Below are 67,814 nucleotides of genomic sequence, written 5' to 3'. Positions count from 1 at the left end.
AATGTTCTCAGCATCCTAAGTTTTTTTTTTCTTCTAATAGTTAAAAATCGCTTTCTTCACGGCAGCTAATAACTTCTTCAACACCGTTACTTTACCTCTTCAAGGAAAATTTTTTCCTTTTTTTTGAAGCTGAGACAAAATTTGTTTGGAGATTTATTTTCCTGAAAAAGTAGGCAAATAGCAACTTCTAAGACTTTTCAGTATTATTCTTGTAGCTAACTAAGCTTTATTTAAATCGACTACATATGGTTAGAATTTGTCTTGTCTAATTTTTGTTAAATGTCTGGAAAAATCATTGGTAAAATTTTGGTCTGCTAATACATTGAAATAGAGAAAGAGAAACCCGCAAAAAAGAACTATGAATCAGTTTGATTTCGGTCAGGCCACACACTGATTTTACGAGAACATGGAGATAGTGATCTATGAAGAAATTTTTGTTTTCATATGGCAATACACTGAGGTATTTCACCAATTGAATCAATCTTTGGTTATGGCAGTAAATTTGAAAGGTAGAGATACTTCTGTGGAGTCGATACTTCTAAAACCAGCCACTTCAGACAGCCCGTGCTTTTTTGTTTATAATAATTCAAAATTCCTTTCGTAAAACAGGATAAATTAGTGACCACAATGAGCTCAAAAAAATAAGTAAAGTAAAGAGTAGGAAAAGCCGATTCTCATTTACTCCCTTTGATTTTTTAGCACAATGCCCTAGTCGAGGCCTGGAATTAATGAAAGGACCCATTTACTCGCGTTGGGGGTAAATTTTGAATTAAATTACACGGTCGAGGACCCTAGTTAAATTTGAGGCTAATTCTTTCCATAAGTCCAGCCAAATTCTATTCATATGCAAAAGTGAGGCAAACTAAAAACTTCCGACAACATCTGTGTTCGATCTTGTGACCTTCGCCAATCTTATTCAATGTTTACCAATTGCGCTACATGTCCTTAACTTTGAAGGAAATTGAAAACAAGCCAATATAACGGTCGCGAGCGTAATTCCAGGACATGTTTTATTGTCCAGCCAAATTTCAGAACACCTTTATTGTCCAGCCAATGTCCAGTTCACCTTTATTTTTCAGCCAAATTCTAGGTTGTTTTAGTTACAGCCAAAGTCCAGGACATCACATTAGGTCCAGACAACTACTTTTTATACCTAATAACTGTCGAGGACAGTCTATTTATACCTTAACTCTGTCGAGGAAGGTCTTTTAATATTTCCAGGTCCCTACTAGGGTGACTTTAAAACCTGTTTAAATAATTTCATTAAAAATAGGGCACGGGTTGTTCTTATCGTGTTTTACAGCATTGCTACATCGGGACATTCAAATTAAGTAGATGATTATTGATAAAACTAAATGGCGTCCTAATAAAATTTGAATCACGTTAAAAGGGCAAAACTTTAATTCAATACATAATACTACAATTTTACCCGGAGGTTGGTCGCAGAGCAAATCATCGCTGAATCAGTCTAAAGACATTCTGTTTTTTAGGATGGCCAGTACTCTGTTCATGTCACTTTTTACACTGGCCAGTCTGAATTTTGATTAAAATTTACTTCATGAAAATTAATATGTTCAGCTTAACTCCCGCCAACAAGGTTTGCTTTATATGCGATTCGAACTTCCGCGTGGGTACTTGTAACATTTATATTGCGTAGCAAGTCGTAACCATTGAGCTAAATGGGCTTTGTTTTAATTGCCTACGAACCAGCTTAAATATCAACAATGTGTATACTACTATAGTAATTACTAGTTATATGCTACAAAAGTATGACATTACTCTGCTCAGACTTAATTTTGGGGTATGAGTAATTTTCAGACTATGCAGGATAAGTTTAGCCTGGGCGAACTCTCTGACCTCAATATAATCATGGTGAAGAAATACTGCACATAAAGAAACTTAAAATAATCTGGAGATACAATAATTCAGAACTGAATTAAGTTTTTACTCTTGAAATGTGCTGGTTCGGCGCTGAAATGCTCTGCGACTCAAGTCCGGGTAACTCCAAATTGAAACTATCTTCTGCAAAGAAAAACCAGCGATAATAAAATTAAGAAAAACGTGGACTATTTTTGTGTGAGCTATTCCTTCAATACGGACTCATTTGCTGTTGACAAAATGACACCAGAACCCAACCTAGGCCACATTTTTATCTCTCAAAATGTTGCAAGATTCTTGATAAAGTGTTTTTTGGAAGATCGCGCAAGACGATGGTTATTTGCAGGGTTTTAGCAAAAAAATCTTGTCATGGATTTTTTGTGAGGATTTCTTGTCATGCAACATTCTGCCAGAACCTTGCAAGACCTTGCAAGATAAGCAATCGAAGCCCACCAGGGCAGAAGCTTAACCCATAAACAGAGAGATTTAACGTTGGAAGTTAAATCTCTCAGACAGCTTCTCATTCGCAAGAACTATTGCTGCGAGTAAGGAACGTGAAATTTTTGTATCAAATTACTTAATTTTGAGTAATACAAAACAGGAAACGTCTGACAAAACAGGAAACGTATAATATGAAACGTCTCGCTTTTCGTTTTCACTTTGATTCCCTTGCCGGTAATTATGTAGCTTCCAGTCATAAAAGTTGAAATTGGCGATGATCGGTAAGCGTTCCAGTGAAAACGAGCCCAAATGGAGTTTTGAGCCCAAATGTAGTTTTCTTCTTCAGTTCATTTTTGAGCAAACAAGCAACTATTTGTTGGAAACAATAAATTCTGGTGCTGGATTGCAATTTTTAGCTGCTGTAAGATTGAACATCAAAACCGGTCATATTAACACATTGCTGGTAAGAAAAAGTATGGCCATCTGGCATTGCCTGTAATATTTACTGTGAATTTTAGCGAAATAAATTCTCGCGATAAATCCACTGACATTATTTGGCAATGCAAACAATATAAATGGTATAGGTCTGTAGGGTCGGTTTTAGTTTTGATTTATTCATTTGAAACCTGCCACGAATCCGAAATCGTGCCAAATTAACTTGAAAACGATTAAACAAAAGATGAGTCTCCTTCACGTACTTTAGAGTAAAAAAAGCTCAAATTTGGTTAAATTTGTAATTCAACCAATTTCACGCCGAACAAAATTCGCTACTCCTTTTTGACGAATTCCGCACTCATGAGATTCATCCTCTGTTGTAGGTCCTAGTTTACTACTATTCAGCAAGTCTTCGCCAATTAGAGAATAATTAAGGGTTTTGTGTTTTTTAAGAGTTTATGTTTTCGGTTCTTTCTTTTCTATTCAATTGACAGGTTATAGAGCGTGTTCGTAGACTCTGAGAGACTGATATAATTGCCCTACAGTTGCAGAATAGGGGCAGCGTTTTAAAACAAAGTTTATAGAACCAATGGGATCCTATATTTTTTTCGTTACAGTTAAAAAAATCAACGTGATGAACTTGAAGCGAACAATACTTATGGTCAAGTGGCAGTGATGCAAACCAACAGACTAGCAATCCGAATTTTGAAAATTAGTTCTAGTAAGCAGAAAATTTTGCAGATACACGAAATTTCAGTGGTCACGATAACAGTTCGGTAGTTTCCGGATTACATCCCACAGTGCATGAGAGTTATGGTAGTGGTCAGTGTTCTGTTGATGATGGCAACCACAAGATGACAGAAAAAAGGACGTATTATGTTTCTATAGTACGCTGGACTACATTATACGTTGCAAATACTATGAGCGTTTTAATCGCAACGATTAACAATTCAATATATATGTGAGATTATGTTAGAAGGTTCAGAGAGAACAACCTAATGTAAAATGTGAACAAAATAATCTTGAAGCAGCTTGAAAAGAACCTCTGCTTGTTCATTTTAAACTTGGCTAGAGAATTGAAGCCTTGGGTAACAAGAAAGAACATGAGAATGCGTTATTAGAGGTGACCAAGTTCGAGAGCTTAAGTCCAGTTGGTGCAATAGTTTGCATACTAGGCTTAAAAGTAAGATATGCTGGTTCGAATCCAGTATTGGTCCAATTTCATAGTATTTGCACCTACCTAGACGCCCTAACAGATTATGGATCCAGACCTTAAGTCTCTGAGCTTAACCGCAAAACAGAAACAATATAGTTAGAAACTGTGAAAGAGACGATGACCATTTTTAGCGGGTGTTTTTATCAGGTTGAGAGAGAGAGAGAAACCTAATGTAAAGTGTGCTCAAAAAAATCTTGAGATAGCTTTGGAAGCTCTGCAACGTATTTTAAGCTGGCAAATTGAAATCTCGAAGAATAAGAAAAAACTTGACAACGGGTTTTAAGAGATGCCCAAGTTCGAGAGCCTCAGACCAGTAGTTTTATTAGTTAGCACACTAGAATTACAATTAAATGATGCTAGTTTGAATCAAGTACTGGTCCAACTTCACAATAGTTGCGCCTGCTGAGACCCCCAGCAGATTGCATAACTTTCCTCTTGATTTTACTTTGCTTTAATTTTAGTTCGATTTATGTTCCTTTCCCTTATGGTCAAGCGTCAGAGGTCACGCGCATGCACACAGCAAAACACCCTATCTCCTCCAACGTTTTGGTGGCGAAATGCGTTATTTTAATCTCTAGCTTGTTTTAATGTCTTAAAATGAATAAAGTTTTTTTCGTTCAGTTTGTCTTTTTCAACATATCAATTTCTCTATATGTTTCTATGTTGATCTCAACGTATCACGTGCATCACCATAATCAATCAATTTATAGAAAATCTCTAAAATGTTTTCGCTTTAATTTCGTAAAAGGCTTAGGCTCGGATCTCGTTTTCGAATTAATGCTCCTTGATATTATTTTTAACATCGATACCTAGTTTTCAGATGAAACTATACCTAGTTTTCAGATGAAACTATACCTAGTTTTCAGATGAAACTATACCTAGTTTTCAGATGAAACTATACCTAGTTTTCAGATGAAACTATACCTAGTTTTCAGATGAAACTATACCTAGTTTTCAGATGAAACTATACCTAGTTTTCAGATGAAAATGTAACTTAAATATTTTTCTTCTGATGTAACACAAGCTCTCTTTGAAGTAATTGCCGATATATTTTGAAAAGAAATTGTCAAAATCTTCAAAATAGAGTGCTTGAACTTTTTTCGCCTTATCAAGTAAATTGTCAACACAAACATGATCGTACTATTGTTTCTTTTTCATGTTCTTAGTCAAAACAATTTTAACGTTGACGCATCCGAGCATGGATCTATAGGCGAGGCAGTTGAGGATGCTGAAGATAATATGGCCAGAAACGTTGGGGGCATACATTGCTCCTCGACAGAAATTATGACTGGTTAGTTCCCGCAGTTCACAAGTTCAAAAAGGTATATGTTTTGAGTTGGTTTCGGTTGCCGATCTCGTCCGAAAACATTATAAAAAAATCTTAACTGTATCTTAAAGCGTAAAATTTGCAAGAACCACCATTATAATTCATTGTGAAGGTTTCGCATCAGGAAAAAATTGGTACTTTCCTCATGTTGAACTTTTTCACGATGAATTTTATTCACAAATAATGTTTTAAGTTTTCCTCTATGTTTAACTGACACGCTGCTGTTAGCTATCGCAGCAAAAAAGTAAGATTTAAAAAAGTAGGAGCTAGTTGTATACTGAAGATAAGTGTGCATTTTGCTGTGTAATGTCAGTTTTGTTCCGATCGGAAAAAAATCTGAAGATTAATTTGTTATTAATCTTGTCAGTTTGCCACGAAAAATTTGTAATTTGTGGGCAAGTATTATTATCTGAGGGTGTTGAGTTGAGAGACATTCTGATTAGAGGTCCTTATTTATTTCCTGATGAGAGAGTAATTATATACTGATATGCTCGGATGGGATATGAGAACCCGGATCATGGTAACATGGTAACTCAGCAGTGAAGCATAGTATTTCAATTCTGCAATTTTGCCTGCGCAGTACTATGTTCAGGTCATGTTTTAAGCTGATCATGGCAATAGAAAACGAAACAAAATGTTAGTTTAAACTTAATCTACTCAGATTTTTTTTCTGATATGCAAATTATTAAATCATCAGCCTCGTGTTTTTCTTCTTAAAATCGCTGGAAACAATTGTTTCAGCACTCACGGCCCACTTGAGGAACGAGAAAAAACTTTGCCCAAAACTGCCCCAGAATTTTGGATTCCTCAAGAGCGCCTGCGAGGTTATGTGCACCAAAAACGAGGACTGTGACCACTTTAACAAGGGACTGCCTCTTGTCACACCTGGAAAGGTGTAGTTTTGGGAGTGCATGTTTGATAAAGATATAAAACGAGACGGAATTCGACATGATGTGTTAGTGGTTTGACAATAAGGTGCAAGTTTTTGCAGTGGTCAGATTAAAAAGACCAACTATAATGTAAGGTCCCGGACTTTAGTCTCAGAGCATTTCTGCGCTGAACCATCCCGTTTCAGGAGTATAAACTTAATTCAGTTCTGAAAAATCGCATTCTAGAATATTTTAAGTTTTTCTCCATTACGATTATTTTGGGGTCATAGAATTTGCCCAGGCTAAACTTATCCTGTTATTGTACGCATAAACAAAGCTGTTGAATCAAAGCGTCGTCGTTACAATCAAGTGTGTAATTTTCTTTTTTGTTTTTACCACTGCTGCGACGGATGTGGCGAGATTTCTCCTGCAAAGGACAAACTGGTTACATACTGGAAAACATACCTTGGTAGGGATCTATATAATGAACGCATAAAAATTAGCATTCTTCGTACTCTTAATCATATTTTTCTTGATCATTAAAAATGGTGGCGGATCAGTTATCAGCTTAATATCATACCAGCTTCAAAATGTTTTAGACCTTGTTCTTGAGTCAACAATAAAACATAGTTCTATTTATGAAAAATATAAGTGAAATGAAATTGGCCGCTAATGATTTCCATTCAGGCTTTTTGCGATTTGTTATTGAACTATTTTCATACTTTGGTCGATGATCAGACTTTCGTGCGTCTTATGTTCAGACTTTTCCAGACTATGTAATCTGGGTCACAATATATCATGCGTGCGGCTCAAATGGTCTGATCAGTGGTAGCTTGTATTTTTCAATTGAAACCGGGGGTCATTTCACAAAATAGACAACTGCCGCCAAATTGGCTTAACTTTTCTTCAAAACTGTTCGAAATGAACTCTAAAAAGCTCCATTCCTGAAAGAATTGTCGGAAACAAAATGTATTCAATCAGTTGACAACGATCATTATTTCTATCGTTTTTGGACCAAATTTTCGAGCAGAATACTAGTGCAAGTTGAGCTATCATTTTTGACAAATGGCTTGCTGGGAGAAATTAGTAATTAGTTTTTCCACCACCAAGAGCTCTCGTTTCCTTGGAGTCTTAGTTCCTGTTCGTTCGCCGCTACGGGTCTGGAAACGTCCTCGTTAATCTTGTCATACAGCTGTGCTTTGGCATATATGAGCTGACCGCCAATCGATCCGTAATACTGACTCGGATTGGTCTCATTGTATAAAAGCTGATACCCGGGTATGTAGACTTCGTTAGTAATTTGAACATAATATCTGAGAGATGTCGGCTCTATGTAAGGGGCAGCCCTGTTAACACCGTCAACATCAGATTTTTACATGGTCAAAGCGAAAGCAAGAGCATTAGAAAACGTGCTACTCTCACCTCTGCTTAGCAACTCAAACAAATTGAATTTATTCGAAAAAAAAATCAAAGAGGCATGTTTGTGTGTATACCCAATAAGTAAACTTGCGCAAGATTTTTTTTAATATACTGGTTCACAAAATACCTTTTTTCACACTCAGGGTTTTCTTTGTATTTTGCTAGTAAATTTTTGAAACAAAAAAGAACTTACTGTATTCTTGGCTCTCTCACAAAAGCTCTCGACAGGCAAAACTGTTTGGCACAGTTCAACACCAAACAGCGTCGTTCATTTTCTAAACAAAACAACAAAACTATTAAACGTAAATAACAAGGTCTTCACAAAATTGCTGGTATCCAGCATCCTGTTCCCTGCATCTAAATTTCAGCAAAAAATTTGTTCGATTTCCCCCCTCTTTTTTCTTTCTTGCATCTCAGTCAGTGTTCCTCAAAGTTGAGATACAGTTCGCAGAAACTGACCTATTGACAACTTTTTTGCAGCAAGTTTGATCAATTTACAGAAAAAAATGATAATGGAGATTTTTTAGAGAAGAAATCACAATCGACGCAGTTTTTAGGAAAAATTAAAGTAGATTAATTTTTAAAGAAAACTGATTGATACGTTATTCCTACTCAGCACAAAAAACTACCAAAAAAACTGCAACCATGTATTTTTTTTTTTTGACAGCACAACCAATGCCAGTATACCCAATATGACAAAATTCCCAAAACAAACCCAAATTTTCCTTTGAATGTGGAAAAAAGAACATTTTTAAGCATAATATTCAGCGCGAGCATTTGACTGCCTGAAGGTCCAAGGCCATGGCTTAGCACCACGTGAGACTTAGCATTTACCTCTAATAATCAATCGGTGTCGGGTCTTTTAAACATATTCTTTAATCTCTCTGGTATAACTCCAGTTTCAAACTATTTAAATATTTATTTATATTTATAAATGATTTTACACCTAGATTGTTTCATCCCCATTCTAAAAGTTGTGTAATTGAAGATAAATAAGTCTGCCAATTTTAATGAGATCCATTAATGGAAATAAGGGTGAAAAGACAGAGGGGTGAAAAAAACACATTCACATCTCAGTCAATTCGCCCTGATTGCAATCTGTAAATTACTAGCTCATAACTGCCAAGAGAAAAAATGAAGCAATTATAAAAAGAAACCGATTTATAAGCAATAGCGCAACAGTTATTTCAACTATTCCCTAATAGGGCAATTAGAGGTAATTGAGAAGTGAATGTATTGGATGTTGTCTTAATGCATCTTGAAATCCGCATGATATCTGCTGTCTTTGCGTTTGACCTTTCTTCCCAAAACAAAGGAGTAGTAAGGTGTCTTACTGCACACGCAACGGGGGAGGGGACATTTGGGTGTTAATGTGTTCGCAACGGGGGGGGGAGGGACAAAAAATTTTCCGAATTTTTTGTAATTTTTTGGCGTGTTGGGTGTAAAACCCAAATGTCACCCCCCGTTGCGTGTCCAGTAATACACAATTTTGGCAGTTTTCATGAATTCTTGACGTTTTTGATGGGAATGTTTTGTATTGGGAACGTTGTTGGGAAGTAGCAGTTATGAAATATTTGTTGTCGTCAGCCCAGGTGAGCCTCATCATTAAAAAAATTTTTTAAAAAATTGAAAAAAAATCCAAAAACTTGAAAATTTTTGAAGTGTTAAAATCTTGTGTAATGTTTTTTGCGCCTTTTTCCAGGTCTCAGAGACAATCGTTTGTGAACGCGAGTGCCTCCTCCCCCCCCCCCCCCCCCCAGGTTCAGCGGTTCAGGGAATTAATTGGAGAAACATATGGAAGATATATTAAATTAATTCATTTATAAAAAGTTGGATTTCTTTGAAAAGCAATTTGCTTTTTCAAAGTGGAGAGAAACAATTACACCTTCCAACTGGAGTTCAGATGACTGATGTTTGTTACTGCACAAGGAAGATGTGTGGTTCTAGCCTGTAGCTTTTTAGGCTTAAGCTCAGATTCCATACATCTTCCGGGAGGAGGCCCAGAGTGAGGGGTAATTGAAGACAGTAGAACCCATATCTTATACTACCCCCACCCAGTCTCCAGCCTTACCAAATCCGCAGACTTAGTAAAGAATAACAAGAGACCAAGGGTGAATTTTTTGTTCTGTTGACCAAACGCTTTCAGTAGAGTGAGAACATTTTAGTATCGGACATCTTTTCTTACTCATAAATAAAATTCAATTTTTTTCTGAAACAGAAACTGAATCCATTGAAAAACATTTATTTCAATCAATGGCTCCGACTGAAGCTGTAGGTAATTTAAAAAAGGTTGGTAATTGGTGTATCAAACAAGATGATAGCTCTTCAAAACAATTTTTGAGAATTAAATTATTCCATGGCAGGAATTTTTACTTAAAAACAGTTCTCCTGAGCCCAAGGAAAAACACAGACAGCATACTCACTTCAGAATGTTTTCGAGTTCGAATGGAGAAGTTTTACTGCGTTGAACTTTTTGACCAACATTTGAATTAGTTCAGAGTGTTTCTGGAGCAGACGGAGTTTTTATTGGTGAGTTTTGCTTGGAAAATACAGAAATTGTGGAGAGTAAGAGATACAATTGTTACTACGAGTTGTAAAGAAATTGCACGGAACTAGGTGTTTAGAGGAAGACTGTTCTAAGTATCAACATTAAATTTACTTCCAAAATTTTTCAGAGTTCGTTTAACAATTTAACAAAAAGCACGCGACCGGTGGCAATACTATGGTTATTTTTACTTTTTTGGAATGAAAATCCACGATTGCAACAGCTGCTCAGACACGGTGTGCAATGTTGTTTAACAAACCTGTTTTAACAAATGACCTGGAAATCATTCATGAAACATAGTTGTCTTAACAGAACATTTATCTTGACTCTGTAAGACGCTACTATTTTTAGCAGCATGTTCCTTGTTCAATGAATCAACAGATTTTGATTATGACATCGCTATGAAACTTCGACCTTATGGAGGTCTGATTCGAACAGATAATTCATCAATGGATCGTTTAAAAGATTCGAAAATATTGAGACTGCATGCTATTCTACATGATGCAGCCGGATACATTCAAGAGAACTACAAACAAGGACCGGGTTATGCTAAAATGTTACCATCTGACCTTAACAGCCCTTTTGCAGGGCATAATACAGAAATTGCTTTTTGTTGGTAAACAAATATATTCAAACCTAGCACTTTTTATATGCTAGAATGTTGAGAGAGCGAACAGTTGTTATTGTTTGTGAAACTTTTCGTTATTTAAAACAAATTATTATTGTGAAAGAATTGGCAATTTGTACAGAACAGTATATAGATTGCTTTCAGTAACCTGCTGGACTGTAAAATCTTTAACTTGATTCAGATTGGTTGTCCAAAATTTGAAGCCAGAGGCAACAACTCAAAGATTGTAAACAATTGTGAAAAACATTACCCTAGCAGGATAGCTGGCAAACTCTTGAATCATTGTGCTCACCGAAAAGTTAATTTCTTCTTTAATTGGTTGAAAGAACAACCTAACAATAAACAACCAGAACATCTTCAACTGTTGGAAACAATATCAGATTACGTGTTAAAATCCATCGAAGTTGTAAACACTGATATCCCCAACTTTAGCTATCTCAATTTGAATAACAACATCTGGTCAAGTTCTGACTTCAGTGACTAAATACGAGAAAGTCAGTTTCAAAAACCAGACATTGCAGCACAAGCAAGAAATCGTATTATCTCAAGAAGAGATGGAACATTTTGCAACATTTCTGCCCATACATGATCAATCCAAATTCTTCCATCAGACTAAAGGAAGTCATCATGGAGCAGAGCCAACAACTTGTAACAGACAGCAGCAGCTGCAGTACGATTATCAGTGCTACCAACAAAATAATCAACAACAACCAATTCATCAACAACAGCAGCTCCATCAACAACAACCAATTCAACAGCAACAGCTTCACCATCAACAACAGCAGCAGCAACAACAGCAACAGCAACAACAGCAGCAACAACAACAGCAACAACCAGAACGCTCGTCTCAGAACCTGAGTCCAAAACAACCAATTGGACAAATCATGGAATCATGTAGCTCCTCCTTGCCATCAGCTCTAATCTCATTGCTTTCAACGGAAGAAATTTAAAGCATTACGAAAAAACAAACTGCTTTCCTGCATGTTTCGTCTGTCGTCTAGTGGAAACTGAAGAAGACTTGAGAACTGGTTTCGTTCGTTATCAAATATTCTATGAAGAAAAGTAAACATTTGTAAGATATTATAAACTTTTATAATACTTGAAATGGGCCAAGACAATGCAATTGATGAAATTGACTCTTCACATGTTGTTAAAGATTTTGTATACAACAGAAATGAGAGCAAAAGAATTGCGTGGAAGTTCTGTAATAATATTAACCTGCCACGGTCAGAGGTTGCGTTCTTTGTTCAAATGTTTGTAATCTTTTCCCCGATGACACTTTGTATAATCAAACTCGCTGTCTTTTCTTCAATCTGTGAAGAGACATCAGTATGGATATCTATTCTTTCAAGTCTAGTCGGTTACATTCTACACTACCCGAGACTATGAACAAAGTTATTTCAAGAAAAGACAGGGTTTTCATGTCTGTTGTGGGACCCTCTGGCTCTGGAAAAACGCAATTGATATTCAATATGTTACTTCGGGTAACTTTTCAGCCACACCTTTCAAAAATTTTGTTTTGCAATAAGAAAAAACTGTCCATTCAATTGCTACAATTTCGAGATTTTGACTTTCTCTTCGACTTAGAAGATTGTCTGCTTATCTTTGCTGACTCATGCGAGAAAATTTACAGCGACAAAACGTTTGTAAAGCTGGCAACTGATGGTAGACATAAAAACATAGATACCATTTATGTAAAACACAATTTGTTCCAGCAAATTAGATGGTTGTGAACAATTGACCTGAATACCACTTTGGTTCATGTCTCCTTCTGATGTTCAAAAAGTTGATTACTTAGAAAGACAATTGAATCTTGCAAAATTTCTTCGTCATTGTAATCAGTTGTCTATAAAAGAAGCTTTCGGTCTTTTTTTTAATAGATCTGAATTCCAAAACATCAGAAAGTTTAAGATTTTGTTCCAATATTACCGGCCCAGACCCTCATTTTTTTTACCTACCAGCTCCCAAACCCGATGAAATACCCTTGAGCAATGAACGAGACAAAAGTCTATATGCTAAAACGTTTGAATCAGTTATCAAGGGCACAGCTGAGGAAAACATTGAGATCGAAACCCAACAATAATGTGTTATTTTTAATAACTGAATGTTTATATAGTATAGCTAAGATTGTAGTAGCTGTTAGGATTTTAAAAATTAAAAGATATAAAACAATTTCAAAAACTGTCCTACGGAAGTCCACTTCAGTAGAAAGGAGGAGGGCACTATTTCATTCCAAGCAGTGTTTCAAATTAATGCAACAAGTTATATTCTTGTGTTACAATTACCTTGAAAGATAGAAAATGTCAATAAACAGTACAGCAGAAGAGTTTTTTATGATTCCAAAAATAGTACCTGAGAATCCAACAAAATACGAATCGTATGTTGGGAGAATTTTGAACGACCCAAATGTTAGACACAAGAACCATCAGCTGTCAATTTTAAAGCGTATACAAATACAAAAGCAGAGTTTGGCCACAGCTAACCTTGACTTAGAAAGTGAATCTGAGCAGTCAGCTGAAGAATCTATTGAAACTACGCCAGATGAAAAGCAGAGCTTGGAACAGTACGAATAAGTAATTTTTGGCCTATCAGTTCTCGAAGGTCATAAACTAGATAGGGTTCGAAATATACTCGAAATTGTCAAAAATTCTGATGAAATTACAATTGACGAAAACAGCGGCAACTTTGTTTTGACATCGCCTGGCGGCTCAGGCTTAATGGCAACAACATATTTGAACAACATTCAACAAACAACAAAGAGAATAGATAAAAAATGGTTCCCCTATGAGAATGCTATTGACATTGAAGAGAAGATGGCAATTGATAAATACGCAAAAGCTGTAGTCAGGCAAAAACTTGAAAGAACTCAATTGAGGTCAGGAAACAAACGTCCTTCAACATCCACAAGAAAAGAAAAAAAATAGAAGATCACTTGGAAATGAGTCCAAATATAAGACTCAGGACGACGAAGAAGAAGATAATGAATTCAACGACGTCAAAGATAACCTCTTCAACTCACCAATCACGAGAGGAATCAAGCAATGGTTTACGTTCGAATAAAACCTCAAGAGTTGTAGCGTCTGACGAAAAGTTGAAACAAGATATACAGAAAGGTTCCAGCACCTTTGGCAGTGTAAAAAGTCTTCAAAAGGCATCAAAACTCCCTGAAAAGACAGTTGAAAATTTCTTACACACAAAAACACACAAAACGCGTATACCAAATACAAAACTTACCTTAAAAAATTTCCTCGATTAAAGGTCAAAGTACTTGATCTGAATGAGATCTGGTCTCTGGATCTGGCCCACGTTGACAAACTTCCAAAGTACAACGGTGATATAAACTACTTACTGGTTGCAGTCGATTGCTTATCTCGATAATTACTTCTACAGTCAATGAAGTCAGAGTATGCAACAACCCTTCAACCTGTGAGAATGCATTAAAAAAATGATAAAAGTGAAGCAACCAAAGAAGGTCTGGCTTGATCAAGGAACAAAATTCAAAGGCTCGTTCAAAAATCTATGTGAGAAAAAGGAATAGAACTCTATACAACGAAATAATTTTGCAGAGCAAAATTTCGGACAATTGAAAAAGATAATCTATAGATACCTCGAGGACAAATGGACATACTCTTAAATAACAAAGCTACAAGATTTTGTGAACACTATTTATGGTCGTAATAACAGGGTGACCTAAATGGGTCCTAACAAGGTAACGAAGAGAGATGTGTCGTAATTACGCTCTCTCACAACAGATGCGGCATTGAGCATGAAAAAACAACCTAAATATAGTGTTGGAGATTTTGTGACAATTTCGAAAGCAGATACGATCCGAAAAAGTTATAAGCAAACATTTACAGACGAGTTGTTTGAAATACAGACATTCCAATGAAAAAACCCACCAATATACAATTTACTAGACCAGATCGCTGAAACAATTCTCAAAAAAATTTACAAAAGCTGAGTTGAATAAGGATATCGAGAAGAATTAATACGAAAACGAGACAAAAATCTAGCTTTCATACGAAACTGACAATGAGTCAATGAAATTTTTGAGAAGGTGAGTTCACAGTTCACATTGTTTCGTCTGCTTCTACGAGTGTTTTCGCAGACAACAAGCTTGCAAACTTTAAAAATTCCTTTAGTGAAGAAATCATTATTGATGGTGACTGCATCGTAGCACTGAGTGAAGTAATTTTTCCTGCATATATATATATATATATATATATATTTATATATATATATATAATGTTGTTGACACAGAGGTAAGAGTGTAAAGAAAAAAAGAGAAACCAGAAAACCGAACAAACAGTGACTTTACTTTTAGTAAACCTTACATAGGTGAAAGAGCAAGTGTTTTAAAAAAGGGCTTACGAAAACGTTGAAGAATTGATTCAACAACTCAATGATCAGTTGAAGCTGGAAAAGAAAGCAAACTTTAACAAAGTAACTAGTCATGTTAACATAACATTCAAAAACAGAGAAGAAGTAATAACTTTCCCCACGCCACAAATTCCCCGTCTGCTCGGTTTTAAAGGATCTAAAGGTGGAGGGTTAGGTTTCCCCATTGGCTTCAGGTCAAAGCCTCATCTGCAGTTGACAAATAATCTAAATGAACACGACTCTGATGATCTTTTCGACTTCTCGGCTGGAATTGAACTCATGTTTATTTACCTCAATATCATCCATTACCAACACGTGGGACACACAAAGGCTCCTTTGTTGAGGATCATTGACTCAAAAAGACGATTGAAAAACGGTAACATTGGCAGTGTTGAGCTCAGTCACAGAATAGTATTCAGCAATTTGGATTACAAAAAGCTGTTCACAAAAAATGTTCAGTGTTTTGTAGTTCAACTCCGCAATGAAACGGGTAACTAAGTCCCGTTTGCAGGGATCGAAAAAGTTATTCTGAACTTCCGCTTCAAAAAATTCTATCCCTAGTTTTTGTAAGGAGGCATACTACGCGCAACAAGCAGTATCGAATTATTTTTCGGGACATTATGGACAACGAGGAAGTGGTTTCGGTGCTCTTAATGCTGGAATTGGGAAAACAGCCCTGCCTATTGCCAGTGAAATTGTGCTACCTGCGGTTAAAAGTAGTATGCCTCCATACAAAAACTTTGGGTAGAATTTTTTAAAGCATAAGGTCGGAATAATTTTTCTGATCCTGCAAACGGGGCTAAGTTACCCGTTTTATTGCAGAGTTGAACTGCAAAACGCTGAACATTTTTTTTCAACAGCTTTTTGTAATCCAAATTGCTGAATACTATTCTGCGACTGAGCTCAACACTGCCAATGTTACCGTTTTTCAATCGTCTTTTTGGGTCAATGATCCTCAACAAAGGAGCCTTTGAGTGTCCCACGTGTTGGTAATCGATGATATTGAGGTAAATAAACATGAGTTCAATTCCAGCTAAGAAGTCGAAAGGATCATCAGAGTCGTGTTCAATTAGAATACTTGTCAACGACAGATGAGGCTTTGACCTGAAGCCAATGTGGAAACCTAACCCTCCACCTTGAGATCCTTTAAAACTGAGCAGACTGGGAATTTGCAGCGTGGGGAAAGTTAGTCCTTCTTTTTTTTGTTTCTGATTGTTATGTTGACATGACCAGTTACTTTGTTAACTTTTGCTTTCAAATCCAGCTTAAACTGATTATTGAGCTGTTGAATCATTTCTTCAACAATTTCGTAGGCCCTTTCAAATCACTTGCTTTTTCACCAATATAAGGTTCACTATCAGTAAATTCACTGTTTGACCGGGTTTCTGGTTTCTCTTTTTTCTATACACTTTTACCTCTGTGTCAACAACATTATAAATATATGCAGGAAAACTACTTCACTCAGTGCTACGCGGCAGTCACCATCAATAATGATTTCTTCACTAAACGAATTTTTAAAGTCTGCAAGCGTGTTGTCTGCGAAAACACTCGTAGAAGCAGACGAAACAATGTGAACTGTGAACTCACCTTCTCAAAAATTTCCTTGACTCATTGTCAGTTTCGTATGATAGCTAGATTTTTGTCTCGATTTCGTATTAATTCTTCTCGATATCCTTATTCAACTCAGCTTTAAAAATTTTCTTGAGAATTGTTTCAGCGATTTGTCTAATAAACTGTAATTTGTTGGGTTTTTTCGTTGGAATGTCTCAATTTGATACAACTCGTCTGTAAATGTTTGCTTATAACCTTTTCGGAACGTATCTGATTTCGAAATCGTCACAAAATCTCTAACACTATATTTAGGTTGCTTTTTCATGTATGATGCTGCATCTGTTGTGAGAGAGCGTAATTACGACACATCTCTTTTCGTTACCTTGTTAGGACCCGTTTTGGTCACCCTGTTAATACGACCATTAATAGTGTTCACAAAATCTTGTAGCTTTGTTATATAAGAGCATGTCCATGTGTCCTCGAGGTATTAATAGGTTATCTTTCTCAATTATCGGATATTTTGCTCTGCAAAATTTTTTCGCTGTGTAGAGTTCTATTCCTTTTTCTCACATAGATTTTTGAACGAGCCTTTGAATTCTGTTCCTTGATCAACCCAGACCTTCTTTGGTTGCTTCAGTTTTACTTTTTTTGTATGCTTCCTCACATGTTGTATCATACTTTGACTCCCTTGGCTGTACACGTAAATATCGAGATAAGCAATCGACGGCAACCAGTAAGTAATTTACATCTCCGTTGTCCTTTGCAAGTTTGTCAACGTGGGCCAGATCCAGAGACCAGATCCCATTCAGATCAAATACTTTGACCTTAAGTCGAGGAAACTCTTTACAGTAAGTTTTTTATTTGGTATACGCGTTTTGTGTGTGTAAGAATTTTTCAGCTGTATTTTCTGGTAGTTTTGATGTCTTTTGAAAACCTTTTGCACTGCCGTAGGCTGCTGGACCCTTTCAACCTTTCGTTAGACGGTACAACTTTTAACATTTTTTTGAACGTAAACCATTGCTTGATTCCTCTGATGGTTGGTAAGTTGAAGAGGTTATCTTTGGCGTCGTTGAATTTATCATCTTCCTCTGCGTCGTCCTGCGTCTTAAATTTGGACTCATTTTCAAGTGATCTTGTATTTTTTTACTTTTTGTGGTTGTTGAAGGACATTCGTTTTCTGACATCAATTTAGTTCGTTCAAGTTTTTGCCTGACTAAAATTTTTGCGTATTTATTAATAGGCATCTCCTCTTCAATGTCAATAGCATTCGAATTGTACTCATAGGGAGTCAAGCGTTAATCTGTTCTCTTTGTTGGTTGATGAATATTGCTCAGAAATGTTGTTGCCTTCACGCCTGTGTCGCCAAGCGAAGTCAAAACAAATTTGCCGCTGATTTCATCAATTTAATTTAGTCAAAAGTTTAACAATTTCAAGTATATTTCGAACCTTATTTAGTTTATGACTTTTGAAAATGATAGACCAAAAATTACTTTTTTGTACTGTCCTGAGCTCTGCTTTCCATCTGGCGTAGGTTCAATAGATTCTTCTGCTGACTGCTCAGTTTCTAAGTCAAGGTTAGTTGTGTTCGAACTCTGATTTCCTGTTTGTAAAGGCTTCGAAAATGAAAAAAGATGGCTCTTGTGTCTAAAAACTGGGTCGTTCAAAATTCTCCCAACATACGACTCATGTTTTGTTGCATTCTCGGGTACCTTTGTTTGGAATCAGAAAAAACTCTTCTGCTGTACTGTTTATTGACATTTTCTATCTTTCGAGGTAATTGTAACACGTTGCACTAATTTGAAACACTGCTTGGAAAGAAATAGTGCCCTCCTCCTTTCTACTGTAGTGGACTTCCGTAGGACAACTTTTGAAATTGTTTCATACCTTTTGATTTTTTAAAATCCTAACAGGTACTACACCCTTAACTATATCATATGAACATTCGGTTATTAAAACTAATATTCTATTGTTAATTTTCGATCTCAATGCTTTCCTCAGCTGTGCCCCTGATAAGTGACTCAAACGTTTTAGCATGTAAACTTTTGTCACCTTCATTGCTTAAGGGTATTTCATCGGGTTGTGGAGCTGGTAGGTAAAATATTGAGGGTCCTGGGCCGGTAATATTGGTACAAAATCTTAACTTTTCTGATATTTTGGGATGCAGATCTGTTAAAAAGTGACTAAAAGCTTCTTTTGCGGACAACTGATAACAAAGACGAAAAAAAATTTGCAAGATTCAATTGTCTTGCTAAGTGATCAACTCGTTGAACATTACGAGGGACTTGAACAAAAGGGGACTTGGTATTCAGGTCAAATGTTCACAACCATCTACTTTGCTGGAACAAATTGTGTTTTACATAAAAGGTATCTATCTACTTTTTTATGTAATATATTAAAGATCAATTGCGTTTTTCCAGAGCCAGAGGGTCCCACAACAGCCATGAAAAACCTGTCTCTTGTTGAAATAAATTTGTTCATAGTCTGGGGTTGGGTAAAATATAACCGACTAGACTTGACAGAATAGATAGTCATACTGATGTTTCTTCACAGGTCGAAGAAGAAAAAGCGAGTTTGATTATACAAAATGTCGTCGGCGAGAAGAATACAAACACTTGAACAAAGAACGCAACCTCTGACCGGGGCAGGTTAATATTATCAGAGAATTTCCACGCAATTCTTTCACTCTCATTACTGTCGTATGCAAAATATTTAACAATATGTGAAGAGTCAATTTCATCAATTGCATAGTCTTGATCCATTTCATTTATTATAAAAGTTTATTTTATTTTACAATTGTTTTCATTTCTTCATAAAATACTTGATAACGAACAAAACCAGTTCTCAAGTCTTCTTCTGTTTCCACTAGACGACAGACGAAACATGCAGGAAAGCAGTTTGTTTTTTCGTAATGCTTTGAATTTCTTCCGTTGAAAGAAATGAGATTAGAGCTAATGGCAAGGTGGAGCTACATGGTTCCATGATTTTTTAAATTGGTTCTTCTGGAACCAGGGTTAACTTTGGAGGATTGAGTTTCTTTAGACGAGCGTTCTGTTTGCAATTGTTGCTGCTGCTTTTGTTGATAGCGCTGCTGTTGTTGTTGAATTGGTTGTTGTTGATTATTTTGTAGGTAGCACTGATAGTCATCCTGCAGCTGCTGCTGTCTGTTTCAAGTTGTTGGCTGTGCTCCATGATGACTTTTTTTAGTGTGATGGAAGAATATGAATTCATCAAGTATGGGCAGAACTTTTTCAAAGTGTACTAACTCTTCTCGAGGTAATACGATTTACTGCTTCTGCTGCAAAGTCTGGTTTTTGAAACTGACTTTCTCGTTTTTAATCACTGAAGTCAGAAATTGCCCCGATTTTGTTATTGAAGTTGAGATAGCTGAATCTGGGGATATCAGTGTTTCCAACTTCGATGGATTTTGACTCGTAATCTGATGTTATTTCCAAAAGTTGAAACTGCTCTGGTTTTTCAATGTTAGCTTTTTCTTTCAACCAATTAAAGAAGAAATTAACGTTTTGGCGAGCACAATGATCCAAGAGCCTGCCAGCTATCCTGTTAGGGTAATGGCTTTCACAATTGTTTACAATCTTTGAGTTGTTTCATCTGGCATCAAATTTTGGAAACGCAATCAGATCCAAGTTAAAGACTTTACAGTCGAGCAGGTTTGCTAGGAACTCTGACTTTTCTTTTCCCTTGGCATAGTATACAACTTTCGGGTTTCTCACTTTCACGCTTAGTAAAATTTGTGTGAGATAATTATGCGGGTAGACACAATGTTCCCAATGTAAACTATGAAGATACTTGGTGACCCAATTTAAAGCTCGCGGCTCAGCTGGAGGCAATGAATTGAAATGAATTGAATGGGCTGAGAGGAAGAAAAAGAATGCAATCTATATACTCTTCTGTACAAATCGTCAATTCCTTCACAATTATATTTTGCTTTAAATAACGAAAACTTTCACAACCAATAACAACTGATTGCTTTCTCAACATTCTAACAAATAAAAAATGATAGGTTTGAACAGTTTTGTATACCAACAAAAACCATTTCCTGTAAAATGCCCTGCAAAACAACTGTTAATGTCACATGGTAACATGTAACCATAACCCGGTGCTTGTTTGTAGTACTCTTGAATGTATCCGGCTGCATCATTTAGAGAATAGCTTGACAATGGCCGTCTGGTCCCGGTCGGGGGAGGGGAATTGCCTTTGTCGTCTTTTCTCTTCAATTCCTCGGGTTTTGTTGTTTCAAAAAAAGTATCCTTGTTTCATTTTCTTTGTTCAATCACTTCTTCTGTTTCGCCACGTGCACCTTTGTTTAGCTTGTTTTAGATGATTATGATTCCAACTTGTCTAAAAAATCAAGTTTACAGCTTTTAGGAGGGTAAAAAATACTTAAGAATTATCACATCACTAACATTCTCGGGGCCTAACTTACCTGCCGGGTTGGTTTTGGGAAAACATGCGCAAGTTTAGCAACTGAACGAGTTATAAAGCCTAAAGCAGTTTTGACTTCACCTGACCTGGCTGTTTTTTTTTGGGCCCTTGAACGTCCTTGTCAATCGTCCCAGGGGTCATATTCCTCTTGGGGTCCAATCCTCCAAAACCCAAACGACGTCATTTACTTCCAACTTGGCATCAGGCTTTGTCTACTTCTTTCTGGTGTCCAGGGTTGGAATGTACTCTTTTAGAAGTCTTTTCCAGATTGCTTCAAGTCGTTGTCGCAATTGTGTCCTTGCCTTTGTCTGGATTGTTGGAATCTCTTTGAAAACACACGCTGGGACATTGGGAAACGCACTACCGATCAAAAAATTGTTGGGTGTCAACGGGTCCTCGTCCTCGATGTCACTTCTAACGTGTGTTAAAGGTCTCGCGTTGACAAGACTCTCTGTTTCGATAACAATGGTGGAAAGGACGTCCCATGTCAAATTCGCAGGTACCAAACTCAAGAGAAGAGCTCGATTTACGACTTGTTCGAGCCCCTCTGGTCGCGGTCGGAGGGAGTCGTCGTTGTCGTCTTTCTTCTTCAATTCCTTGGGTTTTGTTGTTTCAAAAATGGGATCCTTGTTTCATTTTCTTTATTCAATCATTTCTTTCGTTTCGCCACGTGCATCTTTGTTCAGCTTGTTTTCGATTATTCGATTCGAACTTTACTAAGAAATCAAGTTTACAGCATTTAGGCGGCTAAAATATGCATAAGAATTATCACATCGATAACATAGCATGCATTCTCGATATTTTCGAATTTTTCAAAAATCTATCCATTGATGAATTATCTATTCCAATCGAACCTGCACAAGGTCGAAGTTTCATAGCAATGTCAAAATCAAAATCTTTTGATTCGTTGAACAAGAAACAAGCTGCTAAGAAATAGTTGCGTCTTACAGAATTGTCAGGATAAATGTTCTGTAATGATATATATGTTTCATGAATAATTTCCCGGTCATTTGTTGTTATAACAGATTTGTTAAACAACACTACACACCATCTCTGAGCAACTGTTGCAATCGTTGATTTTCATTCCAATGAAAATGAAAATAACCATAGTATTGCCACCGGCCTTGTGGTTTTTGATAAACTGTTAAATGAAGCCTAGGAAAATTTTTAGAATTAAGTTTCTTAATGATACATAGAACAGACTTCCTCTCAACACCTAGTTCCGTGTAAATTGTTTTGAACTTGTAGTAACAATTTTATCTCCTACCCTGCACAATTTCTGTATTTTCCAAGCATTACTGACCAATAAAAACTCCGTCTGCTCCACAAAGACTCTGAACTAATTCAAACGTTAGTCAAAAACTTCAACGCAGTAAAACTTCTCCATTCGAACTCGAACACATTCTGAAGTGAGCTGTCTGTGTTTTGCCACTGGCTCAAGATAACTGTTTTTAAGTAAAAATTCCTGTCATGGAATAATTAATTTGTCAAAAATTCTTTTGAAGAGCTATCATCTTGTTTGATACACCAATTACCAATCTTTTTTAAACTACCTACAGCTTCGAACGGAGTCATTTTTTGAAATGAATGTTTTTCAATGGATTCAGTTTCTGTTTCTGAAAAAATTGAACTATATTTATGAGTAAGAAAAGATGTCCGATACTAAAATAATCTCACTCTACTGAAAACGTTTGCTCAACAGAACAAAAAACTCTGCCTTGGTCTCTTGTTTTTCTTTGCCAAGTCTGCGGATGTGGTAAGGCTGGAGACTGGGTGGGGGTTATTTAAGGTAGGGGTTCTACTGTCTTCAATTACCTCTCACTATGGGCCTCCTCCCGGAAGATGTATGGAATCTGAGCTTAAGCCTAAAAAGCTACAGGCTAGAACCACACATCTTCCTTGTGCAGTAACAAACATCAGTCATCTGAACTCCAGATGGAAGGTATAATGGTTTCTCTCCACTTTGAGAAAGCAAATTGCTTTTCAAAGAAATCAAACTTTTTATAAATGAATTAATTTAATATATCTTCCTTATTTTTCTCTAATTAATTCCCCGAACTGCTGAATCTGGGGGGGGGGGGGGGGGGGTGGAGGAGACACTCGCTTTCACAACCGATTGTCTTTGAGACCTGGAAACAGGAGCAAAATATTTTACACAAAATTTTAACACATCAAAAATTTTCAATTTTCAGACTTTTTCACATTTTTTTAAAAATTTTTTAATGATGAGGCTCACCTGGGCTGACGACAACAAACATTTCATAACTGTTACTTCCCACCAACCCTCCCAATACATAATATTCTCATCAAAAGCGTCAATTCATGAAAACTGCCAAAATTTTGTATTACTGGACGGGGGGGGGGACATTTGTATTACGCAACGGGGGGGGGGGGGGACATTTGGGTGTTACTGTGCTCGCAACGGAGGGACACGAAAATTTTTCCAATTTTTTTTTTGTAATTTTTTGGCGTCTTGCCCGGCATTCTCGCCAAAACGCCAAAAAATTACAAAAACTTCGGAAAAATTTTCGTGTCCCCCGTTGCGAACAAAGTAACACCCAAATTCCCCCCCCCCCCCCCGTTGCGTGCCCTTACTAAGACACCTTACTACTCAAAGGGGAAATACATTTTCGTGAGTTTTATATTAAAAGAGTGAACAAGTATAACATTGCCAGAGGTATCAAAGCTAAAAATGCCGCGTTTCTTATTTGCACAAGATGGTCCTTTGAAAACCGACCACTTTGGTGAAATGAAGTAGAACCCAGCCGAACATATGATCATTTTATCGGGTTAACTATGAGAAAACATCTCCGTAGCAACGAGGGCTAGTTTATCGGATTATTGATGGAAGTGACTGAAGACATTAAATTGTCTATATTGGCACATTGAGTATATTCTCATATAAACCGTATCCTTTATCTCGCCAAATGATTGCGAAACTAATTTGAACTCATCAACCAAGCTGTACAAGTCAAGAGAAAAGAAATGGACTGTTCGTGAACTTCGCAATCAGCTTTTCAATCGCTTAGCAAATTTACTTAATGTGCTTAAAACAAGCTATTTGCTTTACAAATTAGGCTTATAAATTTCGTAGACGAACTTCAGCCCAATTTTGTTGCTATAGATAACTGCAAGTACTTCTTTCTATTGGTCGAGAATTGCTTTAAATAGCCATTCAAAATTGTTTAGTTCGCTAATTGTGGTATGTCAAAGCTTCCCAAATACCACAAACACACAGGGTACGTTATTGTGAAGACTGTGAAGACTTCATATTATTTATTTTTGCCGATGCCCATTTAAAGTACTCCATTTTCGCCTCCCGAAATTGAAACAAAAGGAAAAGGGATTTTTGAGAACTCCTCAGTATCGAGAGAACAAAGTAAAGGGTTCTTGACTGCCATTCAATTTTGATTTGACTTTGTGATTTGAGTTACATGAAGCGCATAGACAGCCCTAAACAGACGGTCAAAATTCACCAAATGCGTAAGTAAATTCTGTTTGTCCATGTTGGAAGATGTGACTTTACAGAAGTTTACTGAAATGATTTTTTAATTATAGCACAACTTTGAAGTGTAATTAGTAGCTAATTTTCGCAAAAAAGGACAGTTTAGCTAGACAAAAGTGGATAAAATTTGTAGTTATTTAAATTTTTTTGTAGCCTTTTTTCACAATGCATCTAACGTCTACTTTAAGAGTTACTTACTTCCCCAAATTTTAAGTTGTAATTGTTGCTGATTAAATAAGCGAGTTTTAAGCAATCAGAATCGGGTATTTAAATACGCAAAGAAATCGCACTTATACTCGTAGAAAGCTTGCTCAGGAAAAGTTTGTTAACCTAATTTTAAGAAAAAAATACCATTATATCTACAGAGTATTGTGGTTTTCGGCTTAATATTTTCCAGATTTCTAGACAATTACAGGCCGATTTTGAACAAAATTTGACGGCAATAACATCAGATGTAATTGACAGAATGTTCGTTGATTCGGTGAAATTCAATACACAGAAAAATTTGGTGAAAGTTTACAGCCGCTGGCCTACAAAAAATAATTGCATTGTTACATCTTTTCTTCTCTCAACTCGTTTTGATAAGTTACCGTCTGCGTGTTTATCGTCCCTCAACATCGCTATTCCTCAGTTCCATTTTTTTCCAAAACATCGCTATCCCAAAACCTCGTTTGCCATTTTTCCCTATACCCTTTTGCTTTATGTATTACGTTGTAATTTGTTATGAAGTATGTTATTTTTCCCTTGCAGTGTGTTGGTTATGCTATTATGCTGGTTGATGGCTTCTGTTATTCAACTTTCTGGGTTATGCCTTAGTTGATTCACGAGTTACGGCTGGTTTTTTCTCAAATTTTTCAACTTCACAGGTTTAGTGGCTTTGCTGTTGTCGTATTTTAATTCTGCTATTCTACGCTGTTTAGTGTTTGTACAATTACTGGTTGCTTGGGTTATGTTGTCTTCTAGGTTGTGACTTAAGTTTGGGTTGGGGTTACGGCAAAATTGTTTACAAATACACTTTTGTAGTTTATTTAGCTTTTGACGGTTAGTATGCGGATTGTTTGTTTGGGTTTGGGTATTGCTAGGGTGTGACTTAATTTTGTTCAGGAGTTGCGGCTCCTAAATTTCTTGACCTTTTCATCTTTTCAGTATAATACTGTGTTACCGTAAATTAGTTTGTTAATGGTAAGCCCCAGAATAACTTGTGCAAGTTTTTCTTGCAGTAGCTTCGTTCTTCTTCCTATGTTGTGACGTAAGTTTGTTCTGGCATGACGACTAAATTTTTATTGAGTTCCTTGCAGTGATCTGCTAAAATAGTTCTTCTCCGCCTCCGCGCTCGTTGCTCGCTCAATTCACACCGGTTAATTCCTGTCTTCCCGCTTCAGTGAGCTTACTTGCTTGACGTTTCCGTTTAGTTTGCCCGTTTTCCGGCCTCGTCGTTCGTCGTCCGCCAGACAATTTCATCCACCGACTCCGTTTTTGGCTTGGTGACGCGTCTTTTGCCCAACGTTTCTTTTCCGTGTAATTCCTTTCCCTATTTCTCTCCTTTTTTTCCGTTTCGTCATGCGTCAATCGCCCGGTGCTTCTGTTCTGTCTTGCGTCGTTTGCGAGGCCCTCCTTCGCCAATCGCCTGTCTCCATCATAGTCTGGTGTTGCTTACGAACACTTCGAACACCCCCTTTTGTTTTTTACTCTTGTCGAGTACCTGCTATGGCCGAGTCGAACCTGGCAACCACTTTCCTCCCTTTCGTTGGCCTGATCAAGAAGTCATCAATTGGGCTCTGCATAACCGTCACTCCGTTTAATTGTTTGGAAGTTACTTTAAGTTGGGAAATTATCCATTTCAAGATCATAGCCAAATTAAATATGAAAATGACGATTCTCTATAGTGCAAGATCTAATCTTCAACCCGAGTTACGTGAAAACCAGAAAAACATCACTGATGCCTCGGAACGCCGAGAAAGGAGGATTAATTTTGAACGCTTGGTATCTAAATTGAAGGATGCTTTCAGTAAGCTGGTGCAGCAAAATGGCTTATTCGGCTTCCGATGACGTAACGAACAAGAGTGATGAACCTCTGCATGCAGCTAGAAACTAATGACTCAGTACCTGACAAGGATACCGTATGCTAAGGCATTAATTGGCGGGGTCATTTTAAGTGAAGTCTGCGCCTAACTTTGTCAACCATTTCTAGCCAGAGTAAAAATTGAATTCTCATGACAAAAATAACTGATACTTGAAAAGACTGAAAACGCAAGACCAAGCTGCCATGCCTCGCGGCAAAAAGACATAAAATTATTACGTGGAAAAGGAGCTTCAAATACAAAAAAGCAAATGGCAATTCAAGAATTGGATGAAGATCATCGCCAGCGTATTGCCGCAGACAAAATAAAGGACGCTGAATTGACGGATAATTGTTTTTCATTTAGTCATCACCAAAATGAACTAAACTTACATAAAGATAAGGAATCAGATAGAAGTCAGAAACTTGAACATCATTGGAAAATTTGCTTCGAACCGGTAATTCATTGACTGCCAAAAGCGAAACGAACTTGTCGCGTTCTGCCTCAGTAACGACCAACCCTCCGGTTTGAGATTCTGCGAACAAAGATTCTCTCGAACAGCCTCAATCCAGTGTTCAAACAAAATTCAGGCGGCCCAGTTGTCTCCCAGTTTTAAAAATGATCGTGTACAGAAAAAACTTTTTCATGTAGTTTCTGCTGCTCAGCATTAGATACTGTATTGGGAATACCTGCATACTCAAATGCACAAATCGGAAAAAGACCAAAGCGGCGTGGTACAGGCAAATAGTCAATCAGGTAATTGTATTGAGAATCCGGGGAACCATGTTCAGACTGCTGTGAAAAATATTGCATATCAACTTCTTCTGACACCCATGAGAACTCCCTGACCACCGACACCTGTTATGGCTCCATCGAAACTCTACACTATTGTACCTGGATTTTTACCAATCCACAGTCAATCAAATCACGGATCAACTACCTGTACACTTGAAATCGAGAAATTCAATTATAACTGGTCAGTTGCAACTTCTTAGCTTCTTTTTATAACTCCAGAATCCACGTCTCTTTATGTTTCCAAACGGAACACAGTTCCCAAATAACCATCCCACAAAGAATGCATCTGCCCCTCCGAAAACAACCGTAACCCAATTATCTTAAAAACCCTGACTCACCAATTAGCTATTCCTCAGCCTCCCGTGATTCCAACACCTTCCCAGCGAGCGAAACAAAATACCTACGCGTCTCCAACAATCCACAGCAAAACACTGTCCATTCTTCTCGAGCCGGCCTGGTACAGTGCCCCGCCGCATCAAAAGTTCCCCTTCATTGTATCCATGATGTAAAATTTTGACGTTTTCCTCAGAAGAACCCTCCAAACGCCAATTATGTGACAAATATTACAGCCGTTTGCAACAACTTTTAACCAGAACTACCAAAAAGCACTGCTAACCCCGTCGTCTGCCATTTCATTTGGTAATCGCCTGTCCCAGAAAATGATAATAGTAACCACGCAGCAGCTGGTAGTATCCCCGTTAATCCCTTCAATAAGGCAACTGCAATGGCACTACATATTGTTACGCCAAAAATTCCTCTGGTTTACGGGCATACTGCTCCAACACCTATGTGTTGGGGGTGGACGAAATTAATGCCTCAACTCCCGCGCTAGCTTCGAAAAATAAACGCAAATTTTTTTAAGGCTTCGGCTGACGCAATACGTAGCTCGAGGAATGACCCGCTATTCGAATGGAATTTGTCGCGATAAGGGTCCGTTACAGTGGGGCAAACGGCATGGCAAGTTTAAAAGTGCTATTGACCCTTAGTCCCTAACTGATGATTTGAGATTAAGATACCTTAAGACATATGTAACTGGCTAAGCTAAACCAGCTATCGCTAAGTTCGCCTACTGCCAATGTAGAAAGATCAAATGAGAACTTTAGCACGGAAATTTTGCACTCGATAGGTGGTTTTAAGTGCCCATCTGGAAAAATTCAAAAGCTCTTCAAATTGAAAATGCACAATAGCGGTAACACAATTAACTATTTCGGTTCCATTTCAAGTCTCGCCGGGGTTTTGAAACCACTTCCAAATGATTCGGACCTAAAGATGTCAACGCTGCCTTAAAGAAGCTACCAACCAACATATGGAAGTCATGGTCACTCCTCTTCGCCGTCAAAAAGCACTGGGTAAGGACTATTCTTCTGGACTTAAACGACTGGTTAAAACAAAGTCGAAGCGCTCAAAAAAGAGAAATACCGCCACTAAAGCAAGGACTGAGGATACCAACAGCTCAGTCACAAGGACCAAAGTTGCATCAGAAGCATTTGCTCAAAGAACGCATCAAAAAGCTCATCAGAAAACGCAAGAGATTTTTTTTGCTCATTTCATTATCTAGCTGCATATTGTATGTAGTTGCAGCCATCGGCTGAGGGAATGCCGGGTCTTTAAGGAAAAGACTCCGATCCAGAGAGCCAAGGTTGTAGTAGATGCAAAGCTCTTTTCTCTTGTTTGTTTTTCAGTGCGCAAGTCGCCGTAAATGTAGGAAAAATTGCTGCAACTGCTCCCGAAGCATCTTACCCTTGGGAGCTGAAAAGGTTTTTCCTGCTAAACACCTAACAAACAACATAAAAAAAATCGAAGTCAAAAGCTGTTGGTACTAACCCATCTACCAGTTAACCGCAATCAAACATGATGACCACTTTTTTCTGTTATGGACGCTAAAGTCCTCCTTCAGTTGACAGAATAGGAAATGATTACTTCTTCTCGTACTAATACTACGGCGTCGGCTTTATTCAACACCAATGAGAGTAACGTTTGGTTGCCCCATTGTCACTTAAGTGGACGCGGTTTGCAAGTTATTGCAATAAAAAAGATCAATGTTATGAATAGGGAAGATATCATTGACACAAAGTGGTTCAATTGACTGTCACACCTCACGAAGATCAAGATTTTAAGCTTTCATTGTACGTTCTGATGTGATGAAACTTTTAAACGTAGGTTCCGACATCATTCACGTTAAGTCCATGCAAGAAACTTACCAACGTCTGATCCTCTTAGTTCCAATAAGCTTTAGTAACATACATGAGGGGCTAAAGACTTCCCACATAAGTTAACTATGAATTATAATGTACGGCCCGAAAAAATACAAATCAGTACCCGGAATCAACCAACGTCGTCCTGGATAAATTTCAGATGGAAGATAACTTGGGTTGTTTGGAGTCCCTTGAGAGGGTTTTCATTAGATCGAAGGAGATTGTGCGTCTTCTCCATTAGTGTGGGTTTAAGCTTACGAAATTTAAACTGTTTTTCTGATTTGGTTCACCAAACTCATGGTAACCTCAATCTACCAAACCCAATGTAATTAGGTCCTAAATGGAATAAAATTCGCACTTTCTAGGGCTGAAATGGGATCAAAACAATGATGATCTTGATGTGAGTCGTGGTACCTCCGATACGGTCACTAAGACTCTTAAACAACGCTTGGCCTTCAGCCAAGTGTTTAGGGTACTTGATTCCATTAGTCTAGTGGCTTCAGTTACCGTTGGAGCTGGATTGTTCCTATAGGACATCTCGAGTGTCAGCGGGCCGCACTGCGACGAAGAACTGTAAAAAGTGTCCTCGAATGTATTGCAGAACTACCCATGCCTGCATAAATTACAATGCCGAAGAACTCCGGGAACCATCGAACATCTTGAATCACATATGTTTGGTGATATTTCACATGAACTTTTCAGAGCGTTTGCGTTTGTCCGAGCTCGAGTAACTGCTTCCAAGCGTATCCAGATTGGTCTCAAATTTTGTGGGTAAAGGTCCCGAGTAAAGCTCGCGTAGCACCTATGAAGATGATGGCTGTAACGAAGCTGGAGTTACAGGCAGCGCCAGTGGCAGCTCGATTGAATTAAGATGTCTGTCGATCTCTCTTGGTTAAAGTCAACAGGGTTACTATCTTGTTCCATCTCTCATGTATGGCATCACTCTTCAAACAGTCATCCAATCTTAATTGCAAAAGGTGTTTGCAAAATCATAGAACACATTAGCATAGACAAATAGAACCATGTGACCTCAAGTGATAACAGAACAATTCCCGTTCGACCCATGCACTGAAGTAGTAGTTATTATCAAACTAGGAATTGATTGCAATCAAATAATATGATGAAACTAACAAATCCTTGGCGGCATTCGTAACTAAGTCAACAGAGGAGCTAAAACCTCAACTAATTTCCTTCATGCAGTCTGTTCTTATCAAAAATTGCGACGAATATCAACATATGCTCTACGTGTGTCACCTTTTCATGAATGCTACAGTTCTGCCAATTGTGGTATAAAGGATCCCACTGAGTTTTTTTGTTGCCGAGCGTCATCTTCAGTATCTCCTTCAAGGAGAGTCCTTTAATTCCAAAGGAAAATTTTCCAAGAAGAAATGAGTTTTTCTAGGACGCATTGATCAGACCTTCTTGGATCAAATGGTCTGATCCGATTGGCTGGCGGGATAAAAAAAACTGGTCAAATTTGATGTTGATATAAAACATCTTATCGTCCTGGACACACGCCACCTATTTATAAAGCTGTTTCTCCGGCATACCCACGTGAAAAATCACAATCAAGGGCATGACTATCTGAGGGCTAAAATTCAGAAAAGTTATGGCATCCTCAAGCTCCGAATTTTACTGAATTCAATCAAATCTAACTGTGTCACGTGCAGAATGGTCCGAGCTTTCACTACCCAACCCATTATAGCTGACCTCCCTGTATAAAGACTTACAAAACAATATCCAACGGGGCCAATTGTCTTGCCCATTCTTCGTCACAGTTCGTCGGGCTACCAACAATCGGGGAAAATTCCTTTTCACTTGCTTCACTACTCGTGCTGTCCATGCAGAAATCGTCACGTCCATGGTTGCTAATTCCTGTGTACAGGGAATCGTCAACATCCGTGAGCGCCATCCCGTCTGACCACTGCCCTTTAACACCTAACCATTTTCTCATCGGTAATCGAGCAAGTAGTCTCCCTTCCGTCCTCGGTCTAGATGAGTTCGATCACCGTAAGCAGTAAGCCCACCCAAAGTCTTACGCTAACGAAAATTGGTCACGTATGACCAGGCTCTAAATTGACGTTCTAAGTTCCCGGCTCCTGCCGAGCAACACTTAAAGACCGGTGACTTGGCTTGAATAGATGGAGAGACAAGCCATATGGGATACTATTCTTTTTTTTCCAGATCACTGAACTTCATTACGGTTCCAAAATTACGGAAATTACCGAAATTTACTCATTACGGTCAAATTTCACCAAATGCATAAATATGTCCTATTCGACCACGTTGGAACATGTGACCTTACAGAAGTTTACTGAATTCGGTTAAATTTAAGCACAACTTTGAAGAAAAGGTAGTAACTGTTTTCTGTAAAAGTTGACAATATAGGTAGACAAAATGAATACAATTTGTACCTTTTTTTGAATTCTTTGTAGCCTTCATTTCCAATGCAGCTAACATCTACTCTATTGGTTTGTTAAGTCCTCGAAACGTTGTTTTAATTTTTCACTGAGTAAATGAACGAATATTATCCCATCAGATTTGAGTATTTAAAATGACTCAGAAATTGTTCTAATATAAGTAGAAAGCTCAGAGAAATTTCGTTTAGCATAATTTTGAGTTAAAAATATCACCATATCGATAAAACAAGGTGCTTTTCGACTTAATAATTTCAAGCGTTCTAGCCAGTTGTCAACCGAATATGAACCGATCATCAAAAAACTTTTTCTAACTAAAGCTCACTTGTTGCTATCATCATTAAAAAAGCAAATATGTTTTCCTGACTTGATAAAAAGTCATTATACATATAGTTATGCGCATTTTGAAAGAGATTATACCTGGTTATATCCGTTTACCTTGTTTTGTTTGAGACACTAATTATTATGACAGATTGAATGTAAAATAAACAAGGTGTTAATTAATGCGACTACAAAAGGTTTGCAGCCTACTCTCCAATTTATTTGTAAACTTGTAACTTAATTTCTCAAATCCGTCTTGAGTTGCTCGTGAGCTGAAGAAACGCTAATTTTAAGCGAACAAAAATAAATTTAAACATAGAAAAGTATCACAACTTAAAATTAATTTACAGAAATAAGTTTTGACGAAAATACTCAGTATCGCTTTTACTTTTCTTAATATGATCCTCCGTAGTTATATTTGAACTCTAGGGACAAGTTCTAATACTTTGGAAATTATTTGCAAACTTGTGGCTTTTTGAACTTTTGCGGATTTTACGGTAAAAAGGATGTAGCCTACGTTCTGCAACTCAATGTAACCGAAATTAGCCAAGATCAATTTGCGTTCCATCGAGGTGTTCTGTAATTTGGTCTATCGTCAATTAAGTTGCCTGCGCCAATTATTTCAACCGAAGTGTGAAAAAGGTTATTCATTGGAGGTCCAGTAATATTTCCGCGAGCCAATTTATTGAAAATCTTTAATCGAATACCTGGTCTGGTTACTAACTCGGTGTGGTGTCCAATTGTAGTCTTATACTGGCAGATCTGCATTTGTAGGTGGCTTCTTCATCTGAGAATTGTCTAAAATTGTCGGCATGTAGGCAAAAACTGCATTTTGACAAAACTGAGGGCAAAAAAGAACACATTTTTAAAAAAATATAACAGAAAACTCGAATAACCATTTTTCAACTTTGATTTTTTGGATTTTTTTTCTCAGTTTCCCATTCATTTACCGGAATACTAAAAATAAGATTAGTGCATCCAAAAAACTTTGCTCCAACATTGCTATATATTTTGTTTTATACATCAAAAAATAGACTACAAATAATTTATAAAACATTTTCGATATCCAGTCCTTATAATCATGATCAAGTTTCCTCAGATTCAGCATAGTTTTTCTGTAACAAGCTGTCTTCAAAACATGCAGACTACTTCCTATCAAAATTTTTGAATGCCCTTAACAACACCTTTCAAAGTAACGGAAAAAATACCCGACTAAATAAAAGTGTTGGTTAAAATTTAAGTTGATTAAAGTACTTAGTGGTTCAAAACACCAATCTTTGTTTTTAGTGGTCTACTACTTCATAAATAGCAGCAGATCAAACCTTAAAAATACTGGAAAAAACTCAAGCAGTTCTGAAGCAGTTTCAAATCGAAAGAGAAAAAAATCCTTTAAGTTCAAGGAGACTGCTTTTTGAAAACTATTCGAACTGCCTCTGAAATAATTTATGGAATATATGACTTTTGGTCTTACAAAGTACGCATTGATAAAAAACGCAATCATAGGTGAAAAAAATCATCCCATTTTGTGTCATGTAGCAGTTCTTTTTGGTATGGCTCTTTATAGAAATTGTCAGCAAAGAAAATTAGCAGAATGAATAACAATGTCCGGTTGTCCTGGATTCATAGTTTTTACTCACGAATTAACACTCATATCGATCGTTAGAGCTGCTGATGTGGAAACATGTGCCGTCGCACAGTATCTAAAACAATAATTATCAAAAAAGTTAAAGTTGATTTCCGGAAAACAAGTCATTATTCATTTTTAAAAGTATCATATAAGTTGCGAAGATCAGCGTCCCAAAAATATTTTTGTTGAAGCTATTATGTAATTAAAGCATTCCATAAACTGCGGTAAGATCTAGTTCAGCTCACGTGGATATTTTGTCAGACTTACATTGCATCATCCAGGAGATCCGACTTTAGATGCACAAGTTGGAAAAGACCGTATCTTTCATAACCAGTCGACTCCACACCCATCTGAAAAAAATAACCATTTCCTTCACTAATGAACAAACCCAAAAAAACAAAGAAATGACCGCTTTGATCTGTAAATCTAAAATTATTCTAAGTTTAAAATCCGAATTTTTTGAACAAATCCCTAATTTGTTTCTCTTATTTTCACTTTTCAGGAAAGTGTAACATAAAAATTAGGCACACATGAATTTCTGGCACAAAAATCGTTTTTTTTTTCTGTCAGCGTTTCCTACCCAATGAGGTTACTAATAGGAAATAATTGACAGATAATTTGCTCCTACTCGGTTTACCCACGAACCAACGAAGCGGGAAACATGAGCAAACAGTTTTCAGTGAACATTTTTCAAAAGTGTAACCAAGTGCTTATGATTCATATTGGCTTTCTTTCTTCTCGTTTGTGTAGGGCGCTTTGATAGCGTAAGGTTCTCTCTCTCTCTCTCTCTCTCTCTCTCTCTCTCTAAATGAGTTTTAGGGATCCGCTCAAGTTCAACTGATGACTGTAATCCAGGAAGTTGTAATCTAATTCAATTATTTCGAAATCTTTTTAAAAATTTCGTTTTAGTCTGCATCCTATCGATAAATAATCTTTTGAAATAAAATAAATGACTATACACAAATCCCCCACACACAACCACACACACACGCACACACACACACACACACACACACACACACACATACACACACACAAACTCCACGACACAGGCATTCAAAGGAGCGCAAGACATAGTTACAAATACACAGATACAAACACACAATCGAGCAAATACAAAAAACACACGGAAAAAAACACAAAGTATTCTCAAAAACTAACTCCCACACATAAACACACGCAAACAGACACTTAAATGGACATTCAAACAGAGACAAACAGAAACACGCAAGCACACACACACACACACACACACACACCCACGCACACACAAAAATACACACACACTGATACATAGACAAAATCAAACGCATAAACACACACAAAAACGAAAAAAAAACATATATAAAGACACAGGCATATACAAAAACATAAAAGCATATACCCACACACTTACGCGGAAACACTCAAACTAACTCACACACAAACACTCACACACAAAAGCACGAAGACACAAACACACAAACGTGCAACATTTGCAATTTTTTTGTACAGCAGACCGTGACTTTAATACAGGAGAAAATAACGTACATATTATCATTGCAATAAAAAACTTCAGAATTGGCTCAAAGAAACCTTAAAATAGAATTTTTATGGAATTAATCATTCTATCTTCCAATTTTTTTGTTTCTATCATAACTATCCAATTTATTTTGAATTCTTGCAATCTGCGTGGTCTCCATTATCAAATAATCTTGGTTTATAATCCATTATCAGTATAATCTTCCAATACCTATCAAGAGTATTTCAAAATAAATTTTCATTAATTCTGCTTTGCCTCAATTTAGCAAAAATTTTATCTGAATAAACTTATAAAAACCGATTAAATGTTATATGAGTGTAGACCGAAGATTGATTATAAGATTTAGAGTGATCAGCTAATGAAAATTGAGCATAAGATAAGCTTGACATAGCTCTGCTTGTTCAATGAATACAGAAAAGAGGCCTTGAGGAACAAGAGAGACGATGAGAATGGTTTATAAGAGACGCCTTTGTTCGAAAGCTTATGACTAGTTGTAGTAATGGTTGGCACACTAGGCTTGCAGGTAAGAGAACTACCAATCCAGGGCTGTCAGTGTTCACAATAGTTGCACCGGCTCAGACCACTTAACAGGACTTATTTATTATTGCCATTAATATTTACAAAACCAGCGTTTACCTAAGAATGTCATTTGAGACTTTGAGACATTTCATAATGAAAAAAAATGTTTGCTTAAAATATCATTTTGTTTCTGACTATGAATATTTGCAGTTGAAAATAGTGAAAAAATACCTTTTTCGTTGGAAAATAGGTTGACGTAGATTGCTTCAGAGGTTGAACGAAACAACCACTTAGAGCAGAACAACCTCGAATCAAACCGTCACCAAACAAAATAACAGTCCGTAATATTTTAATCATAACACGTACACATTTTTGTTCATTTTAGCGAGCACGGATAAATGTTGGCTTTTGGGAAGAAGGATAAAATATGAACTAACCCATATTGACTTCTCTTCGATTTCCAGTAGAGCTGGAAATAGAACTTCAGTGTCCGATATCAATTGTGAGTTAAGCTGTTCTCCCAGAATCTAAAAACATATCAAATTAGCAGAGTCCAGAACTTGTAAATTTGTTTCAAACGAAAAAAAAAGATTTTTTATACAGAAAAAATTTATAATTTTTCTTCAAGCTTTTTTGTCTTTGTTGTTAGTCGGGCTGAAATTCAATTGTCTGGTTTCTCTCTAACTTCCTAATCAATTTAATGATTGGCTAAACGATTAGCTTTGAATAATTAGACGGTTAATTGGACTCATTGCTCTCGGGGTGTTAGTGGGGATGTTCAACAGGTGGAGGTGTTGATTCAAGTTGCTATTGTCGAGGACGGGACCAAAAACTTACAGGGAGCGTCAAAATATAAAATCTACACGCATTATAATAGTCAAATGGGTCAAATAATCAATAAAAAACAAAACCTGACTCTTTGTGGACATTGTAATTATTTTTCAGGAATAAACTGACGCCAATTGAATTCGCGTACCTAAAGGTCAGAGAACATCACTTTGATTCAGAGAAATCTCGATTTTCATTTGTTATTCGGAACGATTTCAATAGTTTTTGTATCGATTCCGAAATGTCTCTGAATCAGAGCAAAATCTAGAATGTGTTTTTGAATTTCCTCTGAATTAGAATGAAAATGAGGAATTTACGTCAACACAGCAAACGCACACGAAAAAACTTCCAGTCGGATTTTTAACAGTTTTTTTTGTTTTGGAGCAAAAAGCCAACCACTCTATCAGTAAATAAAGGAACCACAATTTTGCTATGTTTTCTGTTATAGTAAAATAAATTGATATTGGTTCTCAGAAAACCGGATTATTGATAATTTTTATCCACCTACCTCTCTTGAACTCGGACAACCGTACATTGGTATTTTTTATTCTTCGATTTAAGCGTAAAATTATTTTAAGTAATTTTCGATGTTGTTAGTTTTTCAAGACAAAATAATTTTTAACCATTTATTTTTGACGCTGAGGTTCTATTAACAGTTGCGCTAGTTCAATCTAACAATGCTTCCAGATAATCGTTTTTGAAATTCATTTGTTAAGTTAAAGTTTAAAATCTGAAAAAGTCACTGACATAAACTGAAAAGAGCTTTGTATATAAACATTCAAAAGAAATTCGTACGTTCTGAATCAGAATCTGAATCAGTGAAAAATTAATTTTAAATCAAGATGTGATTTAGAGCCTAAATCAGAGTCGTAATCTGAGATGTTCAGGACAATTTGTGACATGAATCGGACTCCGAATCAGTACTGATAACGTTCTGAATTTCGTTCTTATTCAGCGCCGAATTTACTTTAGCGTTAAGTATTGGTTCTGCAGCATTCAAGGGTTAATAAGAGAACAATTTAGCAATGATAGGGTGATACTCAACAAAACGATGGCTAAAAATTAAATCAAACTTCAAGAAAAAGTTGTTTTTCGAGAGCATATAAAAAAGTCTTTATGAAGTTTTTACTTCCACCTCTTCATTGAAAAAGATTACTATAGCAGTTTAACACATTATTTTCTGGTGTTTTCCAGAAAAGTACAATTGGTTTAAAAAAATCTCCAAAATTTCCAGAGATCTTACTGCCGGTTTGAATCGAATAATGCTGGCTCGAAAATATTTTTACTTTTCCATTTTGAAGAAAATGCAAAATGCGAGAAAAAAATTGCAATTTTTTGTCCTCTTCCTCTCAAATCGACAAAATGTACCAGCGAAGAACACTTATATTCAACATTTTTTTCCGTTTTTGTTGATTTCCACATTCATCCCAGCTTATTGTTATGCGTCAATCTTTCCGCAATTGACGCATTTCCAGAAAAAAATATTTTGCAGGTCTGATGTTAGCAAGTTTTGTTATCTTCTGACAAATTCGGAAAAAATTCGTCTTGGTGATTAGTTTTTGATAACGCAAAAATATACGACACACATAAAAAAGATTTTTCGAAGTTTTTTAAAACACAATATTTAGCTAAATCACTTTTTAAAAAAAATACTGGCTTGTTTGTCACTTTATCAGAAAAAAAGGTTTCCTGGACTGTATGACTGCTTTCTGTGAATAGTTGCTTTAATATGGCTCCGTTTTCGTCTCAATGGCAAATAAATCTGCTTTGCAAATGGTTATACTACACCGCTTTTACTGTTGGATGATATTCCATGAGTGATCTTTGCAAGCTTATTAGCCTTTGGTGAAAATATGGTAACTGTAAAAGTTTTATTGTTTTCATCACAAGATGTCAAAAACCCATTCTACTTGCCTTTCTGTTTTTCAAGTGTTCGTCAACAACATCAAGTTGCAAGATATAGGGTTACCAGCAGGCCTGTTATTCACAAAAAAACAATGGAAAAAAATTGACGATCAGATACCTAATATGCTTTGGTACTGTATAGATTCTTTATTATCTTTCAGCAAAGTTTCCTAATCCCGCCTGTTATTTAATTTTAGATAGCACTTAAAAGAGCCTACTGGAGACTTATCATTGGAGCCAGTGCGATATTACTACAAAAAGGCATAGTAAACTGTATCAAAATAATCCTTTTTGTGCGTGGAACAGTCATACAGGAAAGAAAATAACACACAAAACCCCAATTGATTGATAATCAAATAAACTGCATTTACAAAGTTCTGGAGTTTAACATAATTGTCTATTTTCGTTCCTCTGGTCTTCCAGATAAGATGCGAGAAGTATGAAGAATATTTCCTTTTTCAGACTTTTGGTTTCACTTTTTAAAGTGTCATATTTTGAGTGCTCAAGGAACGGATTGGAATAAAAAAGAAAAAGTTTCATTCGTGATGAGGACAAAGTTTTGAAGACCCGATTGTGAGGGTTTTTGGGAACAAACTAAAGGCAAAGACTCAATTGCGTGGGTACCATGGTGATTTGTGGGTACAAGCTTGATAGTAATAAAACTTTCTGAGATTCGACTAAACTTAGAACAGATTTGAACCATGAGTTCCCCAACAAAGCATACCTTAATACAATGATTTATTAGAAAAAAAATAAAAATACACCTACAGTTCATTAAATTCAGAGAATTTGGGTTTTTATTTTGTAAAAACTTAACATGGATAGTTTCTGCAAAATCAAAGTTTTGCAAGAGAACCTATTGAAATCTGATTAAGAGAGTTGCGATACTAGTCTTGTAGGTTAAAATTAATTTGTAGTTTTTGAATGACTTATATTTACCAAAACTAAAAAGTTAAAAGAATGAGTCGAATGTTGTCATTACGTTTAAAACGCAATTTTTAAAAAGACTTGAGCTGAGTCCATGCAAAACCAATTTTTCAAAACTACCTTCCTGATTTTAATTGCGTCAGGACCCCCAAAAATCTGTAAGAAATACTTTTCACATTTGATCGATTAACAATCAAACTGCGGTGGATAAAATTGTAAACTCTAAGCTGTATCACAAAACAGGACAGATGTTTATCGTGTAAAAGAGTGCCAATATAAATGAAATTACAGATTTATCTAAATCTGAACTCTTTTTAAGCTAACCGATTTCGCAAGTGACAATTTCAAAATTTGTGTGAAGTTCGTTGTCTACTAATTTCCCACAACAAATCTGATCTCTCAAAAGTATTACTGTTATATCTATTACTCTATTTAATTTAGTGAAAAATTTTTTATCAAAAGTTCTTTTTTGTGTCTAATCACTTATTAGAATTAATACCAAATCTTGTTTATTAAAATTATTTTCTGTTATTTTCTATAGCTACAGCGTTTCGTTTGACAGACACTTTTATAGGAAGGTGTAATTTATTTTACATTATCAATAATGGTGTGAACCCGTGCGTGTTCGTGGAAAACTTTTTTAGGCCAAATTTTTGAGGTTTTTTGGTTTTTTTCCACAAAACTTAAATATGAGCACTGCAGGCGTCATTTTGTTAGTAGAGTTAACGAATAAAGATTTTCCGTTCTTTTCTCTCAATCAAGATTTTGTTTATCGCAAAAAAGATGAACGGTGAAATTGTTAAGCATACGTTGGGCCCAATTTCGTAGGCGATAGGGTTGCTGTGAGCAAAATGCCAGCGCGAGAAATATATTTGTCCTTTGCAAATTTCAGGTCCAGCTAAAACAGGAGTAAATGTTGACTTTGATCACGATAAGTTTTTTGTTACATTATTTGCGAAATGAAACATTTTTTTACCAGTTCGAGGCCCCAGTTCAAAATTGCTATGATCTGAACATCGAAAAAAGGCTGTGTGTGTATGGAGGGGGGGGGGGGGGGTTGAGTTGCGGTGCAATCGAAGCCGCACGGACAATGACAGGACATCACAGCAATCTAATAGTGATAATAATACGATACAGGGTCTGACAAATCGATATTTTCGGCCGGGAAAAGATTCGATCATCAGCAGTTTTGAACAGGATTTTAATATGACCCAAGAATACCTGAAAACTGTAAGAACTCATTGTTGAATAGCAAGATGCGCACGTCACTTCGGGTTGTTAGCGAACCGAAAGTAGACTGTGCGTAGAGACTGATTTGGTACTTTACATTTTGAAATCCAGTTTGGAAACTAAACTGCAATTCCTTCAGAGCAGACTGGCACGGATCAGTTGCAGTGCACACGTTTGAGAGGTCAATACTATAAACACACAAAATGTACCCACTGAGTCAAAAACACTAATCCTCAAAAACATAATGAAACAAAACATAATGAATTGAAAAATGCCATGGTTAACTTCAATTTTGTTAACTTCATGTTGTTCACAAGAAAAAAGAAGTAGATAAAAAGTACTAGAGGTACTATAATACACGAAAAAAAACACATCATGACGAGCGTCTCCAGCTACAAAATTTTGCAAGCCAAATTAATCAAGTTTTTACCCACATTTACTTTTCCTATCTTAATACATTGGTCGTGTGAAACGTGCTTACATACTTTGAGGATGAAAAGGCGGCACCCCAAATGGAAATTGTCGTATTTTTTTATTCGATTGATTTGGAATTGCAAATTGCCTTTCGCAGGAGTGGAAGCAAAATTACTAGTTACATGTATAGTAATTAGATCATTTCTGAATTTTAAAGTCATGTTGTAATTGTTTAAATCACTTCCACAATTGGTACTTAAATGTGTGTACCAGAAAGCGAAATCTAGTATTTGGTGTTCTCTGTGCAAAAAATACTTCTAATAAAAGTTCGGTGGGCGTATCTTAATTGTCCGACATCGCTTCACTTCAAAAAAAAAAATAAAAATTTGTGAAATGCCTTACCGGAGAAAGTAACTACTAATCGCATTTCCTTGGAAGTATTTTCCATTTTAGGCAATTTAATTGCCGTGTGGAAACCACATGCGTATTCTAAGAGCTTTCCACATTGGCCGTCAAATGTCGAGAAGAAGTGCCAGCCACATTACTGTAAATATTTTTTTTTGGTTCCGGGATACGTTCGTAATGATACTGTGTGTGAAGACAATTGTGATCTTCGCAGTCGTTTAAGTTATCAATTGACAGAGAAAAATTTTCATGATCTACTGGAAATGTTAAGCATACAAAAACTTAACTGCAAACTGCACTTCTGTAAAAATCTAGTTTTTTGAATAAAACTTCCAGAAGACTGAGTTTCATTTTCGCAATTTGGCCTATTCTAGTTATAAAATATTTGCAGTTTTGAGAATTAAAAGACTTGCCTTTCGTTCTTGCTCTGCAGGGATAAAAAGGTTAGTCCTAAATACCTGTCGATTACCCACTTAATAATCGGCCACATAAATGATACTCACCTTATGTAAAATATCTGGTTTTGCAATTGCATATTAGTTTGGTTGCCTCGCCATAACAAAGTCGCCTGTGCAATTTGATCAGCAAATAGAACTGTCTCCGGTACAGCTGGCGGAATTGCAATAATCTCGCTATGCTTGTACGACGAAAATCCGAACACAGTTGAGAGAGATAAAGACACTGCGAAAAAGCAGCCACTGCATCCAATCATGTGAATATCTTCCAAATTCGATGAAATGCCAATTTCATCAAAATTATCAGCAAAGCTTAGTTGCAGTTCACGTGTTTGGCTGTCAAGTTGCTCTGTAATTGAACCATCAAAACTTTTATTTTTAATCATTTAAAACATTTGTAATTCCATTTGAAACAAATAACAAAAATTATACCAAAGAGCTTAAAGGTACTTGGAACGGTGTCAGGACAATTTACCCAATTCCATTTTACCCAAAGCCATTATATCCAATGCCATTTTACCCAACCTGCCATTTTACCCAATGCCATTTTACCCAATGCCAACTTACCCAATTTACATCCTTGCTAATTTAACCAGAACGACTATTTAGCCGACTATAATATAAATGGCCCGTGGGACTTGATATGAAACTATCACAACCGAACATGGGATTATATTGTCCACAAATATTTTAAATCATCCTTCTAATAGCGACTGCTAATTTGTTATCGGATAATTGAACGAAAAGATCAAAGAGCATTGGGTAAGTTGGTATTGGGTAAAATGGCATTGGGTAAAATGGCATTGGGTAAAATGGCAGGTTGGGTAAAATGGCGTTGGGTAAAATGACATTGGGTAAAATGGAATTGGGTAAACTGTCGCGTAACCACTTGGAACCAAAATCTATAAAATTTAAATCATGCAATCATTCATTGCTGTTGTTTCAAAAATAAAATGGATGATTAGTATTATTGAAATTGGAAAATTTGTTGTTTTCATTATAGGATAACTATTTTCTAAAATCTCCAAAGGTTGATATATATATATATATATATATATATATATATATATATATATATACAAGGGATGAGCTCGTGCTGAGAAGCAAAAAAAAACATTCAAATTCTGTTTTTTTGGTTCATTCTACGGAAAGTAATAAAAGTAATTATTCCATTTACGTACACACTGGAAAACAACTGATCTGCTGCATCTTAATTTAAAATTTTGCGTGATTTTGAAATCTTTCGTTCGAGCTTTCTTTTTCAGTGTTAAAGTTCTTAGAATTTCTTGTTCTTTAAAGTTCTTAGAATTTGTCAAAGCTCAAAGAAAATTTATAAGTGAGACTTCATCTGCCAGGACTTTATCTGCCAGAGACTTCATCAGCTGGAAGTATTTTTGTCTGTATTATTTTGTCTGTATTATAAGAGAAGTATATTTATCTGCCAGAGACTTCATCAGCTGGAAGTATTTTTGTCTGTATTATAAGATCTATTTTTTGATTAATTTTGGAAAAAACTCCGCTAAAAGATAAGTTCGATGAGTGTAAGTGATTATAGAAGCGTTAGTCGTGTTTTGTACGCTTTTGGATTCTTACTGAACAATTTGAAGAGTTAGTAGCCGCCATATTTTTTAGAATCTAATGAGCATCAATAATAGCGTATTATCAATTTAAATAGTAAATACCTGTAGTAAAGATTGCCCGGGGGTCGAGGACGTCGCTTAAAAAATTGTGAATAATACGTGCCATTTTTATTATGTAGAATTCACGTGTAACCTAATGACTAGTTCAGCTGGACGATTGAAAATTTTAATATATTTGTGAAATTGAACTTCACAATGTATTTTTCGCATGAAAATTGTAACTTGAACAAATTATCTGGACAAATTTCAATCTAATAAAATCTTCCAGTCTCGTAAATCGAACTAAAGTTGAAACTGGAAAAGATTTTTTGAGAAATTTTAAAAAAGAGGCTGTAAATATCGAAGACATGGGTTATAATTGCCCCAAGCGTTTATTTCAAATATTTAAGTTTGATTTCTAAATAAAACGCGCAGATTTTAATAGCTTTAAATCTTCTAAATGAACTGACGTTTGGAGTGGGAGATCAAATGACAATATTTTAAAGTACTACTAAACTTTCCTTGTTGTAAACTCCGCTTGCGTTTTCTTGCTTACATATTTCAGGCACCGTCAACTAACTTCAAGCTAAGCGTTGCTCACGTAAGGTAATTAAGAAAACATGTATCAAGATCGTTCGAATTGAAGTTTGTGAGAATCATTTACGGATGAATGCCATTTTGCTCATTAAAATTAGTGTCAATTGACTCCTAATGCCTTGAAAGCAAAAAGCAGCTATTGCACCATTTTATTTTGTTATAATTGCCTCGAACGTCCACTTGTTTCTCAGAAAAATATCTTCTTTTTCAGTGTTTCAGCAAACTCTACTGAGACATTTCATAGAATCATTAGAAATCATAATTTGTAACTTCATTAAAAGACAATTAATATCCAATTGACTTTAGAAGAGGCGTTTCTTAGGTAAACTTTCTTAAGATTCATCTTATGTCCAGAAATATTGTTAATGAAAAACTTATTTAAAACTTTGAATGTTTACAAAAAGGCCAAAAATCTTTAAAAGTCTAAAAAAATTGCGAAAATTTGCACATAGGTGGAGAAGAGGACATACTTGTAACTTATTAGCATTCGAGGTGTGGGGCTGTGATAGGGCTCACATTAGCTACTTTTAGGTTTGAAATAAAATGTCTCACAAGAACTGATGGTAAACTGTATATCCTCTGCCTTTTTTCATGTAACGTTCTGAGGGCTGCGCTTGTTAGCATGCCAAGCATAAAGTAGTACAAACATGTGAGTACCTGTGAGTTTATCAAACTACCTGTGAGTTCAATTGAAACCATATTAAGAAAGCCAGCTCCTCTCATTGAGATGTTCAGCACGATTATTTCCCCGTCAGCACTAGACCGATGAAGAGCATAGGTCAAACTTGTCACTGCAACAATTTCTGAAAAGTAGGACGAATTTATCTCAAAACATTGGCAAAACTTTAATAATTGAAGTCCGTTAATTTCAAAAAGTCAAAAACGATTCAGGTGGATACAGCCAATAGATCATGTTAGAATGTCGTAAGTATATGCTTCAAACTTTGAGGCAGATTTTCAAATACTCAATTACATTCACAATCTGAATCATAATCTGAATCAAAACAAATTGTCGGTTAAACGGTCATCAATTTTGACTCAAAATAGTCAAACTGGGCACGGGAAATTAAAATTTACTAGAAATTGTATCATTTTCTGGCAAATAATGTATATCCATTTACAGGAAACTGGTTGCTATACTCTCATAAAACCGCTGTTTTGAGAAACAAATGGATGACATAATTTTCATTTCTCAAAGCAATAGACGATTTAGCTTTTTTTGAGACAACGATTGAGAATTCTGTATCAAAATAATGATTTCTGTAGAATTAAAATTCACTGGGTTTTTGCGTTGCCAAAATGGAATTTCCCGGAACACAGTTACTGGTCGATCACGAGTCGAACAATTGGCCTCAATCAAAGTCTTTTTTGAGGTTTCTAGGAGGAGAGGTGCAAAATAAATAAATATGTCCTGGGCAAATTAGTTGTTGCAGCATTTGGCCTCATCGGCAGAATTTTAAGGGCTGACCGATAACTGACTTCGTTGACGATGGGACTGGATTCAAATTGAGAAATGTGGTCTGTTCATAAAAACAGTTCAGATTTCAAAATTTAAAGTGGTCCAGATAGTTTTTTTTTGCAATTCTAGTAGATCTATTTCGGTCAAAATTTTGCATCGAAAGTGCCCATGATCCTAAAAAAACTGCACCCTTGATGAAAAATACCCACAATTAGAGATAGGATCCACAGTACTAGCTATGAAAAGACGCATAGTCGAACTATGAAAATGCCATATGTTGATCAGATCAAGTGAATTGAAACTCATCCCTTGCAAAACTTGAAAAAATTTGTCAAGAACTTGAAACAACACCATTTCAGGGTAAATCTTGATAAGATATCGATAAGAGATTATCATGATAAAGCAGGAAATTTCTTGACAGCTCTTGAGAAATATGTTGATAACTGTCTTTATCCTTTCCAATTGTTATTCAATATATCTTGTCTCAGTACGCAAAGCATCTTCTGTGATCTCGACATGCAGAGTGATGGTGAAGCGGATCAGTGGCATTTTTCAGCCTTAAAACCATAAAATATATCAAAACCGAATAAAAAACAAATATGGACGCCACGAGACATCTTTTAGTGTTGCAAACGAATTCAATTTATTTTTGCATCTGCTGCAAACCATTTTGGTTCCATAATGTGTTTTATAGTAGAGAAAAACTGAGAAAGTTTGAATTGTACAAATCATTTAAAACTGTTAATAAACTTTTAAATATTTCAAATAAAATAATTTTTAAATATGTTTGTTCAAATTATGATGATTTCATGGCAAGTGCCTTGTCAAGATCTTGGCCAGATTTGCCGTGTTTTAGATTGTTTCTTATCAAAGTGTATCAATTTTCAGTTGACCGGTTATTTGGGCGTGGCGAGACAGTGGGTATAGTTTGAAGGGATGTCGTTTCAACTTCGTTAAAGATGCATTTTAAGGCATTATGTTGGAACAGTCGTTCACAAATTGAAATGTCTTTTAAATGCTTTCCCATTAATGATTGGCAAAATTGACTAGAAAAGATGAGAACTTTTCAATGAAAGCAAAGGAACGGGCGAGTTGCTACTTTATCTGGTGTCAGTTGATCAATATATCTGGATTGATGCTGGAGTGAATTGTTTGGTAACTTATGTCGGGCATTCAGTGTCAGAAAGTCTCTTGTCTATTTTTCCGGGCAAAAGTTTTCACTTTTGCCTTTTTATTGAAATCAGTTGAAAAAAGTCTAAAACACGAGACACATCGGTCGAGCAAAAGCGGCCGGGAAAAAAACCTGGGTCTCCGTATAAAAATTCCGTGGCTCGGTTTATAAAGAGACCTTGGTCGACACACGAAAAACACTCCGGACAACATATGAGAATAAATTGATTCGTAGTTACTCTTGTGGTTTCGGCTATGCAGTTTAAATAGCGACATTGTCTTCCCGCTCAATTTTTTCCATCTTTTCATATGTTCGACCTTCCAAAGTGAAAAGTTTTGTTATCTTCTGTTTTCTTCTGTATGTTAACTAATTATAATAATTTTACCTTGACAATCCGTCCCATTATATTCTAATCCATGGCCACACTCGCATTTGAATGACCCGTCGACGTTTTCACAAGTTGAGATGCCTCTGCATAATCCTTCAATTTCTGCACATTCATTCACATCTGGTGAAAACAGAAACAAGATTGAATTTCTATATTTTCAAATATATACACGTGAATTAGAGAACAAATTCAAGAAGTTTTCAGATCCCCCCACCCCACCCCCCAGTTATGTAGCACATGTAATTACATATATCAAATCAATATGTTAAAACATGGGGCGTGCGTTTGGGGGTGCGTGGAAGTTAAGGACAAACGCAATAGATCAAAAATGTTTAGAGAAAAATTAAGGACAAAACGCAATAGATCAAAAATGTTTAGAGAAAAATTATCCCGGTGATAGCATAATACAGGCAAGAAAATTCTAATATCAAAATTATATCAGAAATGTAAATACTCACCAACACAACCCAGAGTAGAGTGGTAGCGAAACCCGTGTGGGCAATGGCAATCAAATGAGCCCACCGTATTTTCACACACTGCATCTCCCAATCATATGGGACTACTGTTTCCATTTTTGCACTCATTTATGTCTAAACAAATGCAATTTTGCCACTATAGTATTGAATTCCGCATTTAAAAATTTCGCCTCTACGGTAGTGGTACATATGTTCAAATACACTTATGAGGTCTTGTTGCATTGCGTGCCTTTGGGTAACTCTGGAATCATTTTTGTTTGTTTGAATTAACAAAGGATACAGTAGTTTAGGATAGTTTGTCAATTATTAAAGTTTTTCGAGTTCAAATTTGACTGGCTTGCTTTTATACTTTCTGATTCGTGACTTCCTTCTTTTAACCATCGAAGGTCTGTTTGGGCAAATATCCATAATAATTCACAGGTGTTCTCAAATGAATCTTTCATCAAAGATGTTTTGAAGACAGGTCTTCTGAACTCAGCAGGACTGCTTCAAGACGTATCTTAAATTATCATAAACGAATTTTTTTGTTGTCCACTGTTGACTTCGAATAGTTATCTTGCAACAGCTGCAAATATTTTATAAGATCTTGCAATATAGTACAAAGTCTGGCAGGATTTTTGTCCAAAAACTTTCAAAATAGCTGTTCATCTGGTTAACAAAAAACATTCATCTTTCAAATATGCTAATCATCTGAGCATGTTTCAGCAAGATAAGCATTTGTTCTATTATGCGGCAATATTCGCGGGAAATACGGCTAAAATTTTTTTTCTTACGCTGCAAAAAAAGCGAAAAATTTTTTAAAACATCAGATACTATAACAATGTTTTTGTTCAGATGTTCGGCGTATTTTGGTTCATTTCGTCTTTCGAGGACTCATGCGTTTTTTGCGCAAATAAGTGCAAAATAAACAACCATTGAGAGCAGATCTTGGCTTAAAAGAACTTGAAAGCACCTTCAAAAAAGATCTTGGAAGCCTATTTTAGGTTCTTTAAGGTTATTTTTTGTTTTTTTGAGGAGAATATGGGTTTTCAGAAGCTTTATGCCATATTTTAGATAAAAACAAAATGAAAACCTCCAACTAAAGGGTACAAAAATGATGACAAAGAAAAAAAGGAAAAGGAAATTGAGCTGTTCACCATTCTTTTCATCGATTGGTTGAGCAAAGTGTAAGTCGTTCCGAAAGTATATTCGTCAAATGGAGTAAAGAAAAAGATTGATTAAATCTGGCTGTTTATCGAATAACTTAGCTTGCGTGTGAAAACAAAATTTTGCTTGTTTCTTAGAAAAAATTACTTAAAACAACATTAGCACCGGATTCACTAATTTAGATTGATAATAAAATAATGTTCGTTTATTTATAGAAAAAAAACTAGAGGAAGCTAGTGTTCCCATTTATCAAATTGTAATAAGCGAAAACTGACAGAAAGTGTTATCCTCATTTGCGGAACATAATTTTCACTCAACAAAATTTGCAGAGATTAGACATCTCTTTCAACCCGAAAGTGTATCAAGAGAGCTAGCTAATCAACACATTAATATTAACAACTGTACATACTTCAGAAAAATGCAGAACAAAAACACTTTTGAAAATATTTTGTTGAACTATCGTGATGGGTCGAGATCATTTGAAATGTTTTGTTTGCAATACAAAAAGATGCAAAGAAATTTTAAAATTAAAGAAAAAATGAAAAGCTCATCTTAACGGAATGGTATAGCAATTGTGTAACTCGGGTTTCACTTTAAACTTGAAATACTGCAATAATACCAGCTTAAATATAATTAGTATGTGTACTACTATAGTAATTACCAGTTATAAGCTAAAAAAGTATGACTTTTTTCTGCTCAGACTTAATTTTGGGGTATGAGTAAATTTCAGACTATACTGGATAAATTTAGCCTGGGCGAACTCTATGACCTCAATATAATCATAATGAAGAAATACTGCACATAAAGAAACCTAAAATATTCTGGAGATACCATGTCTCGGAACTGAATTAAGTGTTTGCTCTTGAAATGTGCTGATTCAGCGCTGAAATGCTCTGCGACTCAATTCCGGGTGGTTCTAGTTTTCATGGCATAATTTTGCAAACTGAATTGATTCATTTTCGCAATTAATGCGTTTCAACTAATTTGGTCTGCGCAATCATCTGGTGAACTTTAGCTTTGATTGAGACGTTTTAATTTTCTCTCCAACTGTCTTTTTATTGATTAAATTAACTTCAAATTTGATTAAAACTTTGTAAAGTGGTAACTTTGTAAACATTAAAAAGTTTTCTTTTATATAAAAAAGAAGATTAAAATTCACAGCACCTGTGGTCTCAAAGACTACAAATTTTGCCAATTCGGTTTTACTTAAAATTACTTTAGAGGGCCTTTTTGGCCAAAGAAATAAGTGAAGTGTTTTCAAAAAAAAATTCCTAAAAATATAAAGTATATGCAAGTACGAGAAGGACACAAATTTGAAGTTTCTAAAATCTGGGAATTTGATGATTAGGGATTCACTGTTTATGCTGTCAATTGAGTAGATATATGTTCTAAAAACATATAATGAAATCCGGCTAAACTATGACCGGCTCATTTCACCCGTGGGAGGAAAGTGATGAAATTAATAAGTTCGATCAACTTTCCAATGAAAATAATTGGACGGTGGATGAAAAAATATTAGCAAATATTGATTCACATACATTGAGTAAATTCCGATAAGATGAGCTTTTTTCTTTTTTTAATTTTTACTTTAATATTTCCGAAACGGTGAAATTGATTTTGGACGGTGGATCAAAAAACATTAGCATGAATTGGTTCACATACAATGAAAAAAAATCAGCAACCCTAAAAATTGTAACTTTTTTACCTTCACATCCCAGTACACTGTGATAGTCGAATCCATCTGGGCAAGAACAAAAGTACGATCCAACTGTGTCGTTGCAAACTGCATCTCCAGAACAAGCACTGCCATTACAGATTGTCTCCAGGTTAGAATTGAAATTCAAAGAAGCCGGGTATTTTAATACGATTGTTAAGAAAAAGCTGTTTTCACGTCTTGTTAGAAGGAGAAAAGTGTTTTAAGTCGGATTTTTTTTATAAATTTCATCCAATCTTACCATATACCTTTAGTTACTATATAAGGAACCAGACGTATTGCGCATGGATAACCAAATATATGACGGGAAAATATCATTTGAGATATAACTAATATGTATCTTATTCAAAAATCCAATTCCATAACCTGGAGACGATTACTAACGTGTTTTCCTCACACTCATCCAAATCTGCAAAACGAAAGCACTGCGCCCAGGCGAACGATACTTCAACCTTGTTACATCTTAATGAGAGTCGTCGTCAGATTTTGTCGAGACAAGTAACATTTTTCGAGAGACCCGAGGTCCTTGCTTAAAAAAATTTTGATTATTAGTTATAGTTAGGCAGGAGTGGGGGGGGGGGAGGGTTAAAAGGTCGTACCTAACCTATGTATTAAGATTACGTATAGTCTATTTTCATCAATTTTCCAAAGACGTCCCTTAAAATAGAGTGAGAACATTAGACCTGTCAAATTATCATAGATACTCCAAGGGTAATTATGAAATTTACGCCAGAGGGAATTGCGTCCAAGACTGATGATTGATTTTCCGCCCTAATGCACTTCAGATAATCTTATCTACTAAATAAAATCTGTCTGCAGAACTTTCACTTTCAAACACTTTATTTGCGCATAACTTTTTCAATTATCAATAATTTATTCTATATTTGTTTAATAATAAAGATTTATTTAGAAATAACTTAATTAGATAGAAAACTGTTCCACAAAAACTTCTTGGTTTCGATTTAAATGTTTTCATTTTTTCAATTTTTTTATTCGCGTGATGTAAAAAATGTAACCAGCATTTAAAAGACCGATATTTAAATGACAATGCAAATAACCGATATTTTTTTTAGGTTCTGGTAGTCTCTCTTTTGTAATTAATTTTCAAGATAATAAGCTTGTAATATTCGATTAATCTTTTTAACGCTGATTTCAAAGAAAATTAAAAAAGCACAGGAAACCAAATTTATGTTTTTTTTTTGTAGTTTCAGATACTGAAACCTCAATTCAATTTATTTTTGTTTCAAAATGTACGTAAGAGTACAACTTTATTGGATACTTTTCGAAGTAAAAATCAATCGTGATATTTTCACGGTCAAAGTTAGATGATTGGTTTGGGTTAATTGTAGTTTTAGTTTTTCAAACCTGAAACTACAAAAGGAGCTCTCCGAGGTTGGTCCGCTATATTACATGTCGCTAGGTTGTTTATAAATGAAGCTTTGAATGGTGATTTACTACTGGTTATTTGCATGCTTGTTACATTTTTCATATCATAAGGAATTTAAAAAATTGAAAAAGGAAAACATTTAAAACGAAATCAAGATGTTTTTGTTGGAAAAATTCCTAAATTATTAAATTATTCGAAGAAAATCTTCATAAAGTGTTTCAAAGTGAAAATTCTGCAGATAGAATGTCTTAATTATATAAGATAATCTGAAGTCTATTAGGGCGGAAAATGAATTATCTTTATGACGCATTTTCCTCTGAGGTGTTTATGATAATTACCCCTGGAGTAAAAATGATAATTTGACAGCTCTTTTGTTCTCCTTCTCTTTTTAGGTACGTCTTTGGAAAATTGTTGAAAATACGCTATACGTAATCTATATACATTGGTACTACGTCCTTTACCCCCCCCCCCCCCCCCCACTCTTGCTCAACTATTATTACTTTGATCGACCCCTCCAAGAATACTTGTTTGACCTTAGATCAATCCAGAACATAGAAACTATGATTGTTATTTGGCTTGTTCTACTTGTTGTTCCGTTCTTTGCCTTGTTCAACCTATGACCAAACCGCGATCCAATCCTGTTTCTGGTAGGTTTTCGGTTTGTTCATAATTAAGTCATACTTTTCGCTTTCTTCACTTTAAGTTGTGTGTTGATACTTCGTAGAAAATGATTGTGCTCAGACTTTGCAGCTATATCTTCGAGAACAATTTCGATAGTCTGAAAATTAGTTTTGAGCCAGTAACTCCCAGTAACCTCAGAAAGACTTCTGACCCACGCACCCTCCTCACATAATTTATCATCTGCTTTTGTTTTAAACAATAGTTGTCTTAACAAGTTTTCTTGCTTCATATGATTTTATTGATAGGGTCGACTGGTCACCACTCAAAGTTGCTAAAAAAAATTACGATTTGTGGTGAGTTTTAGTAAAAGTATAAGATTTGCGTTCAATGCGACGAATGAGTTGAAAAAAAAGTATAAAATGGTGCAAAATTTTTTTCACCGTTGAAGCGGTGAAAAAAATTTCTTCTCCGCTACCAGCATGCAGGAAGTGAGAGGTTTGAATCCGTTTAGGGCAGTTTCTTTTTTGTAGGAAATTCTGTGAATGAGTCGAAAAAAGTTCTTTACCGCTAAAAACCGCGAAAATTAGCACATTCAACGCTAAAATATGCGGGCGCTTTGCAGTGAAAAAAGTTTTTTTTTACCGCCATTCACCGCTAATCTTAAACTATTAAAAGAGATCATGTCAACAACATAAAACAGTTGTTCAGGGTATAGTCGCTTTTTGTAATCTACTATTTAATATAGTTTTTTTCTAAACTCTCAACTCTTCAAGCAGCAAATATGTGGATCAACTCGAATCAAATCTGGAACCAATAAGTATCTCAAATGGGTTCCCTGATAAAGAAAGTTGAGAGATTAAAAAGATTGAGTAACTTACACAATCTTGCCTAACGCATAATTTGCGTACGGAATTTCTCTTTCAACCTTTTGTAATTGGACAAAAGCCTCCGCTTTTGTCCAATCACGGGACTTAATTAACTGAGAACCCTGAGGCCATAGACAGCTTATTGAAACGTTGAAACCGAGCGGTTAAATAGCTCGCAAAGTTTCCGAGCTCATCTTGTATGTTTTGTTTAATTGAAATGAAAGGGAGAAATTATCAAGCAATGAAAATGGACTGCAATCATGCGTAAATTTTGTAAGCAAGCAAATGCTAAACATGCTTTGTAAGCTGATTAAGTTGTCTGAAAGACCAAGAAAGAACTACAGAGGATATCGCATGCAGTGAGCTCAAGCTGCAGCAGAAAATAAGAATAAATATTTTTAAAGGCAACTTTGTTGAATGCTAAACGAAACACTACAACGCTGGTCTTGGTTCGGAAAGATTCCCCAAACGCTTCCAAATGAATTTCCAAAATAACAGTCATTATATAAAATTAAATGACGTTGTATATTCCAGGTAAGCAATATTAGCAACTTTCGAGTGATTAATTGGCGTTTTCAGGCAAATAGACAGAAAGATTAGTCAAGAAAACTTCCGAAAGAGACTAAAAATAATTGAATCTGTTTTCAAAAACATGATGGCCATTCTTCAGTTTTTCATTGGAGTAAAGAGTTATTTGCCAGCTAGTGACCAACGTAGACAAGAAAAAATATTAAAAAAGAATTTCTCATGACAGAACTTATGGAGAAAAATTAACTCGTCTTCATAAAATTTATGCTAGGAAAAATTGACTTTACCAGAGCTCTGGTAAAAATAAATCAAATTCTTCAAGAAAATGTTGCATTAAAAAATGTCAGCATTTTGTCGACTGAAATTTTTCAATGCTACATTTGGAGAAAAAATTGAGTCATGAAGATAGTTCGATGTTTCAGAGAGGTAAGAAAAGGTGAGGTAAATGCTTAGATCTAAGAGCACAAGCGTTTTGTTTGTTTTTTTTTGAGGAGTAAAATTTATTCGTTGAAAACCTAAGCTTCCGAACTTTCAACACATCACCACAGCCCCTGTAAAATAGTGCATCGCACGGTACAATCTGCGTCAAAATTACAATGATGCTGTTCATCCGAAATGGACGTTTCATGCAGTCGAGAGAATACACATTTGTGGAAAGAAAGTTTGCTCCCAAAAAGCAGACGAACCACCAAAAACATATTTGGGAATTTTGGCGGAGCTTTGGGCGCTAGCCAGTCCTCGTTGCCGCCAGTCCGTGAAGCCTTCTATTGATAAAAATACAAAAATCTACGTAGTGCCACGTCGAAAATGCTAACGAAAAATGACACTGACAATAATCTTTGTCACTGGTCTTCACAAAACCCAAAAAATTTTGAAGTTTACCTTTTCAAACATTGGTTTTTTAATGTCTGCTTGACGAACAGAAAGTTGGCTAGAGAAATTTAGTCCCGGGGAACGAAAAGTAACAAGAGATTTGGTTATTGTAGACGATCAAGTCTAGGAGTTTAAGACCTGATGGTTAGCTCACTAGGCTTGCAAGCATCAAATTCAGTACCAGTTAACTTCAAATTAGCCCTGTCTGCTTCGACCCCCACAGACTCCCTATATTTTTCTTGTCTCACTTACCGACACATCCGAGAGAATAAGTGTACTCGTACCCCACAGTACAGACACATTCAAATGATCCGTATGTGTTCACGCATTCTGAGTCCAATCCAATACATACAATGGGGAGATCAAGACATTCGTTGTTGTCTAAGCAAAAGTAGTGTGTCGGAATATAAATATGTTGTTAATGTATTCTTATTGTCAAACCTTTTATCACTATTTCTACAATCCCTATTCGAAATTGGTTGGTAATCTTTAAGAAAACGCTCTCTCTGAAGCGAGGTGGCGAATGAATCGATATTTAACGTCTGGGGTACCTTCCCCTACGTTATTTACATGGTCTGTACTATAATTTTTGTCGCGCTAATTCGAATCATAAGCGGGTCGTCGAGCCGTCGGGCCTATACAGTTAACAAAAAGTGTTTTTCAATATAGTGAAGGACTTTTTCAAACCAATTGAGCGGCTAAGTAGGAGTGGGAAAGTCCAAATGGGTTCTAAAGCCGAAAAAATTGTCGTTCTAGATGGTCTGAGACCGAGGTACTTAACACGTTGTCAGATTTCGCACTCAAAATACTATCTATATACAGTTTAACAAAAAGTGTTTTTCAATAAAGTGAAGGACTTGCTCGAATCAATTGAGCGCCTAAGTAGGATTGGGAAAGTACAAATGGGTTCTAAAGCAGAAAGAATTATCGTTCTATGTGGTTTGAGATTGAAGTACTTAACACGTCAGATTTCGCACTCAAAATGCTATCTTTATACAGTTAAACAAAAAGTGTTTTTCAACATAGTGAAGGACTTGTTCAAATCAATTGAGCGCCTTAGTAGGAGTGGGAAAGTCCAAGTGGGTTCTAAAGCAGAATGAATTATCGTTCTATGTGGTTTGAGATTGAAGTACTTAACACGTCAGATTTCGCACTCAAAATGCTATCTTTATACAGTTCAACAAAATGTGTTTTGTTGAACTGTCTTCTTTAAACCATACTTTGTTGAAAATCTTCCCGGAGGAGTGACCAGAAAACATACTCCCACTGGCACAATTAAAGGAAATCTTATAAGTCGTCGAACGGAGGCGAAATTGATAGAATATCGACATCGAGGGAGTCTTCCGTGTTTGGTGTTTTCAAATTTTTTCTGTGTTTCCAAATTGTTCATGACTGCAATGTTTTTGCGGATCCCAAGTATCGGCTAAGGGCGCTAGAAATGTGAAGGTTGATAATGATGAAGAGCCAGCTGACTTGGCCCCGCTAATGCGGATGTTCACCGAGCCGGATGTCAGCAGTTCACAGTCGAGGAAGAAGACTCTGCTTGAGAGACAGAAATTTCTGGCAGAGAAGGGGGCAATGATTTATAGTGATTACCTCTATTGTATAGAACTGGATCTTTGGATTTTTGACAATGTTGTTTTGTATCTCCTAATGATTTTTCGAATCTGTTTTGAGTGATCCATCTGAGTTGCAAAACTGTTTTAAAAAACTAATTTATGATTTCTCCTCTGTCAGCTATCTAAGAACGACAGGTAAAGTAACTAATCAGCATGTGCCGCAAGTTAACAAAAGCACCACTGAAAAATGTCAGCCTGCCACGAAGAACACGAATTTTTCCCTTAAGGCAAAAACTTATTCATTAAATTTTAAGACCAATTTATTTAAATAAATTGGTCTTAAAACTTTATAAATAAGTTTTTAGTCTGGTTGTTATGCATTGAATTTCAGAAGAATAAAACGAAACTAAAATAAAATAAATAACAGTTTTACTTCCTTGTGTGACCTTTCGTCAGTTTTGTTGATGTCACAATTTTGTTTCCAGGAGCTTCTTCCAGTAGTATGAAAAGAATATAATATAGAGACAAAGGAGTTCCTGCTGCATGCATGAAAATTTTGTCTGATGATAGTCCACATGCTTGCACTAGCTGTTACGTCCATTCGAATTTTTCTTCAACTTTACTTTTTGAAAAACTTTGCATAATTTCCTACATCAGCGCACAATTTCGAATCTTGTCAACTACTTCCCAGGATGAAGTCCGTGAAGCTCCGTCTGGCCCATACCGAAATTGGGTCTGTTCTGTCTGGCCCATACTTGAATTGGGTATGTTCGGTCTGGTCAATACCCAAACATTGGTCTGTTTCGACTGGCCCATACCCAATCTTCGGTCTGTTAGGTCTGGCCATTACCCAAACATCGGTCTGTTTCGTCTGGTCCATATCCAATCTTCGGTCTGTTTTGTCTGGCCCATACCCAGTCGCGGGTCAGTTCGCTCTGGCCCATATCCAATCGTTGGTCTGTTTCGTCTGGCCCGTACCCAGGCTTCGGTCTGTTTGGTCTGGTCCATACCCAATCCTCGGTCTTCTTGTGATAAACTGGAGATCACGAATTCTCTTATGGAAAGCTGTCTAAACTCATCCATTGAGTCAGAAAAATACACTAAACGATATACTACATAAAATTTGTTGTCAACGGTTGCGTTTTGTTTTCTTTGGCAATGCATTCATAATTGGTTTTTCCTTAGATGAACCAAAGAGTGCAAACATCAATTTTTATGAAATGAATATATTATAGCAAAAGGGTAATGCAAAATGAATATATACTTCTGGCCCAGGTCTTGGGTCTATTCGGTCTGGTCCAGTGTGGGCCTTGAGTCTGTTCGATCTGGCCCAGGTACTGAGTCTTTTCGGTCTGGCCCAGTGTTGGTCTTGAGTCTGTTCGGTCTGGCCCAGGGTTGGTCTTGGGTCTGTTAGATCTGGCCCAGGTACTGAGTCTTTTTGGTCTGGCCCAGGGTTTATCTTGGGTCTGTTAGGTCTGGCCCAGTGTTGGCCTTGGGTCTGTTCGGTCTGGCCCATACCTGAATTCGGGTCTGTTCTGTCTGAATCCCCCTGTCCGCGACCCAAGTCCGTCTGGACCATACCTGACTTGGGTCGCGGACTTCATCCTGGGTTGATATCTGATCATAATAAATGAAAATCTGATCATGGCCATCTTTCGTCTGGATCACATGGTCTGACCAGAGGCGGGCAATTTCCAATATTCAGAATGTTAATCCATAGTCGAGGAAGTTTCCATAGTACCACATGGTCGACACAGACACGCCTTTTGTCGTTTTTGCTTAGTGGCAGTTCATGCTTAGGCGTATTAATTCAAGTATGTTAAACTTTTTGTCTGGACTGACTAATCATTGTTCATGTTTGTCTGGATAAATCTGTTCTGATTTCTATCTCAATTCTCAATCCCAGAAAGGGTTTCAAAGGGGCTAGTTTGTGTGACATTCCAGGATGGATTATATTTAAAGCCTTTTAATGAAAAATTGATCAGCTATAGGGCACATTTTTTCCTTTGTGTAATTTGTTCTAGGGCATTATTTGTTTTTACTTTGAGAATAACGTTGTTTGCGTTTTCGTTGGCATTTTTGAGACACGTGCATATGTTCACTTGGTTTTAAGTAAGGATCACAGTCTCCTCTGGTGCATGTGGTTACCCGGAGCTACCTAAAGGAGTTTTGCAGCCCTGAATCAGTACAATTTGCATCATGCAATTTTTGAAGATCATTACTATGTACATGTCACTTCTGGTTATGTATAGGCTGCATTTTATCAACCTAATGAGTCATATGCATGCAAATTTTATGCACATTCTTTCTCGCCTTATGTATCTAACATGTACATGTACTTGCAGCAGACTGCTCGTCAGATGCACATAAGTGGCGCCAGTCTGATTTTGATCGGGCCAGGCGTAATTACAAACCACTTGAGCGTGAACAAATTCATTCTGCTAACGCGAGATAATTGCCCCTATTTGTTCTCGCTCTACTACAATTTATAACTCTTTTAATAAATCCATGCATTCGCTTCTCTTTTATTAAATCCATGCGCACTCATCTCTTTCATTATAACTCATCCTTTGCACTATTTCATTATAACTCATCCTTTGAGGGAAAAAGGAAAGGAAAAGATGACATGAATTTATAAATATAGGAAAAGATGACATGAATTTATAAAAGAAGGAAAAGATTACATGAATTTAAAAATGACATGAACTATAATGACATGAATTATAACTTATATATATATATATATATATATATATATATATATATATATGAAGCAAATTAATAAGATCGGAGTTTCATTAGTTTTAGGTTCCAGTTCTCTGTTCTTTCTTCTAGCTGGAATTGCACTTCAACTTTGCTTTAATTTGGTAAATATTGTCATTTTCAGCTTGCAGCTCTGCCTGCGGGATCAGTGAAGAAGATGGCCAACTTCACAAATTCTTGGAATATTGCGCCCAATCGGGAATAGCGGGAAAAGATGGTCCACTGAAGGGCTGGATCGAATTCGAGCGTGTCACACGTCGCTCCAGTCGCCGAATTCGAGCCGTACAAATAATAGTCAATTCACCAGAGTATCATATTTAGTAATCTGAAGCAAAATAACACAGCAGCACCAGTGTTTCGACAAACACTAAGAACGTTTATAGAACATTGATAGAACTTTGATATAGAACATTGATAGAACTTTGATATAGAACATTGGTTGATCATTGATGGCTGCTGATTGCGAAAACAGCTTGATGACTGAAAACAACTCTGAGTCGGGTAGAAAGGAACAGGTTGGAGAAAAACTTGAAGTCAATTAGTTTAACCAACTGAACACAATATTAAGGTCACGGATATTAAGGGCCAAAGCAACTGAACACATGAGGTAATATTAAGGTCACGTATATTGAAGGGCCAACGCAACTGAACACATAAGGCAATATTAAGGTTACGTATATCATAAAGGCAAAGGAATTATAAAATCACTTATCAGTTATGTTTTGCGAATTCTCTGAATACCTAAAGAGTAAGTGCCGCCATATGGCGGTAACCCTCTCCATGCTTGTCAAAATGAAAACGACAGGCGTCACTAAAGCCTTCGCGCCTTCAGATGCGGGTGCCTTTCAAATGACAACCTAATTTATTGCGTAGATACATATTGTTCTTCGAAACCAATTGGGGTAGAAGGTCTTTCCGTCGCATATGTCCCGCAAATTTAACCTCCGTCGGCCATACAGCTTCGCGAAACTCAATAAATTTTTGACATATATATGAAATTGACTTTGATTTTGCATCGTTATCGCCGACAATAACAAACAGATGCGTGTATTCTGAAGCCATTTTTGTGAGCCCAATCAAATGGTTGCATCGACAACCACCTTCACTGTTATATGTTGGGCTATCAAAATTGATTAAAAGATGTTAACTGATATGAAAAACAGTATAATCAAAATTATGAAAAAATTGTTTTACCTATATTGCTGCAAGAGCTCGTCATTCTTTAGATAGATTTCTGAGTCCCGCAGATTGGAATCTCCAATTATTAGGACCTTAATCTATAAACAAAAGCTTAATTAAAAAGGAACAAAAAAACTACTAATACCATTAAAAAATTGGACAAAAAATTTAAAATCAGTTTCGCAGAGCAGAAGCACACTCACACACACATACACACACACACACTCATACACACACACACACGCACACACACGCACACACACACACATAAACCACACACACTCACACACTCATACACACACATACACACACACTCACACACACACACTCACACACACACTCACACACACACAGACACACGCACACACGCACAGACACACACACACAAACAGACACGCACACACACACACACACGCACCCACACACACACAAACACACACACACACACTTGACGATTTCGACGACTTCGACCCCAAAGACTTTGACCCCGACGACTTTGACCTCAACGACTTCGACCCGACGACTTTGACTCCGACTCCCACCTCGATTTCAAACTGACAGAATTATGAGCTCTTTGATGATGTCTCTTGAGATTGGAGGAATATATAGTTTAGAACGGGCAAAGGTCACATTCCGTCGGTTTAACGCTTTTCTGGTGAACGCGGGCAACGTGCCTTGCAGTGATGTACTGCGCACGTGATTCATACCGCAAAAACCGCACTCGTAGCGTTTCCCCTTAAGTTCATTCACGACTACAGTACTTGAAGCTGCCCGTCTTTTGTGCGAAATGCGTAAAAGATCCATCCTTTCATTGTCAATATCAAACGCCTTACTGACCGTGACAATACCATGACATGACTTTTTTTCCGGATCTGCAGCTATAAACATAATTTCCTGTTGGCATTTAATAATAGATTCATGCAACTCAACGGTTACAATGACCTGGTCCATTTCGATATACAACAATTCAATCAAAGTCTCGAGTCAACAAAACAAATTTCAATCACAAGTTTCAATCAAATCTGAATTACACAACATATGAAGACCATTGAGTACTATTGAGTCAACTACTATTATTGAGTCTACTATTCAAACACTGGAAAAAGGTTAACATAAATACACTGATTAAGGCTGGGGTTGACATCCCACGGGCTTAATACATTGGTGCATTCACATCATTCAGGTAGAAACGGCGGAGGTCGGTAAAGGTCGGCGGAGGTCGGTGGATGTCGGAAGTCAACGGAGGTCGGTGGAGGTCGGTGGAAGTCGGCAGAGGTCGGCGGAAGTCGGTGGAGGTCGGTGGAAGTCGTCGGAGGTCGGCGGAAGTTGGCGGAGGTCGGTGGAGGTCGGCGGATGGCGGAAGTCGGCTGAGGTCGGTTGAGGTCGGTGGAAGTCGGCGGAGGTCGGCGGAAGTCGGCGGAGGTCGATTGAGGTCGGAGGTCGGCGGAAGTCGGTGGAGGTCGGAGGTCGGCGGAAGTCGGTGGAGGTCGATGTGTGAGTTAATTGTGGTGTATTTCGTAGAAGTTCAGCTAGATTGCAGCTCCGGGTATCGCCACGTTGAAAATTGCATGCATGATATCAGTCATTCGAAATTATCAAAATTTGGTATGTACAGTCTGTTAGTTCTTTGTATGTACAGTCTGATCTGAGACATTCTATCAGTGTTAACCAATAATGTAAATGATGCTGCGAAGAAAAAGGACAGACTGGGATGCTGCCTAATTGAGTCTGCGCAGACTGGCAAAATTGTTTATACTGCTATTTGTCTGGTAAAGTAATGATTACAATTGAAAATCAATGGTACAGCGCTGAAACCCACTGCTACTAAGGTACGGGTATGCTAGTGATATATATTTACGTCAGCAGCTTTTGGCTCTTGAAAGATTTTAAAGCGTTAAAACCTAAGCGTTAAAAAATTTGAATGACTTGGGTCAAATGTGAATTCAATTTACCTAAGATGGTAGGAACATTGCAGAAACAAAAGATAATTACAGAAACGAAAAATTGCGATAAATGACTATTTATGATAAACTTATGATTTATGATTTATTTTTGATAATATATGATTAATTGTCACTGTAGTTCATCAGAACATTGTAAGCTCAAAAAATCCGAATGAAAACTTCACTAAAGCGTTACAATTTAACAAATTGGTAAGTTTAACAGAGTTAAACTTACCAATTTACTTTCAAAACGCACGTGAGAACAACTTCAAAAACTCTTTTATTGTCATTGAAAGTGCTGTTTGGGAATTTCAGAATTACATTCTGCGCTTATGCTTATTAGACATAGAATCTCTTTTTTTTTCGTCTGAGTTGATGACTAATGCATGTTGCTTTCGCAAGAGAAATTGCGTAGTAAGACAAATTGCAGCTGCTTCATTTGAATACCTGTAATAGTTGACAAAGAATTGAAAAACATTGTTTTTTTATGTTCTGGGCCCAATCAGACTGCTTCGGATATTTTTTTTTGCAAGTTGAACTATCAATTTGCAAAACTCTGGGAAATTAATTTTTACATGGCCATTGAAGGAATTGCTGAACAATGGAGCATCAAATTTACGCCATTTTCGATCTATCAAGACATAAAATGCCAAATCGAGGGGGTAGGCACAATTTTTTTTACAAGATATCACTAAGAATTTATAATCAAAATAAAAACATAGTGATAAATTTATCTGGCATAAATTGTGTCTCTTGAATTCTGACAAAAAACTGCAACGCAGATTCTCAGAGTGGGCAAACAAAACACTAACAATGATAGGTTATCCGAGCAGCATATTGAAATTTTAAAGAAGCTGATGATATGCGTTTTTCTAGCAGCCGCAATGATTTGTTTCCAATGAACAAAAAAGCAACAAAGTTATTTGATCGGCATATCAAAACTTCTGAAAAAGTTGATGAAGTGCGTTTTTCTAGCATCCAAAAGTTTTTTTTTCACGGAGCAACAATTCAAAACGCTAAAAGTTTGCCATTGAAACAACAAAAAGGCCACATGTTTGAAATTTTTCCTGGCTGTTAAACCCGACTGAAGAAAAATTTGGGTCTGAATCAATTTCAATTATTCTATAATGCTGTAAGATATCATTGATGTGTGTCTACTGATCGAAAATTTAGTAATGTTGACGTTTGTTAACGACTACTTTATAAACAAAAATGACAAACCTCGTGGTATAAAACTGCGTTCCTGGTCGATAAACGAAGATCCTACTCCGCCGTATGCGAATTTCGCTCCCTATTTCTGTTTATTTTCATAGACCTGGAAAAGTTACCCAAGTTGCTTTCACCAGAAAAGGTAAAAATTTGCAAAGCTTCGAAACTTGATGACTGAAAACGCAAAAACCAAAGCCATTTGAAGCTGAGAAAGAACTTTTGTGAAATAAATTCGATCTTTATCTTCCAATTTTTCTCCCGAGTATCAGCGAGGTTTATTTCACCAAACAGCCAGATATCTTCTTTAAGAAGCGTTATAAATATTGTTGATTTTACAGGAAATAAAAGGAGAGAATTTTGGTGGAAATATCAATTCTGACAATAACTTATCAAGGCAAGATCTTAAAAAGTTCTAGTCGAAAAAATTGTGACCATAAATAAAATGATCAGACGCAATACCTGTTACTTTCCTATCAAACAAGGCCATCTAAAGGCAACCTATCGACGTGATTGGTCTACACTTCATGAACAAATTCTACCCCATGAAGGGTGTCTTTCCGATTATAGCCCGCAAAGACATCTCACGTTGAGCTCTAATCGAAAAACAACAATTGAAAACAAATTTAATCCCATGCTGCTCCTGGCTGTATGTTTTACATATTGTGCTTGTTTGCCAGTTGTGCTATTCTTCTTTAAGATTTTGAAGTACAATTTTGTTGCATGGATCACTACTGTCAACATCGTTTTGCTGGAACAGTTAACTCTTGAGAAAAAATGAAGACAACACTTTTTTAAATTTTTGATCCTGCATATTAATGCACATATATTGCTTTTTGTATCCCCAATAATTGCTAGGAAATCACCTTCACCAGCCCTAATTATTGCTTACACAAGAACTTCTGTTTAACATTAAGGAAGCAAGATTATAGAAAATGTTGCAGAAAACAATCCGTTGTTTAAAATTCAAATTAAAGTTGTTCGGCAACTTTACCCTATTTTTGTGACAGACTAATAGTAAAATATTGTACAACAGTCCGTTTTTAACTGATTCAGAAGGAAATTTTATTGTTTGTTCCTTTCTTTTATTTTTTTTCTGTCTTAACCATAAAAAATTTCTATTAGCTCGATTTGATTTCGTCATTTGGCTGTTAAACCGATTCGCGTTTTGCTGTACCAGAAGAATTAAAGATGTTGTATACATGATTTACAGGCCAAGCGTCTTACAAAGTTCAATGTTATATGGTAAGAATCTTATAAGAACAACGGTTATCTGCTAAGAATCTTGTAAGATTAACGGCTATCTGGTAAGAGTCTTGTAAGAACCCTTACCAGATGGATGAAACAAAAGTTTTGCAATAGTCTTGCAAGATCTTAGCTGATAAATCGTCCCAATTTGACAAGGGTACATCGTCATCCGACCATATATGAAGCTATCATAGGAAAAACATCATACCACGACTCTAAATTCGTTCAGTCAGCTTGTGCTTTGAACATCTGTTTTTCATTGGATTAGCCCAAAGTATAACATTGAAGAAAAAATTGAATTCTGGTTTTTTTAAGTATAGTGCTATAGATTTTAAAGCAGGATGCACAGTTTTATATTTTTATTTTAGTTTAATTTTAAAGATATATTCATTAAAAAACTGTAAATTATTGGCATTTGATAAATAAATTTGGTGTTCGGTTCTTAAGGAGACAACTCAAGTGGATGCTATTCAAACTCTGAGATTAAATTTGAAGTATTATCATCAACGATAAAATTTTTATAAGGTTCCCAAACCAGGAAAAAAAATCGAGAATTAATGAAACATTAACCGAGATTTTAAAAGGAAAATTTTTTTTTCTAATTTTCAAGCAATTTTTTTACTGGTATTTAGTTGAAAGTGGTCTTCATTTCTTTTTCTCAGATTGTTGTAAAGTATTTTAAAATGTTTGTCAATGTAGGAAAACTTGTGAGTAAAAATTTTATGAAGTTTGAGAGGTATAGCGGCGTTTAAAAGCAACGAAGGAGCACAATTTTGATGATCTTGATTTTTAACTTAATCCTCCAGTAAAATAAAAATGATAAAAGGTTATCCAGGATCTTTTCGACTTTTCAAAGTTCTTCAACGGTGATTTTTTACCCCTATTTATTTCTCTGGAAAACATATTGATTGGCAGAAATTCCGCCAACAAAAACAATCACGTTGGTATTAAAAAAGCCCAAACAAAAAAAAGTTTGAAAAAATGTTTTGACTCCATCTACTATAACATGGAATTTTATTAAACCTTAGTTATAATATATCATATATTGCTATTGTATGTTATCTAAAACGTAAAAAATTATGAGAAATTAAAAAAATATTTGGTAACTTTAAACCTCAACGTTTTTATGTTTTCTCAAGAAATCAAAAATTTTAAAATGTCTCCTCGACAATCGTTTCAGTTTACCAAGGGCCTTCTTTTGGTTCCACAATTATACCTGTCCGCAAAAGTTATCAATCTGCCAAGATTGTTTTAACAGAAAAATTAGGGCTAGTATAAAGATGCTAGACCCCAAAGAAATTTGAGAGGTGTGAACAATTATAGGTGCCAATTGCCGTAAAATAATAGCGGTTGATGTTTTTTAGCCTCAACGTCTTTAAAATATTATTACTCTCACGGTCATGCTGTAAAAGAGGATTTCGTTGTATGAGCAAAATTCTTAGTTACGTGAATTGCTTACAATTATTAATATTATTAGACCCAAAAGATGAATCGTTTAGGTTTAATTTTTTTTGAGAAGGATGGACTGGATGATATTATCTTATTCATGTAGAACAGACAGTTTTTTATACCTTGGCATCCCAGTTGATTGCTATAATGGAATCCTGTTAAACACAGACAGTCGAATGACCCAAAAGTGTTGTGACAGTTCGCTTCTCCGATACAAGAGTCGATGTCATGACATTCGTTCACATCTGAAATCAAACAATACAAGAGCCGTGCGATGAAAATTTGTAAGAAATTATTCTCAAACCATGCATGCTAAAAATAAAAAATGGAATTAGTTTTCAGAAAGTGTTTGGATCTGTTTTCTTTTGTCGAAACGTTTAAGGGCAAAGCATTCAAATAGAAGAATTTTAAATTTTGAACCAAAAACACACTAAATAATGTTCAAGTATTTTACCTGAAAGAATACCTTAGTTTACCTTAAACTGTTACCGAGTAAATTGAAATGAATAAATTATATCATTAGATAGAGAATTTTTGTGCGTATTATATCAAAACTTTCGCTTAGATTTTCCGTTCTAAATGCAACAAACGTATTATTTCTGAGAAATACAAAGGCCAATTTCCCCCCTAGAATAACTTCCAAAATGGCTCAAAACTGATCGCTTAGCCTAACAAATTCGGTTTTTTGAACGGATTAGTTTAAATTGGTGACCTAGACTAACCCGGTGCAACGATTCCTACTAATCTCACTAGGATTCCTGATTATCTTACTAAAACCTGCTTTTCCGTAATTTCCTGCTCGGAAAAAAACTTTCACCCGCTTTTCCGTAATTTCCGGCTCGGAAAAAACTTTTACCCGCTTTTCCGCAATTTCCTGCTCGGAAAAAAAACTTTCGCCTGCTTTTCTCGCATATCCTAGTAGGAAATCTTACAATTTCTTTTTTTCCTGAATTTCCTGGTAGGAAAGTTTTCTCGCTTGTTTTCCTTCGTTTTCTAATAGGATATGGGATGTTTCCGAGTCGGAATTTTACTTCAACCAAGATAAAACTTGTAAACACTAAAAAAAGTTCAGGTAACTAGAAGTTCAGGTAAATTTCAGGTGTAAAAGCACCTGAATTACCACTGAACTGTATTTCAGGTAAATTTTCACCTGAACAAGTTCGGGTTTGTTACCACCTTTTTTGTATTCAGCAGTGAAACAACAAAAATTTAGCAGTAAACTAAAACACAGTACAAATACAAACTTTATAAACGGTAGCGACATATGGTCCTCATTTAGCTTCCATTTCTTTAAAGACTTTAAGAATCAGATTGATATTCTTTTTAAGTCGAACAAATTACATTTTCCATTATAAGCACTGCATA

General features: G+C 36.2%; 1 protein-coding gene across 1 annotated transcript; it reads right to left on the bottom strand.

Annotated features, from left to right (window-relative positions):
- Positions 1-7,256: 7,256 nt before the first annotated feature.
- On the bottom strand, positions 7,257-42,643 carry LOC142350981 (uncharacterized). Its single transcript, XM_075403013.1, has 9 exons — positions 42,306-42,643; positions 40,975-41,171; positions 40,563-40,651; positions 36,531-36,620; positions 34,320-34,402; positions 34,063-34,125; positions 33,150-33,223; positions 7,779-7,860; positions 7,257-7,512 (listed from the first exon to the last, which is right to left on the bottom strand). The coding sequence occupies exons 1-9, from the start codon at positions 42,641-42,643 to the stop codon at positions 7,257-7,259; spliced, it is 1,272 nt and encodes a 423-aa protein (XP_075259128.1).
- Between the last annotated feature and the right edge of the window lie 25,171 nt (positions 42,644-67,814).

The sequence above is a fragment of the Convolutriloba macropyga genome, chromosome 12 (assembly GCF_964194025.1).
Source record: "Convolutriloba macropyga chromosome 12, txConMacr16.3, whole genome shotgun sequence".
Classification (NCBI taxonomy): Eukaryota; Metazoa; Xenacoelomorpha; order Acoela; family Convolutidae; genus Convolutriloba; species Convolutriloba macropyga.
The sequence above is the reverse complement of the archived record's forward strand: the minus strand, read 5'-3'. Positions and strand labels throughout refer to the sequence as shown.

Coding starts and splice junctions, on each gene's coding strand:
- LOC142350981 (XM_075403013.1), bottom strand. CDS start 42,643: ATGATTAAAAATAAAAGTTTTGATGGTTCAATTACAGAGCAACTTGAC. Junction 41,172..42,305: donor AACCAGATATTTTACATAAG/GTGAGTATCATT, acceptor GTGTGTTTATAG/TATTGACCTCTCAAACGTGT. Junction 36,621..40,562: donor CCTACGAAATTGGGCCCAAC/GTATGCTTAACA, acceptor ATATGTTTTTAG/ATTCTGGGAGAACAGCTTAA.